At 44.3% G+C, this 71,761-nt stretch overlaps 3 protein-coding genes across 3 annotated transcripts in view; 1 reads left to right on the top strand and 2 right to left on the bottom strand.

The window, feature by feature from the left end:
* Positions 1–14,889, top strand: part of ipmkb (inositol polyphosphate multikinase b) — an 18,098-nt gene extending 3,209 nt beyond the window's left edge. Inside the window, exons 2-6 of the mRNA XM_085283526.1 lie at positions 2,215–2,300; positions 4,069–4,165; positions 4,713–4,885; positions 9,840–9,921; positions 10,412–14,889. Coding sequence (XP_085139652.1) covers positions 2,215–2,300; positions 4,069–4,165; positions 4,713–4,885; positions 9,840–9,921; positions 10,412–11,166 — 1,193 coding nt within the window. The 3' untranslated portion in view covers positions 11,167–14,889. The remainder of the gene's footprint in view (positions 1–2,214; positions 2,301–4,068; positions 4,166–4,712; positions 4,886–9,839; positions 9,922–10,411) is intronic.
* Positions 14,890–34,801: 19,912 nt separating this feature from the next.
* On the bottom strand, positions 34,802–48,605 carry naglu (N-acetylglucosaminidase, alpha). Its single transcript, XM_085283522.1, has 6 exons — positions 48,065–48,605; positions 40,481–40,628; positions 40,047–40,193; positions 39,847–39,932; positions 37,250–37,506; positions 34,802–37,051 (listed from the first exon to the last, which is right to left on the bottom strand). The coding sequence occupies exons 1-6, from the start codon at positions 48,475–48,477 to the stop codon at positions 35,847–35,849; spliced, it is 2,256 nt and encodes a 751-aa protein (XP_085139648.1). The 5' UTR covers positions 48,478–48,605; the 3' UTR covers positions 34,802–35,846.
* A 6,491-nt stretch (positions 48,606–55,096) lies between these two features.
* On the bottom strand, positions 55,097–64,141 carry LOC146567864 (signal transducer and activator of transcription 5B-like). The gene is made up of 6 exons (XM_085283523.1): positions 63,533–64,141; positions 63,193–63,335; positions 62,764–62,919; positions 62,620–62,671; positions 61,376–61,483; positions 55,097–60,272 (listed from the first exon to the last, which is right to left on the bottom strand). The coding sequence occupies exons 1-6, from the start codon at positions 63,640–63,642 to the stop codon at positions 60,149–60,151; spliced, it is 693 nt and encodes a 230-aa protein (XP_085139649.1). The 5' UTR covers positions 63,643–64,141; the 3' UTR covers positions 55,097–60,148.
* Between the last annotated feature and the right edge of the window lie 7,620 nt (positions 64,142–71,761).

Here is a 71,761-nt window from a genome sequence, read left to right as displayed (position 1 = left end):
TCCCACAGCCTGTTTCACAGCAATGGTTGTGCAGCGGTCTTTGATCACGTAGGCCACAGGCATCGTACAGCCGCGCTCTGTCCACCTGACGTAGTCGCGTCTTCACAGCTCCATCACTTTGAGATTTTGCTTTAAGAAAGACGTTTTTCATGCAGCTGCACGTCTCTTGTCAGTTCAGCTTCTCTCTGTGTTCCTCATTCATCACTCCATATCTGCTGCTGTGTGGTTTCACAATCACCAAATATTTGAGATTGGCTTCTTGCAGCCTGAAACATTGTGCTTGAGAACCTCCTGCTCTGGATGAGTACTGAGAGTACTTTATTTATTTATTTCCTGTAAATCAGACGTTTATCTGTTTATTGGATTATTATTTAGGTACAAGGGGCAAAATCCCATCACTAGATATCAGTACATTGCAGATTGGCAGTGAGTGTATGCTGTCAGTCTGCTGTTTACCTCAGCTGTCAATATGTGTCCACGTCTGTCTGCCCTGAAGGAGGCTGTAAAACTCTGGAGTCAGTGAAAGTGTCCAGCGACAGCGATACTGAGCACTGCTGTTTTTGCAGCTGTTAGCTGACAGTGGCTCTAACATCACTGGAACTCTCATACGATACGAGTGTATTCAAGCTGTTTGTCAGAGGAAGAGTGTGATTCTCAGGACTCAAGCCTGACATAATGTTAGCTCCGAATCAGATGTTGTTGTTTGGCTGCTCACGTTCAGGTGTGTCGGCTCACATGGATGATTTACTGCCAGTCAGTAACTTGTTAATAAATGAAGATGTTTACGCAGTGATTATGCTGATCAGGCTGGCTGACTCGGATATTTGTTTTAAACAAATAAACAAACAAACATTTGTGTGTGTGTGCGTATGAACCTCTTTAATCTGAATATTGTTGTGCACTGTCAGTGAGGCAGCAGAGTAACATCGGCGTGTTCGGAGGTCGAGCAGGTCAGCTGCTGATCAGGTCGGTGGTTCGATCCCTGGCCCCGCCAGTCTGCATGTCAAGTATCTTTGGGCAAGTTACCAACCTCAAGAACAGAATGAATATTAACAAAGAGCACTTAAGCTCCAGCTAACGGGCGTAGAAAAGGACTGCTGCGGCTTTTGACAGTTGTAGAACAAGTTGAGCTTGTATAATCTCCTCCCACTGTGTCTTCAGGCCTCTGCTGCTTCTGTGCTGTTGAAGGTGTTTTTGCAAACGATTCCTCTGCCACTGTCCAGGTTTCAGGTCTGAGCTGCTGTGAACACGAACAACACGAAACAGTCTCCATAAGATTCTTCGTCATGACCGGAAATATGTTTGGTTTAAGTGAGGTTTGCATAGACTGTACCACGTGACACACACCCACTGGCTCTGAATTCCCTGAATGCCCTGCCCTATTCTCACAAGCCGACTTAATTGTAGTGAGCCGGAGGGTTAAAAGGACACGTTTGACTGGATGTTTGCATTCTGAATACGTTTTCTTGGCCTGTGTGAAATAGCAGGTCTGTGCACATTTTCTTGATGGTGGTTATTTTGGGTGGCTGTAGCTCAGGTGGCAGAGCAGGTCAGCCACTAATCAGAAGGTCGGTGGTTCAATCCCAGGCTGCCTCCGGGCTGCATGTCAAATATCCTTGGGCAAGATACTAACCCCATGTTTGCCTACTAGTGGTGGTCAGAGGGCCCGGTGGCGCCAGTGTCCGGCAGCCTCGCCTCTGTCAGTGCGCCCCAGGGTGGCTGTGGCTACAACGTAGCTGCCATCACCAGTGTGTGAATGTGTGTGTGAATGGGTGGATGACTGAATGTAGTGTAAAGCGCTTTGGGGTCCTATGGACTAGAAAAGCGCTATACAAATGCAGACCATTTACCATTTTCCTCTGTGCAGGAAACAGCCCGTCATTGTCCAAACACAACACATTCCCACCAATAAAATACCAGCAAACTGTAAGAGACTGTGTTTGTGACGTGTCAGAGAGCTCGTATTTGTCATGTGTGTAAATGTGGTGAATCATTAAGTGTTGTACTTTATTTTTCCTCTCTGTGCGTTTCTGTCAAACCTTTGATTTAAGAACTTTATCATAAAGCTCAGTGCTGAATGAATTGTTTATGGTTAAACTGTTAAGGTGTCTTTAAACCGTCGTCTTACTGTGCAGCACCTGGAGCCATCGGCCTTTCACACAGATTATTTTTGTAAGTTTCCACTTTCAGTGCCGTCTTTTGTGTTTCTTGCAGGTATTTTGCAGCATCCAGATGGAACAGTCCTCAAACAGCTTCAGCCTCCACCCAGAGGTCCACGAGAGATGCAGTTTTACAGCATGGTACACACACACACACACACACACACACACACACACACACACACACACACACACACACACACACACACACACACACACACACACTGTACCGGGTCACATGGTCTCTTTGAAAATGGCCCAAAAAATAAAAACAACATTTATGTCTCAAAATATTGTTTTTAAACTTTGTGTGCTATGCTTTCAAAATAAAACTGGGATATTTTAAGGAGATTAGCAGTAAACATGTTTCTGGTGATAAAGTTAACAGACTTATAAATGCTGCTGAGTAAGTACATGAAGGGCATTAACAGCCTTGTTTTGCACCTCTGCTGTCACAGAGGACGCAGGTTTACAGCGTGAGTCACAGACGAGCACCAGAGTAGCCTGGGCAGTTTTTTGTTTGCTTGGTTTTTTCCCTCCTATATTTCAAGTGTAACTTAGGCTACGTTCACTCTGCAGGTCTTGATGCTCAATTCCGATTTTTTGATCAAATCCGATGTTTTTGTCTGCTCGTTCACAGTACAAATAAAATGCGACAGCAAACGCGCTCTAGTGTGAACGCTCAAGCGCCCGCATGCGCAAAAGAAGACGTCACACACAGCGCGCTCTGTTTAGACCCAGAGCAACAGTATGTTTGACTGACGGCCTTAATATAAAGACTTCGGACTTCACGTTTCCCAGTTTTTGCTTTAAGTTATTTTGTTATTGACATAATAATGTAGATAATCTAATAATGATCCTTGTTGCTGTTTCAGAGGAGCGCTGCTTCAAAGGATAGTTGCAGATTTCTGTCAGAATCTGCAGATTATACAGAACAAATAAAATGTTCACGTTGTTCCCAACAGTTTCACTGGAGGGCCAGGAAGGTTCGCGATGTCTTCTCCGGCGCTGATAGTTGGCGTCCGTCTTGCGTCAGTGACGTAAAAGACGGATTTAATGCGACGTGACCATCAAGCAGCAGTCGCTTTCTAAAACATCAGATATGCGTCTGATTCAGCACCACATACGAAAGTGACCCAGATCGGATTTGAAAATATCGGATTTGTGCCGTTCACACTGTCACCATGATGGATATGAGTCGCAGAGGGTCAAAGAAGTCTGATTTGATGCGCTTTCACCTGCAGTGTGAACGTAGCCTTTATGACTTCACACTTGAACTCAACCTTGTGACCTTCAGAAGCTGCACGATGCTGTCTCACAATAAAGCTGAAATATGTTCTACCCAGGCTGTTGGATCTCGGGTGGAGCTGTTTAACCAGCTGCTTAAAGTTCCCCTGGGGTCACCGGGTCAGATGTAGCTCGTGGTCAGTTGAGCCGGTGTTGGATGGATGAAGAATTATCAGTACAGGCAGCCACAGTGAGCTGCTTCACTGTTTTCTTTAGAGCTGTGTCAGGACGGAGTCTGAGGCTAACGTGTGGCTGTCGTTTGACGGGATCCCAGCAGCAGGCCCACACTGACCAGCATCGCTCCCAGTTTCCAAAACTTTACTGAGCTCAGGAGGCAGTGTCATCAAACACATGCTTGCTCTCTGTTTTTTAAACAGTCCCAGTATCAACAGATGTAGCCACCCTTCGCTTCCAGTACACTGACCTCTTTGCACTTACTATAAAGAGCCTGAATATTATTTTCGTCGTGGGAGGCACTAATACCAAAGAAGATTGTTCAGTTCTTTGCTGCACCGTCTTCCTTTTCTTCATGCCGTCCTGAGAGATGATTTTAGTTACTGTAAAAGCTTTGGCAGGTACTTATTCACATAGAGATAAACCATCGTATGGCATTCTGTCCTAGGTTTATGCAGAGGACTGCTGCGATCCCTGTCTTCTCGAGCTCCAGACTTATCTGCCCAGATACTACGGCACCTGGTCCTCTCCTGACAGGCCCAACGGTAAGGCCGTACTGTGGCATCACACAGACAACAGCTAGCATTAGCCGCTACGGACAAAAGACAAAAAAAGCTAATAGTGAGTTTAACTGTCTCCTCTCTGCACACACTGTTTACCTGCGTGTAAGCAAAGATGTCTCAGATCAGCAAACAGAAACCTGAGAGCTTCGGACCCAGTGTACGCTGGGACCTCCAGCTCCAAATACCAGTACAGACACTGACATTTTACTGTAACAGGAAACGGTCAGTCTCTCAGTAAGGATCTGTAGCTGTCCGCAGAGTCAAAGAGAAAACCACTGTATGTTAGAGCCTCGATGAGAGCTGTGAAAGCTTCAGCACGTGATTCGTGTTCATCCTGGTGCATCCAGATGTGATTGTTGGTGTAGGTGTTGCACTGCGGGTGTGTCTTCATATCATTGTATTCTTACATGAGGTAGATTTTTTAAAATAAAACTCACGCTGATATGCCAACAAGCTCCGTGAACGTTCAGCATTTCACCAACAATCAGACAAAACGAGACAAACTAACAGCTTCTGTTGTGACTGACAGACCTGTACCTGAAGCTGGAGGATGTGACTCGTCACTTCATCAAACCCTGTATCATGGATGTGAAGCTGGGCCAGCGGAGCTATGATCCGTACGCCTCACAGGAGAAACGGGAACAGCAGATCAGAAAATACCCGCTGATGGAGGAGATCGGGTTCCTGGTGCTTGGCTTGAGGGTGAGTTTGAGTCATGGTGCTGTGACAGTAAAAGCACGCACAGGCCTGCAGATCAGTCGGTGTGAAAAGTCCAAATGCAGAGTCTTTGTGTGACGAGCCAAATATCCCCCCGAGTGTTTCTGTAGGAGTTAAGAAGGTGAGTAGAAGGTGCAGTCGAATATCACTGGTAACTGTGTGAGCACCTCTCTGAAAGCAGTTTGTGGAGGAGAAACATCAGCAGTGATCTTAGAGAAGCAGCTGTTGCTGCCCATCACTCTGGAAACACCGAGAGAGAACGTTTGGTAATGAGAGGAAACAGCTGCCAGTCGGAGTGGAGGCAAGTTCACCCCAACATCAGTGCACTGCTCCAAAAACCCAAGAGCAACATGGCTGCCATCAGACCTCAGTCAGCATGTTAAATGCTGACATTCATGACAGTGCAGTTGGAAAACGACCAACGCCGCTGTCAGCACGCCGGTGGAGGGAGGACGATGGGCTTGTTCTGCAGGCTGTGGGTCTAATGTGTTGACTGATCTTATGACTCGCACATGTTTCAGTGTCTTTCGTGTCAGAGAAGCTGAAGGTGCTTAGTATGTAAAATGCAACTGTGCATTGACTCGGCTGTAAAAGTTGCATCTTTTTACCAGCACGTTTAGACACCTTTGCTAGTTACATCTGCTAAGACGGCTGCTTGCATGCAAACAAAGAACGTGCATGTAGAAAGGCTGGTGTTGGTTCCAACACAGACTCGCATCTTTATTTTCACAGTATTAGTAAAGCTGATGTCTGCAGGAGGAAATATCTTTGCTGCACAGGGTCACAAATCACTACAATCAGGAAAACGAGTAACGTTTGTCCTGAGAAATGCCGTGGAGTGGACCTGGAAATGGGTTAATCTTTAACCCTGTAATAAATCAGCTGAACAGTGCGTGGCGCTTCCATGTGCATGCACACACAGTCACACCCACTGTCCACACCAAACCAACAGATAAGAGGAACGACAGAGACAGCTTATCTGTTTGAAAGAGAGTCACATAGCGAAACCTTTATCAGGTCGATCAGTTTCCATTACAACTTGTCATCGTCATCATCCGCAGTAGGAGTGCTGGTTAGGGCTAGAGTGTGATAGTGATACAGCCAGCGTTGGGCTTCATGCTCACTCTGATACTGTCCTTTGTTTGTCTTTGAACAGATGTTTAAAAGCATTCATCTGAATGTGCCACACCGCTGAGCTCTGACTCCAGGACTGCATTCAGTGTTTCCACACCTCCAGCTTCTTTGCTGTGGTGTGAATGTGTTGATGATCTTTGCAAACTTGTTTTCACTTCTCCTCTTATTGGTGTGATGTGTCTGGGTCAAAGGCCAGAGAGCCATGAAGTGCAAAGGCCGCCAAACAAGTTTCTAGTGAAGAGCCCACTTGTTCTGTGTCTGGGGCTAATCTGAGGTGAGCATAAAGTACAGAGGCTCATGTAGACTGAACTAATGGTGACACGAAGGTTGGATTTTGGGGCTTTTCCCCAAACTTTCTATTTAGCACCCTTTAACCCTGTAACACCAGCTCTGTCACATTAGATACATTTTCTCCCCTTTGCTTCTGTCTGTTTAAGATCAAATGTAGCAAAAATGAGACGCACACACATACAGAGATGTAAAAAAATGAAATCCCTGTGCGTGATCCTCTGCCAGAGGCCTGGGAGCTTTAGGGTCCTGTGCAGTATCTTTGCTGTTTCTAGGACTGCGTCCTTCATGGTGGAGATCTCAGATGTCGTTCCTCGGATCTGTTGAAGGTCTGGTCCTCATCACCCAATGCAGATCTCGGTAACCAGGGCGACATTTGAGCCGCTATGGCTTCAGTTATGTCTCGCTCACAGTGGATACAGACGGCCGGTCGGTTTACAGGGTGAGAGAGGTTGCGGTATGAAAGAGGGGAAGGATACGTGTGATTCAGTGCTGAGACGTCATGAATGTGTTTTGCAGAAATGAGTAATAAGTTTCTAGATGATGTGAAGAGTGTTTAGCATCGACCGATGGGCTGACGGAGCAGCAGCTTTATAGCTCCACACCCTTTGTAAACGGCTCATAAAATGTGATGTCTGCATGTGGACTTTAGCTGAGTGCTCAGTGTTTATCATGTGGTGTCTGCAGAGAAGGCTTCTGTACAGAACAATGGGACACTGCACAGCAAACATGTCCCAGGGAGCCAAAGAAACCTGTTTGTGTTGGTCTAAAGTATGAGGCTATGCATGTTTTACTGAGGTCAGTTAAACAAACATGTTTGCAGTGTCCATGTGAGTGTATGAGTATCACATGCACTGCCATTTATATAGTTCTTTTCTAATATTACTGAACACTGCAAGAGCAGTTTCCATCATACAGCCCAGTTTGATCTTAGGTGGGCCGGACCAGTGAGAAGCTCCACACATAATAGATATTTTTTAATATAAGAAAAAGAATATGTCTTGGTTTATTTTGGTAAGTAAATGAAAGAAATCTGTCAGCACCACTCTTTAGGCTTAAACTGTAAGTAATAAAAGTGTAAACTTTAGATAACATTATTTATGCCCGAACTGGAGATTCATTCTGGAATTACAGAAATCTAATTCCTAATGGCTCTGGTGTAATATGAATGGGGAAGGTCTGGAGTAGGGATACAGATGTTGCTTGAACCCATGTTGGCCCCGCCCACTAATATTCAGGTTGAAATGGGGAACACGGCTAACGAGGAAAGGCAATAAATAATTCACCACAGCTCATTCTCCCAAACGTTAAACTTCGGTTAGAGCAATAACAACAGCGTGTTCACAGGACTGAACGTTGGACTTCATCACCAAACGTCATGTCTGTGTGTAGGTTGTTGTACTGCCCTCTGCTGGTGACAAACACCTTAGTGCAGCTTTAAACCAAACACTGATTATTCAGTAAAAATAAAGTTCTATTGTAAAAGCAAAAAGGTTTAAAAATGCTAATCTGGGAAACATTTTACAATAACATCACACTAGTTACACCGTGTACAGTAGGGCTGCAACGATACACAAAATTCACGGTTTGATATTTTTTTCGATACAAAAAAATGTTCGTGCCTTTTTAATTTGTCATTTATTAAAATTATAAATATATATTTTAACTCAAACGTACAGTTTTTAAATTTAATGTTGCTGAAACAAAGTAATAAAAAAATAAATCTATCTGATCGAGGAATCCCTCATCTTTGGAAAAGAGAGTTTATTACAGAGAAATGTCTCTTTCAAAATAAAAGCTATACTATCCGCTTCTTCTGGGCTATATTCTCAGCAGCATATTAAACATATCAGGTCCCCATAAGGAGAATCCTGTGCTAACGGCTGTCTAAATGACTCGGGTAAAGTTTGTAGCATGCGTGCTTGTTGTCTGCTTCCACTTGTCTTTGCACGAGGATGCTGTCGGAGTAAATGTGCAGTCATATTCGTTGTGTTCCCACTAGTGCTGTCAGCCTTAATCTGAAATGATGTTAACGCCACAACACGGCAAATCTCCGTTAACGAGCTACCACGGATCGCCCCGTGCGTGGGCCTGGACGGCCAACACGCTAACGAGCTAACTGCGCTAACACACTAGCTCCCACCCATGTAATTGAGCATTGCGTGGCACATCCAACATACTGTTTTACTTTAGTCCATGACGCGCTTACCTTCAGGGTCATACATCACATGAAAACCAAAATAATTCCAAACGTCAGATCTGAATGAGGGTGAGGGAGGTTCAGTTTGCCATGTTGCAACGAGCTTAGCTTCTGTCTCGCTAGCTTGCCCTGTGCTCAGTGAATCTGCGTTCGACTACTCCGCCTAGGCTGCACTGTCGAGCGCAGATCCACTGAGCGCTCAACACAGACAGCATCGTCAGAAGGAAAGTTGATAAAATAAATTAAAACTTTTGTATTGTTCGATACATATGCGTACCGAACCGAAAGCTCTGTATCGAACGGTTCAATATCCATACGAGTATCGTTGCACCCCTTGTGTACAGTTATCACTGCTGGTAATCGTCACAGTCATAATCATATGAGTGTTTATGAAAGCCATACTATGGAGGAGTAATGCTGTATAAATGATAAATTAAGCTTTTTCTAATACCTTAGTAATGCTAAAGTTAGAGTGCTCTCTATAGACTGATTCTAAATGCTGTAAACATTCATCAGCATTACAGTGGCGCTGTATGCTACTGACAGGAGCGGTGTGGGTCTGCATCATCACGATCTGCTACCATCAGAGGTTAGCGCACTGATCTGAGGGCGTTCCTGTCTACTTCAGTTGTTTACGTAGAGAGGATGCTGCTGTTTGCTGATCACTCTCTTCCTGATGACGGAAACAGAAGACAGCATGTCTTATTATGCTAAAATAAATCTCTGACAGTTGATTCAGTTAGCTTGGCTCTAAATGCATTTTGAGGGTTGTTTTTAATTTGTGGAATCTTTGTCATGGCTGTCTTGATTTTTAGATTGTAGTGAATCCCCTTATAGTTCATGATCATGGGATTGCAGACGTAAAAGGCTCCCAGCATGCATTGCATGGGTTTGTGGACAGAAATGTCAGTCTGAAAGAGCTGCTCAGTGTTTGAGTCGCGGCTCTGAAGCTGTGTCGGTATGTAACTCTGCATTCAGCACATTAACAGAAGCGTCTGAGCTCGAACCACTGCTGCAGAGTTACACGCACGCACACACATTTGTGTAGTTCTGGGCCACTAGGTGGAGGCAGCCTTCAGGTCCCGTTCTCTCATTGGCCCACTGTCTTCAATCAGTTTGAAATCCATCACAAAGTCCTGACCGATCAGGCCTCGTCACAGCTCACAGATGTTGTTGTGCCGTCTCAGCAGGAAATCCAGGAACATTCTGGTTTGCTGCCAGCTGCTGAATAAGTGACTCTGAGAACAGTGACACTGTGTTTCAAACCAAAACTAATGCAGACGTTTGTTTTAATGTGAGATTTTCTTGTATTCTCAGGTGTACAAGGTGTGCACGGACACTTTCGACTCCTATGATCAGCATTATGGAAGAGGATTGGTTAAGGACACTCTTAAAGATGGTATGTATGTGTGTGAGACTGTATGTTTGATGAAATTTAAACAGGGCCTTTACTCCTCCACGCAGCATGTCCTGAAGCCCATATCATGCTGTAGTTTGTTGAACATGACATTGAATGCTCCTCCACATTCACCCGATCTCAGTGCTGGGATGTGGACGCTGTGTGAGTCTGTGCCAGTCAAAGGCAGGTCTGAAGGAACAAAGGGGCTCCAGCCTGATATTGTTAAACCTCGTTTGTGTCTCTCTCATTTCTTCCTGGAACCTTGTTAAGATTCAAACATGCAAAATAGGATTTTGTACCATTTTTCAGCTGATGTGAAACTTCTGATCGGGCCTGTGTTAGCATGGTGTACATATCAGTGTGCAGCGTGATTACAGTAATGTGTTACAGTGGCACACATAGTGGAGACACAGGCTGCGCTTGAGTTATTGTGTGTTATTGTTATTATTATTGGTGTTATTGTTTTTGAACGTCTTCTCCTGTCCACCAGGCTTGTCTAAATTCTTCCATAATGGAGTTAGCCTGAGGAAGGACGCCGTGGCGGCGAGCATCCGCAGAGTGCAGCGGATCCTTCGCTGGTTCGAGTCCCAGCACCAGCTGACTTTCTATGCCAGCTCCCTTCTGTTTGTCTACGAGGGCCTGCCCTCCTCTGTCTCTTCATCCTCCCTGTCGTCCCTCCTCAGCAGTCCATCCATCAGCCCCACTGTGATGTTAAAAACACCCACGTCTTTGTCATCAGGTGAAGGCGGCACAGAGCGGAAAGTCCGACAGGGAAAGCTGGGGCAAGGAGAGGAAGTGGCCGAGTACAACAACAACAACATCCAGGTGGCAGAGCACTGGGACTACAGCCTGGACGCTGTTTATTCCAATCGCAGGAAAGGTGAGGACGGTCACAGGGGAGACGGTGGTGCTGTGAGCGCCGTGTCTGGAGACGGCGTCTCAGCACCGGGTGAGGAGGACAACTCTGCATGGAAACAGTCGCGTGAGCTGCAACGACCACCTAATGGGAACGGAAACAAATCCCAACTGCAAGAGAAGGATGTGGACAGAGAGGACGGCAGGAGGAGCGGGGAGGAGGCGGAGGACCGAGGAGGCGACGAAACGGAGAGCGGCGCAGGAGACGTGGAGGTCAGGATGATCGACTTTGCTCATGTTTTCCCGAGTGAGAGCCAGGATCACGGCTACATCTACGGCCTGAAGCGCCTGCTGACGGTGCTGGAGCAGATCCTGTGTGATGCAGCGTAGAGCTCGCTCAAACAAACCCCGCCTCCTGCTGAAACGACGAAGCATCATCTCACCTGACTGTGTGTGTGCAGTGGAGGCGACTGGGCAGCTGTGTTCAGCACGACATGCACTAACCAACCCATGAAGGCATTAGGACCTCACACGCCGCGTCTGCAGCTCACTGATGCTCACACAGGGTCACCTGACCTCAGCGATCAGTGGTTTGAGTATCTGATGCCACGGCCAGTGAAACTGTGACGGCACGTAGTGTAAAAGGATGGGAAGGTGTCGACCGTACCTCTGATAACGCTGGCTCTGCGGTGTCTCGCTTTCAAGAGCGAGCTGCAGACCACAGATCCACCCACCACCTCAGTCCTGATGTTTCCGGGCAGCTGTGCAGACGGAGGGATTTTGTTGTTCCTGGATTCACAGGGTCAGGATTGTGGTGACTTCTATGCAGTCTGTCTGTAAACTACCTAAAGCTCCACTGCTCATGCTGACACTTCCTGATCATCTTATCATTCACAGGGCTTAACTGGATTCATTTATGTTTACAGTGTGGCGTCAGATTCCTAAACCAGGGCTGGAAAGCAGACGTGAGTCAGGGATGAGGCGGGCCTGCTCCACCGTTGTTGTTCATACCACTGTCTAAACATGTCTAACTCAGGTATTTACTGTAAGAAACAGCTTAATGTTAGTGCCACCGTGCTCCTCATCCCGTCTCAGCCATGGCTTGTTTGATCTTGGACACGATCGAGCTCATCGATGTCGACCTCGGCGTTGACCTGTCGTCTTTCACCGTGGCTGCTTCTGTCCTCGTAAACGTCGAGCTGCCATATCATCCTTCCAGACGCCCGTCTGCTTTTCTCTACATTTGGATTTGTCGTGATGACTCCAGTGCCATTGTTCTGTTGTTAGCTTAGGTCAGTGATTTTAAGTTGATCGTGTGAGGAATTCATTTCTAACTGGGTAACAATTGGAAAATCAGCCATTATAACTGTGAAGGGATCGTGTGTGTGTGTGTGTGTGTGTGTGTGTGTGTGTGTGTGTGGCTGGCTGGCTGGCTGGCTGGCTGGCTGGCTGGCTGGCTGGCTGGCTGGCTGGCTGAAGGGACGTGCTGCACTGATTAATACACGATGTGCTTGTGGTATAAGCTGAGATGATTCCCTAAGGATAGTTTTAAGATTGTAGGAAAAAGCTCTGTGCGTGATCCCAACTCGTTCTTACACGACTCTCAGCTGAGGGCAGCTTTGTGTTTGTTAGTGCTTTGGTAGGATGGAGCCTGCTGCAGACGACTGTATCACACCAAGTTCAGGCCCCAAAGCTGCTCCGGGTTTTCTTGCAGTCCTTGGTCTTGGTAACGAGGCTAATATTAAAAAAGAAAGCTGGAAATAGTGTTTTAGAAATGGTGATGCAGCTCCGAGAACAGGAAGTCCCCGCTGGATGTGGGCGAGAACGAGTAGTAACAGTCGAAGACTGCTTTTCTTAAAAATGTGACCTTTTGTCACGATCTCAAAGTTTATTTAAATTGTCAACGAGTATTTTTTTATCTCTTGTAAATTCAGTGCTGAAATATCTGCTTCCTGTCTTTTATTTTGGAATCTCAGCCCCTCCTGTCTTTGACCTGGAATGGCAATAATCCCCCTGCTGATATAAGGCAGCGTTCTGGAAAAGCGTTCGGCGGTGCTCGTGATTGATGCTGTTGCGTTGTGTGAACGCTGTGACGCTGAGACCGTCTCGCCTCGGCACCATAACTCCAGCTGAATCACATGACATAAGGAAAATCTCAAAATCCTGATGTTTTGTAAATGAAACTGATGAAATGTGTTTGAACTGTAATGTGAACCAAAAGCAAAGGTTGACACTTTTCTCTGACTTTGCTTCTTTTTTATAATTTCCATTGATTTTAGGTTAATCTCTTAAAGGATGTTTACGGGAATTTTTTTTTTAAGCGCTGCCTTATTTTCTGGTAACACATCTGGATCATGATCATTGTGGCAGCTTGTGACTCTGGGCCTGCTGTGTCGTGGCTAACTAACAGAAGGGCATTGCTTAATCGTTAACCGAGTCAGGGCGTGTCCCTGGGCCCGGCGTCTCGGTGCAGGCAGGCAGGTTTACCAACATCACGTCCGCTTTGTTCCCAACATGAACCTGATGACACCAGCGTGTTGGTCTGCTAACACTGGTCACAGGTTTGTGACATTTCTCATCTTATTCCTGCTTCACTTTACAGCCAATCAGATGAAGCATATCATATTGTCTCTGTCGTTGTTGTTGTTTTCTTCCTTCACTCATTTGTGCATCGATCTCTTACAGTACTTTAGGTGCAAACTGAAAAAGTCCGAATCACTGACTAAATTGTAACAACAATCTGCCTAATTACCCAAATTTATTCATTTGCATCTCAACTGTAATATAAAGTCAAAGTGAATAAAAACTTTAATCTGCTTTGAGTGCTTGTCTGCTTTTTAAAACAAGACTGCATTGTTCATCTTAAAGAGCTTTACATATGACCTTTGCTCTAACAGGAAGGTAAGATTCAAAATGTTGAAAATAAAGTTGACATATCGAATCAAACTCTCTGTTTAGTGAGTTAGAAGAAGGAAATGTGGATGCAGAGTGCTGTTCTGAATCTCTTCAGGAAAAAGAGCTTCGGTTCAAAGGTTTAATCTGCTCCTGAGCCTCATTTGTTCAGGTATGTTTACATCAGGCTCCAACCATCCTTCAGCCTGGTTTTACTTTTCAGGAACTGGAAGTCACAATGAGGCAAATCCAGGATGTTTTTTGCACACTGGCATACACCACATTTAATTTTGAGGCTTACTCCAGTGAACATGTAGCAGCAGAGGGAAAGTGAAGAGTCACAGCAAACTGCAGAGAGGAGAAATTTAAGCCAGCATGAGCTTCATCATGTGATCCTCAGTTAACATGAGGGTGTTCTGATCTTTTCAGCCAATCAGAATCATTTTGGCAGTATTTGAGTTTTCGTGTGACATGGGAAGACCTCTGGTAATCTCCTACAATGTTCAGTGGGGGCGGTCGTGGCTCAAGAGTTGGGAGCTTGCCTTGTAATCGGAAGGTTGCTGGTTCGAGCCCCGGCTTGGTCAGCCTTGGTCGTTGTGTCCTTGGGCAAGACACTTCACCCGTTGCCTACTGGTGGTGGTCAGAGGGCCCGGTGGCGCCAGTGTCCGGCAGCCTCGCCTCTGTCAGTGTAGCCCAGGGTGGCTGTGGCTACAATGTAGCTTGCAGTGTGTGAATGGGTGGATGACTGAATGTAGAGTAAAGCGCTATACGAATACAGGCCATTTACCATTTCATCTGGACAGAGCTGCAGACACAGGAGTACCATTAAACCTGAGATGGGTTTAATGAAAGCTTTAAATACAAACTGTGGTTCACATTAACTGTCCTTTCATCCAGCACAGTTATTTTGAGTGATAACACTGATTTACTTAAGTGTGTTTGTGTCACTTGAAGGAAACTGAGATGTGAGGCTGATGACTGAAAGCTTGCTGTGAGCACTTCCTGTGGAGCAGCTCCTCTTTCAGCACTGGACTGAACGTGGACGGTCCCTGTACCCTAGGACTCTGAGCTCTTAAATCGTCTTTGTGGAATTATAAAATGGTCTGAATTTTCATTTACTGGATTTGTATGATGAAGAGGCTGAAGAAAAGAGATTAGAGGCGACAAAAACAGTGCAACTCCCTCTGTCCATTGTTTTTTCAACAATAAACATATAAACAGTTTGACCAGCTGCGTCTTTCCTGACACCAGAACACAGCCATGCTGCCTGATTACTACATACTCCTGTTTTTGATTAAAATGGTTAGGACAGAACCTTTTTTCTTTAACCATTTTAGCAATATAAGAGATATTTTGATAATTATTTTTAAATCGAAAAACTGTCTTGCAGTGCAGTGCTTGGTTTTGGACTCCGTATTTGAAACTAGCCGCTCCAATCTTAATCGTTTTGGGGATTAGAAGTTATGGTATTTGGACCAAAGTGTAAAGTACTTTGTTATCAGGTAAGGCCAGTAAGCTTGGTTAGCAAGCATAGATGTATGGGTGAAGGTTACACTCCCAATCCGACGTGGCTTCATCCAGAAGGGCTCCCGCGCTGTCATCGCTGTGGACCGGCTGTACGTGGACGGACAGCTCCACCGCGACCCCAACATCACTCCGTGGCTGTATTAACCTCACACCAGATAAGAATCAGCTACACCCTTTCCCTATCCACTCACACTAATTTGCATTAACATCTGTTTAACTTACCGGTATCAAATCGCATCTTAAAGTGTGATTTCATAGCAGAATTAACACCGTCACTCTCCGTCAGTGATTTAATTGGAATGTTTACGTTTTGTTTCTGTTTTTTTCTTCTCGTTTTTTTTTCCTCTCTTTTCCCCCTCTTGGTTTTATGCTGCTCACCCCTGTCCTTGGTTTCTTTCTTTATTCCTTTCACTGCCTCGATCACCTGCTTCGACACTCATCCACAAACATCCTTTATTTCAACACATACGCACCATGCGCTCAACGGCAGCACATTTACTTCAGTCAGACAGCGCACACAGTCGTTTAGGATACACACACTTAAGCCAAGCCTACTCATATTAGTAAATATGCATACACATAGTCAGACTCAGGGAGCATCTCGCCACACATTTTTTCTCTCTCTCCTTGTCTTTAGTTATGAACAAGTGACGTATTCTCTCCACCTGTCTAAGCGACGCACACAGCATACATCCCTAGTTATACACAAACATCTATGGGTACACTGAGGTTCATTACATGGAATATAAATGGAGCTGGCTCCAGAGTAAAGAGGTTAAAAATTTTTAACCAACTCAAAAAACTACAGGCAGATGTTGTCCTTTTACAAGAGACCCACAGACCTCTTAGAGGTTCGAATGAACTTAAAACACCTGAGTTTCCTAATGTGTTCTCAGCTTGTTATAATTCTAGACAAAGGGGAGTAGCAATTTTAATACATAAAAATATTAATTTCACAGTACTCGATACAGTTATAGATCCAGAGGGCAGATTCTTAATCATTAAACTATCTATACGTGATAAAAAGCTATGTATTGCAAGTGTATATGGTCCAAATGTTGATGATCCCTCATTCTTTCACGGTTTTTTCAGTGCACTGAACACTTAGATGGCACACTTGTTCTTGGAGGAGACCTCAACCTTGGACTAAATGAAGACATGGATAGGCTCAATACAGCGGGAACTCAGCGTAATTGGCAGTCCACAAATATAATCAAACAATATATGAGCGACTTTGGTCTTTGCGATGCATGGCGCTCCCTTCACCCCACCAGTAAGGAATATAGTTTTTTCTCACATGTCCATCACTCCTACTCTCGTCTGGATTATTTTTTGGTCAGCAGCTCACTGCTGAACGACATTTCAGACACTGAGATTCACCCTATAGCTGTCAGCGATCATGGTCCTGTATCTTTAACACTAATGCACAAGAATAATACTACGCCAAGAAAAAACTGGAGATTTAATACATCACTACTTAAAGATGAAGACTTTATTAAATATTTTAAAAAAGAGTGGACTTCATATTTGGACTATAATGACACTCCCAAAACATCAGCTTCTGTTCTATGGGAAGCAGGGAAAGCTGTGATGAGAGGTAAAATAATTTCTTTCTCATCACAAAAAAAGAAAAAGGAAAACAAAAATATTCAGGAATTAGAAAAAAACATCAAATCACTAGAAGAAGCCTACGCGTCCCACCAAGATCAGGAAACATTGAACAAAATACGCAAAACTAAACTAGAATTAAATGAGATAATTAATAAAAAAACAAAATTCTTAGTACAAAGACTACGCCTACAAAATTATGAACATGGTAATAAATCCGGTCAATTTCTAGCAAACCAGCTAAAAATAAAGAAAGAAAAAACAACTATATGTGCTGTTCAAGATTCATCTGGGAACACATTATATGATCCGATACAAATAAACAACATTTTCAGGGATTTCTATAAAACGTTGTATTCACCACAAATAAACCCATCTAAAAAAGAAATTGATCAGTTTTTGGACAACATAACTCTTCCAAAATTATTGGACACTCAAGCAATGGCACTGGATTCACCACTGACACCAGGTGAACTCCAGGAAGCCCTGATAAGTATGCCCAATAATAAGGCTCCAGGTCCAGACGAGAGAGATACTCCCATACAGCTTATGACAAAATTTAATCCGAAGTGATTGATGGCCCTAATCATGACCTTTTGACCTCCCCCCCGGAAGTGTGTAATGAGCGTGACGAATTGCATCCGGAGAAGGGGGGGCGGGAAACCCCCGACATCCGGAGAAGGGGGGGGGGGGTGAACCCCGGAAGCGCGCCATCTGTTGTTGGGAAAAAAAAGTTTTTAGAGGGAGGGACTGCAGCAGGGGAGGAGAATAAAAAGCAGAGAGGAGGCGTCACAATTTCTAAGGCACAGACACACACAAGATGGATCCTTTCATTCTGCAGCCCAGCAGCGCTCCTGTTTACTTGGACGGCGAAGAAATCTGCTCTCCCTCCGAACCCTCGAGCATGGGGGGCAGCAGCTGATTCTGTGGTGTATAGAGAGACAGAGCGGATGTAATTTTAGTTTCTTAAGCTGCACCGGCGTTTGTAATGGAAATAAAGAGTGACTTCCTGTAGAGATTTCAATAGTATTTTATTTTCCTATAATACAGACGCAGTAAAAAACCTTTAAGATACACCATAGCTTGTGATGAAAAGAAGAACTTTCTATCCGCTTGTAACCTACAGGCTGCCTACCCTATATGTGTAAAAAATTGAATAAATATCCCTTAGTGAATACTACTTTTCCTTTTGAGAGACTGAAAAACAAACCATAATTGCCGTGACAGGCGATCTTGTTTCACACACACACACACACACACACACACACACACACACACACACACACACACACACACACACACCGCGGGTCAAAGAGGAGTGAGATGACTTCCTGTAGAGAACCGTTTCTTTCAATAGTAATTTTATTTTCCTATAATACAGACGCAGTAAAAAACCTTTAAGATACACCATAGCTTATGATGAAAAGAAGAACTTTCTATCCACTTGTAACCTACAGGCTGCCTACCCCGTATGTGTAAAAAATTGAATAAATATCCCTTAGTGAATACTACTTTTCCTTTTGAGAGTCCTTTTTACAAGAGACTGAAAAAACAAACCATAATTGCCGTGACAGGCGATCTTGTTTCACGCACACACGCACACACCGCGGGTCAAGGAGGAATGAGACAGCGGAAGAGTTTTTTTCTTCATTACTTTTACAATGGGTTTTCTCAGTAGACAGAAAATGATGATGCTGAGGAGTCAACAGCCGATATTATCATTGCTTGTAACCCGGTAAATAATTTCGTACATCTCCCAATAAAATAAGTCTTAGTGGAAAAAAGCTCATATTCGAATAAGTTTATTAAAGCACCCCCCTCTGTGGGAAAGAGTTTTTTTTCTCAGAGTCAAGTTTAAACCATGAGGAGAGTTTTGTCAAGAGGAGACGGGTTTTGTCCATTTGGTAAAACAAATATCCGCCTCAAAGTCGTATTTTACCGTTGCAGAATGTGGAAAACAGATGGCGTTCGCAAGAAGGCAATCAAAAAAAAAAAAAAAAAAAAAGGAAATTGGATACCTCCAACTCTCCCGACTGCACACACACACACACACACACACACACACACACACACACACACACACACACACACACACACACACACACACGCTTGCATACACACGTGTCTACAATAATTAGTTTCCTTGGAACCAGATCCCTACCTGTTAATAATTCTCCACTGTACCCATGGTTCAGAAAATTACAGTCAGCCTGCCAGGGACACGTCACTCAGAGATAGCTGTCAATGTGGGATTTTTTTCCCCTTTTGTCCAGTTAAAGCTGCCTTTCATTCTTCAACACAGCTTAAACTCTAATAGGTAAGCTTTCTTGTAATTTCTTAGTTCTGCAGGCTTCTTGAAAGACATCCGAGACTCTTCTTTGGATGCTGGCTGCCTTTTGTTTTGTTTTCTGTCAAGATGATCCCACACCGCTTCGATTATCTTGAGGTTCGAACCCTGGAGAGATCAATCCATGACTGATGCGTTGTTTCATCCAGGCATTGTGTGGCGGAGGCGTGGCCCCGGGCGCAGCTGCAGGGGAGGAGTGCAGCAGAAGGCTCAACAGGGCGGCGCTGCGAGGCCGGTAAGAACAGCTGATGGTGTTTATGTACTGATGATGGTCTCCCTCCGCTGTGTTTATAGTGAGACGGGGAGGGGCGGCCAGAGGAGAGATCAGCTGGGCTCGTGAGCTGTCAGACTGTACGACTGAGTCAGCTGTCAAAACTCAAAGCTTCAATAAATGTGGAAGTTGGCAGTACATACCTGTGTGTGCGTGTGTTTGTGCCTGGTGTATTCCACACATACTTTGACTACATCGGCAGTATGTTTGCGATCATTGTCGTACTGAAAAATGAAGTTGAAGCCAATCAGACACTACGTGGTATTACATGGTCGATCAAAATCTGGTGGAACTTTTCTACATTCATAATTTGATTAATTTGGATAAGAGCTCCAACAACACTGGCTGAAATCCAGCCTCAAAGCACGGTAGAGTATCCACGCTGTGTTAAAGACGGCTATAGACATTCACTGTTGTATCTCTCTTCGGACCTCTTCCGTGCATATTTCAAATTTGGATTCATTACTCCATAAGACATATTACAGCTGATTTCTTTTTCCAGTCAATTTCTTGTGTAATTTGGCACACCTCAGCCTTATTTTTCTCTGTTCCTTAAGAATGGCTTATTAACAGCCACCCTTCCAACTCAGATAACTTTTGATGAGGTTTCATGAAATGTTTACAGCACTTGAGTTACTCGCCACGGCCATCCTAAATGCTAAAAACACTAAACTTTAATTCTAAATTACGTAATTAACGTTAACCAGAAAAAACAAGCCAAAGTCGAAATGTTGCTGAGCTGACCTGTGGTATGCTATGTCTTCTAAAGCACGTATAATGTAAACAGAACTGGTCTTTGCACAGAAGCCTGTGGAGCTTCATAATTAACCTCAGTGTGTGAAGAGGACTCTCCATTTAATAATAGCTGTAATAAAATGTTCTGGCCGACGGTGTTAAACGCTGCACTTGGGTCTAGCAGGGAAGATTTCAACTTTTCAATATGAATGAAGGCTGAAAACTGATTAGATTAATGTCTGATGATCTTTTCCGTGCTTCTTCAAGTTTGTAACACCAAACATATTAAAGGATGATGTAAGGCTCACAGGAAGAGTTTAATTAGACACACATTTACTATTTTTCTTTATACTCTTTCTTTCTTGACATGTTTAATATGATTACTATCAGAGGAGAAAATGAACCTTGTGTAGTTTAAAAAAGTTTTATTTAATCAAACTGTAATGTTGTTGAACTCTGACGGACGTGTCTTTTAATCTTGTCAACAAATCCTTAATCACCTAAATCTGCCATTTATCATCTTGTAAAATGTTCCCTCTGCTTCTGTTGCACATCTCCCCCGACACTCTCTGCTTCATCTGTCCTGTGCAGGTGGTCCAACCCCTGCCTGCCTCCTTAAACTGGGGTGTTTAAATCTCTTTACCTCTGTTGTGAACTTCACACAAAGTTTGTGGTAACAAAATCAAACTGACGAGGATCTCGTTTGAAAAACACACACACTCACGAGACAAAATAAAAACAGACTGCTCAAAGCAAAAGCAGAGTCCTCACAGCTGGTAGTACAAACACAGTGACAACATGCGTATTAGATACCCTCAGTGCCAAAAGCATAAATATGAAAAAATGTGATCACCAAGAATATCCTAAAAACGGCGTTGAGGTGCGTGTTACAGTAAAGAAAAAAAAAAGTAGCCAAATTTTCATCTGAAAATGTTGAATTTTAGTAAAACAATGCTCTGTAGTTTGATACTGTCGTTACAGACAAAGCAGATGTTTAAAGCCTTTGGACGCACATTTGAAACGCACTCATTCTCCTTATCAGCTGGAAACATTAAAGCCGTAAAATGACTTTTTCGAACGGATTAAAACTATTGAACAGCAGCAATGTTGAGCCTGTTCCAAAATTTGAATGTACATGTGTTGAAGGTGCGGGTCTTGTTGAATTATTAAACATACTTTCTTTAATTTTTCGAGCCACAAAAACAACAACTTTTAATTTTCTTCTGCTTGAGTATCGGCCTCGGGTAGCTCTACTTATCATTGCTCAGTCAGTCGTCTGTTTGTGCTACTTTTTTTCAAGGAGCAGTGGATTATTGGTAAGGGTGACTTTATGTGTTTAGTTACTTAAGTGGAAGTACTGTGGAAAGTTTTACCTTACATACATAGATCTACCAGTACAGCTTCTGAGGTATCTGTTTACAAAATGTTAGAATCTATTCAAAGGTTCTTTGCAATTTTACATTGATAAACATTATCCTTAACACATTTGGCCCACATAAAGTACTATGGCCATCACACGGTCATTTAGAATTGTTTAAATAACTCGTGTCTTAAGTCCTTCCATCAAACAGAAAATTAAAAAAAAAAAAAAAACATGGTTCACTTTTACATCACAAAATGTTAGAAATATAAGCCGTTCATAACAACCTGAAAGGCTGGGAGTTTAAAATGCAAACCGATGGAAGCAGAAGTAGAAGACTATAATGTCTCAGAGCACACGGTGTCTATTAATGTGTAGACATGTATAAATAAGAGCTTAATAAAGATGCTTAATTTCTTAAGAAATAAACAGGTGGAGTGATCTTTATCAAAAGTGGATGTTGCATCTGTGGCTAAACCACTGTACCCAAAAAAACTTTAAAAATCTACTGTGTGTGAGGCTGTGTAAGTAAAGCTTGCCCTTCACACCTGCGTGTAATAAACCATTTGTTGGGGGTTGTGGATTTGGCACCTCAGCATTGTGAAAGTGGGGAAACATGTTTCTGGCTGTGCATAAGACACACACACACACACACACACACACAAGAACAACACAGAGAAGAAGAAGAGGGGGTCGTTTTACTACACATCATAAAAACGCAATCATTCATCTTCCAGCTGTATCTTTCTGTTCTGTCTTTAGAATCATAGGTTGTTTACTGAGCCGTACTTTGGGAGTCATACTATTGTGATACTGGGGAGAAAAGGGTAAGGTTTGATAGACTAAACCCTTACACACACACATAACTTGAATAACCTAAAGAGTGTGTGAGACTGCTAGCTGTGTCGTTCAGCAATAAACTCATCTACAAATGTGTTAGTAAAGAGCGACTTGTACTTCTGTCCCATTAAGCAACGGTTTAACAAATTTCACTGCAAACTATAAAAGGAATCTGGATTTATATAGAACATAGTAGTGATGGATTAAGTGCAGGAAACACTAGTATAAGGTGTCTATTGAACAAATCTCCTTCAGCGTTCAAAATGACCAAAGTGAGGCCTACAGGCGTTTCTCTCGATTGGTTGTGTTCAGGGAAAAAGCAGCTAAATACACTGAGACTGCTCCACATTGTTAGTGAGTTAACTCTGGATATCTGTAGGTTTTGTCAAACTTGGAGTGAACAAAAGCAGAAAAACAGTAAAAGATGCAGACAGTGAAAGTCTGGTTTATTTCATGAACACAATGAAACATTTTACAGTCCACAGAGCAAAGTAGCATACATGATAAATAGATACACATAACATGAGAAGTAAAACTCGTCGTCTTACCACATGTTATATTCTGTAAACTTAAAATAACCACAGAAATTAGAGTTTAGTGTTTTAAGTCATCTATTAAAAAACATGAGTCAACATTACTGAAGTGACACTTTAACGATGCGTCTTATCACCGTGTTTATGATGATAAAACATGTTCTCTCGTTAGTAGATGTCAGCGCTGTCACTTGTCATGAAAATGTCCAGAGCCAGGGTTCCTCTTCAATTACCATTGATCATTAATAGGGTCACAAAAGATTTGTCACATTATCCCCATAAACAAAATGCTTTTATAGAAATCATTGTGATACAAATATTTAGATTCTTGATTCACAATGTGCACGAACTCAAAATCTTTAGAGGTTCATATTTATAAAGTATCGCAAATAATACATTTATACCATTGTATGAGCTACACTTCTTGTAAAAAACTGATTGAAAAAAGCTCCTGTCGTGACCTTCCTTCTGTGAGGACACACACAGAGAGAGAGAGAGGGGGAAGATCATTAGGATTGGAGGCGTTTTTGGATTTTCACTTATTGTTGGCTTTACAGTCACATAAAATTCATTCCAATTTTTTTTGCCTTTGCTTCAATTAAGGTGTTTCTTTAAATCTACAGCAGCTTCCTTTTCAAAAAGTTTACTGACATAGTAAGGAAGTAGCTAGGGAACTCAGTAAGTATGAGCAACAACAGCTTAGGGACTGTTTCTACAATAAAGAGGAATTCATCATCATCTGCAGTTCATCAAAAAAAAAAAAGCGCCATTAAAAACAATTCAGCAGATCCTCAAAGTATGGATACAATCTGTTTTCAGCTGTAGAGGTACGCTTCATGTACTTATCAACATGCAGTTTAGAGGCTTGCATTAGAGTGCTTTGGTACTTGGGCCTCTTTTATTTTATTCCCACTTTTAAAGAAGGTAGAAGATGATCTGGCTAGATGGAAATATCTACCCATATTCAATTCAATTCAATTCAATTTTATTTATATAGCGCCAAATCACAACAAAAGTCACCTCAAGGCGCTTCATAGATACAGAGAAAAACCCAACAATCATATGACCCCCTATGAGCAAGCACTTTGGCAACAGTGGGAAGGAAAAACTCCCTTTTAACAGGAAGAAACCTCCAGCAGAACCAGGCTCAGGGAGGGGCGGCCATCTGCTGCGACCGGTTGGGCTGAGAGAAGGAAGACAGGATAAAGACATGCTGTGGAAGAGAGACAGAGGTTAATAACAGATATGATTCAGTGCAGAGAGGTCTGTTAATACATAGTGAGTGAGAAAGGTGACTGGAAAGGAAAAACTCAATGCATCATGGGAATCCCCAGCAGCCTACGTCTATTGCAGCATAACAAAGGGAGGATTCAGGGTCACCTGGTCCAGCCCTAACTATATGCTTTAGAAAAAAGGAAAGTTTTAAGCCTAATCTTAAAAGTAGAGATAGTGTCTGTCTCCTGAATCCAAACTGGAAGCTGGTTCCACAGAAGAGGGGCCTGAAAACTGAAGGCTCTCCCTCCCATTCTACTTTTAAATACTCTAGGAACAACAAGTAGGCCTGCAGAGCGAGAGCGGAGCGCTCTAATAGGGTGATATGGTACTACAAGGTCATTAAGATAAGATGGGGCCTGATTATTTAAGACCTTGTATGTGAGGAGCAGGATTTTGAATTCAATTCTGGATTTAACAGGAAGCCAATGAAGGGAAGCCAAAACAGGAGAAATCTGCTCTCTCTTTCTAGTCCCTGTCAGGACTCTTGCTGCAGCATTTTGGATTAGCTGAAGGCTTTTCAGTGAGTTTTTTGGACATCCTGATAATAATGAATTACAGTAGTCCAGCCTGGAAGTAATAAATGCATGAACTAGTTTTTCAGCGTCACTCTGAGACAGGATATTTCTAATTTTAGAGATGTTGCACAAATGGAAGAAAGCAGTCTTACATATTTGTTTAATATGTGCGTTGAAGGACATGTCCTGGTCAAAAATGACTCCAAGGTTCCTCACCGCGTTACTGGAGGCCAAGGTAATGCCATCCAGAGTAAGAATCTGATTAGATACCATATTTCTAAGATTTTCAGGGCCGAGTACAATAACCTCAGTTTTATCTGAATTAAGAAGCAGAAAGTTAGCGGCCATCCAGGTCTTTATGTCTTTAAGACATTCCTGCAGTTTAACTAATTGGTGTGTGTTATCTGGCTTCATGGACAGATAGAGCTGGGTGTCATCTGCATAGCAGTGAAAATGTATGCTATGTCTTCTAATGATACTGCCTAAGGGAAGCATGTATAATGTAAACAGAATTGGTCCTAGCACTGAACCCTGTGGAACTCCATAATTAACCTCAGTGTGTGAAGAGGACTCTCCATTTACATGAACAAACTGGAGTCTATTAGATAGATATGATACAAACCACTGCAGTGCAGTACCTGTAATACCTACAGCATGTTCTAATCGCTCTAATAGGATATTATGGTCGACAGTATCGAACGCTGCACTGAGGTCTAGCAGGACAAGCACAGAGATGAGTCCACTGTCAGAGGCCATAAGAAGATCATTTGTAACCTTCACTAAAGCTGTTTCTGTGCTGTGCTGAGCTCTGAAACCTGACTGAAACTCTTCAAATAAACCTCTGCAGATGATCTGTTAGCTGTTTGACAACTACTCTTTCAAGGATTTTTGATATGAAAGGAAGGTTGGAGATTGGCCTGTAATTAGCTAAGACTGCTGGGTCTAGAGATGGCTTTTTGAGTAAAGGTTTAACTACAGCCAGCTTGAAGGCCTGTGGTACATAGCCGATTATTAGAGATAGTTGATCATATTTAAGATCGAAGAATTAATTAATGGCAGGACTTCTTTGAGCAGTTTTGTAGGAATGGGGTCTAAAAGACACGTTGATGGTTTGGAGGAAGTAATTATTGAAGTTAACTCAGAAAGATCAATTGGAGAAAAAGAGTCTAACTTAACATCAATGGTACTAAGAGTAACTGTAGATAATATTACATCTGTGGGATGATTATTGGTAATTTTTTCTCTAATGATTAAAATTTTATTTGTGAAGAAGTTCATGAAGTCATTACTAGTTAACGTTAAAGGGATGGTTGGCTCAAAAGAGCTCTGACTTTTTGTCAGCCTGGCTACAGTGCTGAAGAGAAACCTGGGGTTGTTCTTATTTTCTTCAATCAGTGATGAATAGTAAGATGTTCTGGCTTTGCGGAGGGCGTTCTTATAAAGCAGCAAACTATTTCTCCAGGCTAAATGATGATCCTCTAGATTTGTGACACGCCATTTCCTCTCCAGATTACGAGTCATCTGCTTTAGGCTACGTGTTTCAGAATTATACCACGGAGTCAGGTACTTCTGATTTGAGGCCTTAGTTTTCACAGGAGCTACAGTATCCAGAGTCGTACGTAGTGAGGAGGTGAAATTATTAACAAGATAATCGACCTCTGTTGGGGTAGCGTTCAGATAGCTGCTCTGCTCTGTGTTGGTACAGGGCATTGGAGATGATAACAGTGGGTGGATTATATTCTTAAACTTAGTTACAGTGCTTTCAGAAAGACATCTACTTTGATAAAGTCTACTCTTCACCGCTGTGTAATCAATTATTGTAAAAGTAAATGTTATCAGGAAATGATCAGACAGGAGAGGGTTTTCAGGAAACACTGTTAAATGTTCAGGTTCGATGCCATATGTTAAAACAAGATCTAGAGTGTGATTAAAGTGGTGGGTGGGTTCTTTTACATTTTGAGAGAAACCAATTGAGTCTAATAACAGATTAAATGCCATGTTGAGGCTGTCATTTTTAGCATCTACATGGATGTTAAAATCACCCACAATAATTATTTTATCTGAGCTCAGAACTAAATTAGATATAAAGTCTGAGAAATCAGACAGAAACTCTGTGTAAGGCCCAGGTGGACGATAGATGATAACAAGTAAGACTGGTTTCTGAGTTTCACAGCTGGGGTGGACAATGTTAAGCATCAGGCTTTCAAATGAATTAAAAGTCTGTGTTGGTCTTTCATTAATTAATAGGCTGGTGTGAAAAATTGCTGCCACACCGCCCCCTCGGCCTGTGCTTCGAGATTTCTGGTAGTTAGAATGGCTCGGGGGTGTTGATTCATTTAAACTAACATAATCATCCTGCTGCAACCAGGTTTCTGTAAGGCAGAGTAAATCAATTTGTTGATCAATTATTAAGTCATGTACTAACAGAGACTTGGAGGAGAGAGACCTAATATTTAATAATCCACATTTCACTGTTTTACTCTTTGGTTCAGATGTGGATACTGTATTGTATTGTTCTTTCTTTGTAATTGTTTATGTTTAAGTTGTTTGTTGCTGGTTTTTAGTTTGTTTTTTGTCTTTTTGGAAGCTGACACAGTCTCTATGGAGATGGGTTTTTGGGGGGGTAGCAGGAGGAGAGAAGCTGCAGAGAAGCGTGTAAGACTGCAACTCTGCTTCCTGGTCCCAACGCTGGATAGTCATATTTTGGGGGGTTTAATAAATTTGTCCATATTTCTAGAAATGAGAGCTGCTCCATCCAAAGTGGGATGGATGCCGTCTCTCCTAACAAGACCAGGTTTCCTCCAGAAGGTTTGCCAATTATCTATGAAGCCCACATCGTTTCTGGGACACCACTCAGACATCCAGCAATTTAAGGAGAACATGTGGCTAAACATGTCACTCCTGGTCTGATTGGGGAGGGGACCAGAGAAAACTACAGAGTCCGACATTGTTTTGGCAAAGTTGCACACCGATTCAATATTGATTTTAGTGACCTCCGATTGGCGTAACCGGGTGTCATTACTGCCGACGTGAATTATGATTTTACTGAATTTACGTTTACCCTTAGCCAGCAGTTTTAAATTTCCTTCAATGTCGCCTGCTCTGGCCCCTGGAAGACAATTGACTATGGTTGCCGGTGTCTCTAGCTTCACATGTCTGAGAACAGAATCGCCAATTACCAGAGTTTGACCCCCGGCGGGTGTGTCGCCGAGTGGGGAAAAACGGTTAGACACATGAACGGGTTGGTGGTGTACCTGGGGCTTCTGTTTAGGACTATGCTTCCTCCTCACCGTGACCCAGCCTCCCTGATTCCCCAGCTGCTTGGGACCTGCCGGGGAACAGCTAGCGGGGCCTACGCTATTTTCGCTATTTTCTATTTTCTATTTTCTACAACGTCCAGAGCCTTCAGAAACTCGGGGCGGACCTCATCAACAGCAGGGGCTCTGCCACCAAGGAGTTGTTTAACTGCCTCAGTGACCTCGCCCCCGGAAATTGGCGGGTCATTCCCCTCATCCCCAGACTCTGCTTCCTCCTCGGAAGACGTGTCAGTGGGATTAAGGAGGTCCTCGAAGTATTCCTTCCACCGCCTGACAATTTTCTCAGTCGACGTCAGCAGCGCTCCGCCAGCACTATACACAGTGCAGGTAGAGCACCGCTTTCCCCTCCTGAGACGCCTGGCGGTTTGCCAGAATCTCTTCGAGGCAGTCCGAAAGGCTTTTTCCATGGCCTCTCCGAACTCCTCCCACACCCGAGTTTTTGCTTCAGCCACTGCCCGAGCCGCATTCCGCTTGGCCTGTCGATACCTGTCGGCTGCCTCCGGAGTCCCACAGGCTAACCAAGCCCGATAGGACTCCTTCTTCAGCCTGGTGGCTCCCTTCACCTCTGGTGTCCACCATTTGGTTCGGGGATTACCACCACGGCAGGCACCAACCACCTTGCGGCCGCAGCTCAATGCTGCAGCTTCGGCAATGGAGACGCTGAACATGGTCCATTCGGACTCAATGTCCCCAGTCTCCCTCGGAATGCTGTTGAAGCTCTGCCGGAGGTGTGCGTTGAAGATCTCGCGGACTGGGGCCTCTGCTAGACGTTCCCAGCACACCCTCACTACGCGTTTAGGTGCACCAGGTCTGTCCAGCGTCCTCCCCCGCCACCTGATCCAACTCACCACCAGGTGGTGATCAGTTGACAGCTCAGCCCCTCTCTTTACCCGAGTGTCCAGAACATATGGTCGCAGGTCTGCTGATACGATTACAAAATCGATCATCGACCTACGGCCTAGAGCGTCCTGGTGCCACGTGCACTTATGGACACTCTTATGTTCGAACAGGGTGTTCGTTATGGCCAAACTGTGATTAGCACAGAAGTCCAATAACAAAGCACCGCTCGGGTTCAGATCAGGGAGGCCGTTCCTCCCAATCACGCCCCTCCAGGTCTTGCTGTCGTTGCCCACGTGAGCATTGAAGTCTCCCAGCAGGACAACAGAGTCTCCAGGTGGAGCACCCTCCAGTACCCCCCCCCCCAGGGACTCTAAGAAGGCTGGGTACTCTGAACTGCCACTCGGCGCATAAGCGCAGATGACAGTCAGGACCCGTTCCCCGACCCTAAGGCGCAGGGAACAAACCCTCTCGTCCACCGGGAAAAACCCCAACGTACTGGCAGCAAGCCGAGGGGATATTAGAATACCCACCCCAGCCCGCCGCCTCTCACCAGGGGCAACTCCAGACTGAGACAGAGTCCAGCCCCTCTCCAGGAGACTGGTTCCAGAGCCCAAGCCATGCGTAGAGGTGAGCCCGACTATATCTAGCCGGTACCTCTCAACCTCACGCACTAACTCAGGCTCCTTCCCCACCAGAGAGGTGACATTCCATGTCCCTATTGCCAGTCTTGGCAGCCGGGGGTCAGTCCGCCAGGGCCTCCGCTCCTGGCCGCCACCCGGCACATAATGCACCCGACCCCTATGGCACCTCCTGCGGGTGGTGGGCCTGCGGGAGGATGGGCCCATGTCTCCTCTTCGGGCCGTGCCCGGCCGGGCCCCATGGACTAAGGCCCGGCCACCAGACGCTCGCCCTCGGGCACCCTCCCCGGGCCTGGCTCCAGGGCGGGGCCCCGGTAACCCTATCCCGGGCAGGGTAAACTGTTCCCTCGGTGTCCTTTTCATAAGGGTCTTATGAATCGCTCTTTGTCTGGTCCCTCACCCAGGGCCAGTTTGCCATGGGAGACCCTACCAGGGGGCAAAAGCCCCCAGACAACATAGCCCCTGGGATCCCTGGGACACACAAACCCCTCCACCACGATAAGGTAGCGATTCAAGGAGGAGTAAAAATAATCTTAATTCTAACCAATATAGAAATTATCTATTAGATTACATTAGTCTTGATACAGCCTCTGCCACCACATCAGATCAATTGCTCTGGGCTCCTTTGATCAGCTCCATCACCTAGTGGGGGTGGGGGGTCATAGTTTGGTCCCGCCTTCACTGTTGTGATTGGTGTGGGGGTAGGGACAGCCTTAGGGCGTCGGGGGGTTCCCCGGAGGCATCTTCCTTGGGGGGCTCAACCCGGAGTAGCGGTCATGTCCGGTTAGGGGCTCTGTTGGCTCTCAGGTGACTGTTTCCTCGCGGCTGCGTGCAGTGGGGCTAGGGGAGGGTCTGTGCTGACGGACGTGGGTTACTGACCTGGTAGCCTGGCTGCCCCTGGGTGGGTCCGGGATGGGTGTGAGGTTCTGGGGGCGCTCCGTCTCTGGGCTGGGGCCCGGGCCGGGCCTCGGGGGCTTGGGTCCTGGTTGGTGTGTTGCCGGGGTTGTGGGCAGGTGGGTGCATGGGGGCCCAGCCCTGGAGCAGGGTGCCGCCGGTGCATCGAGCCACCTGGGGGGCTCTTCAACTGGTGGGGGAGATTGTCACATCTTGCAGGAGCTTTCCTCTCTTCAGGAGCTCTCTCTGCAGGAGGGGGAGATACAGGAGAGGTGGAGGTAGATCTCAGCCTGGGTGTTTTTTGTCTTATGTAGTCTGGAAGATGAGTGGATGGTGGGGTGGGTGAAGTTTTCTCTGTGGTGGGGTTGGGTGGACTGCCCCGGTCTGGATGGGCCTGGGCCCCCTTTCCCTGGCGGGTCGCGGAGTATGGGGGTGCCTACTGGGGTCAGCGGGGGAGCTGGCCATGGGGACCATGAAGTAGCGGGTGAAAAAAACCTGCTTCGTGGTCCCCAGTGTCTCCCTCGCGTATGGCTCCCTTTGCTAGAGGTGTTACCAGTTTTTCCCTGCTGGGGTCGGGAGGGGGCTAGGTGGCCTGGCTCAAAGAGATGTCAGGAGGGAGGGGGGCAGCTGGAGGATGGCTAAGCCTTGGCTCCACGTCCTCCCCGCCTCCCTTGTTCGCGGCCACCGCATCTATCAAAGCCTTCAGCTGGGGCTTGAGATCTCCAGGGCCCCAAGCTGGAGCTAGGGCAGCATCTATGAAGCTCAGGGCCTCCCCACTCTGGCCGAATGCCTGTGCAAGCCCCGTGACATTTCCTGGGCAGCATGGCGATTGTCTGTAGCTTGCTGCAGGAGCTGGGTCGCCACTGGTCTGAATATGGCTGTAGGGTCAACCGGCTGCCTCATCAGGTAGTCCCGGTTGTCCTGCCAGAGCCAGGACTGTGACAGCCAGAGGTGGTGGCGTGCCATCCAGAATGAGGCTAAGGAACAGCCGGTAGCTATGGTTTGATCTTTCATGAGCGAGGATACAGTATGTGCGAGGTAGCAGCCACCAGCTCCCCTGCACTTTCTGGGTCCCCAGGACTCGCTTGCAACTGACGAGCCAAGTGGAGCGACAAGATGGCTGTCGTGTTGGATAGACAAGCCTGGGTCACCATGGCCCTGTGTAGTTCAGCCAACAGGGAGTCCATCACCCTCACGTCCCTTTTAGGACATGCAGCCCTCCCCAGGAGGAAGCCCTAGGGGGGTGACCAGAGGCAGATCCAATAGTGGCAGGGGGGCCCACAGGCAATCTGCTCTCAGCCATGCATGGCAGCAAACCGTCTGCAGGAAGGGGACCATCAGTGCAGGGCGGTAGGAGCCTCGACTGCCTGCAATATTTTTTTCGTACCTCTGACCTGTGTTCCCAATGTTATGTTTATGTATTCTATGTATAGTTGGAAGGGGTGCTCATGGTAGCGCCGGATCGTCTGGCAGCTAGAGCAGGGCGATATGGCCAAAAATATTTATCACGATATATATTTGAAAATTTGCGATAACGATATAACAGACGATATAATTGATGCGAGACAAAATACAACTCCACAACATTACTAGCGCAAAAAGACAACCTTCCATTTATTTTCACTTAAACAAGAAGCTGGTTTTTATGTACATTAAAGCTTTATAAAAATGTAACAGTGCAAATGCAAATTCCTTGCTGAAAGTTTAACCAAAAGGCATTTCCAGTAGAAATGGGCTGACATATCCTGAGCATAACCATGTATAATATCCACTGAAGTTAAAAAGAGGTGCTTTGCAACATTAAACTGCAGTGTGCAGTACGTATTTTTTGGACCATAAGGTGCACGGGATTATATGGCACATTAAGCGAAACAAAGCAGTCAGATAAATCAAACTTTATTAAACTCATTCTTCTTGCTTCCTCCACTTCTGTACCATTGATTCATTAATGTTGAATTCTCTGGCAGCTGCTCTATTCCCATGTTGTTGCAGTATATTAATGACTAACCTCGTATTGTGGATGGATTATCTCAGTTGTTCTCCTGACTGAAGTTTGGTCCGTTTACAGCATCCTGCCATGCGATTGCATTTGTCTCTAACCATGAAGAACCTTCACGTTCACTTTTATAAGTGGAAAAGTGTTAGTGTTCATCCTCCAGCTTCACTGTTTATGCTAACATAGCTGTGTCGCTAGCGATCACGTAGCACATCATTATATACCAGCTAGCCCAACTTCAGTAACCCTACAAACGTCACTGCTGTTTAGTTTCCTGTCTTCATTTATGTTGGAAGTGATAGCAGAGCTGTACGTTTGATTTTTTTCAGAAATCTCTCAGTCAGAACATGCTATATCATGCTTAGGTAACTAGCGAAACTAGCGAGCTAACTTCCGCTAGCTTCCTGCTAACTTCTAACTCCGTTAAATGTAATAACTTTTGTTTTCATGGATGCCTGGAAGTTAAACTTTATAGTTACACCTGGTAAAGCAGCAATGCTGATCGTTTTATTAAAGATGAAAGAATTTAGACAGTTTTTAACTCTAAGTGATGCTGCAGTGTTGTTTGACCTGAAGTCAAATATACGGAGTTTAGGACCCAGATTACTCCCAGATTTAAGAGCATCTTAGTCCGACAAATATGACAATAACGACGGCCGCTTGCATGTTCTGCAAAAAAATGTGCTTTGTCGTGTATCTGACGGACAAACACCAAACCAGTTCCACATCACGGAAGTTGCACCATTTTTACAAACCAATTCTGGTTCATCAGTTTCACTCAACAATCGGCCATGTGCGTATGAAAACAAAGGCACTGCGCATGCGCGTTTTACTCCCATTCTATCGCGATATTTCATTTTCCTATCGTTGCCTAACATTATACCGGTATTACCGTGAACGGTATAATATGGCCCAGCCCTACTGGCAGCATTAAAACAATTTCCCTTGGGATAAATAAAGTATTATCAATCAGTCATACCTGGTCTTCGCCTTCGATGCCTGTCCCCTCCCGGGGCAGATGGCGGTCGACTGGACCAGCGCAGACATGCTTGTCTACACCGGCTCTCTCTCACCTTTACCCGCCCCTGTTGCTTGTCTTGTGTTTCTGTGGTGTATTGACAGTCATGTGCTTTTTGTGCTGGGGTGTTTTTTCTGTTCTCCCAGTACGAGCTCAGTCTGAGTGTAGTTTTTTTCTCCTCCTCTCACCTCATGTTATGTATTTTCGTTGTTGTTTCCCTATCAGCCTACTTCTCTGACATGTCTTTCCTTTTTTTTTTTTTTTTTTGCCTGTCCTGTTTGGCTCTTTTGCATCAGAATTCTTGTCTAAAGGCAAAGAAAGATGCCCAACGGATTTACTTTACCAAATTGACCATCCCAGCCTTGCCGTAATGGTCCATTTGATTCACCTTTTATTGTTTATTTTATTTTCACTTACTGAATACGGGACAGACTTGACTGGGGGAAAGAAGGGGAGAAAGAAAGAGGGAAAGAGAAACAGCTGAGAAGAGGGACAGGGGAGAAGGGCAAAAGACAAAAACCAACAGAATGAGCAGAAAAAAAGAAAGAAAAAAATGCATATATCAATCACCTGGATCACCTGCTGAGAAAGAAAAAAGAAAACAAGCAGAAGAGAAGAGTAATAGAATAAACAACATCACAATGATATATGGGAATATGACAGTAAATACTAAATATTAAACATTATTGTGCAGCACATAAGATCAACAGAACACAGTGTGCTTTGAGGTAGGAGCCATAAAGGGTGTAGTTTGTGGGTGTGATCACCCGTGTGTACACCTGTGAGCATGGACGCGCTTGACATGTCTTTCCCAAGTGATGTTTGTGTAAAGTTTGGTCAGAGGGTTCGTCTGTATGTGCGCATGCACCATTTAGCGTGCTGCCTGCTGTAACCCATAATTTACTTCGGGATTTCTGATCCTGGTCCTGAAAATCAGGCAGCAGTGGCCCCTGAAGGCGACATCCTCGTCAAGCCTCGAGGATACTGTGGCAGGGACCTCAGGGAGGGCTCCAGTACTCGGGATTCTCTGTCCATTATCTGGGAGAACCCCACCTGGTCTGACGCCATGCCTGGGGAGCCAGCTGGGGGCTGTCCTGGGGACCGGTGAGAGTCACTGCACATTTCAGAGATATTTAAAAGATGCCTTCATTAATGAGAAATGTTATAAATGGTTTCATGCAGCTCCTGAAATTTTAAATTTTTAACTTATGCTCCATTTTAAATGCTTTCTCCACCAGCTTTTTTAATGGTCATAAAGGCAGTGTACCGTGCCCAAGCTTGCAGCTCACGTCCTGCTACTTTGTGCTGGACTGTTTCTGGGGCACCTTTGCACAGGCCGAGTCCTGTGATCTACGCTTCGAGGGGTCAGTTCTGATCAACATCTTCAATGTGATGAACACAACTGTTTTTCTGAAAAAGTAACCGATTCCTTTGACATGTCGAAGTCTGACAGGTGTTTATTTTGATATAAAAATATATTTTTTTTAATCAGAATAATCATTCAGACAAGAATACATGAGCTTGTCAGCTTTATCGTTCATTGCTAAATACAAATTCATCTGTTTGGAAGACCTTTGTGGATTATTACTACGTTTAACTGAACATGTTAGCAGGAGCTCTAAATACAGGAGGTGGTTGTTAAACAGCGTCTGAAGCACCCAAACAGTTCTATAAGTAGGACGCTGGCCTTCTTCTTCTGTCTCTACTTAATGTCAGTTCTATAAAACATATTCCTGTCGCTCATGTCGTTTAGAAAAAGCAAGAAAAAAAAAAATCACAATATCCAAATTAACTTCAGACTAATGCATAACAGAGTCAGTTTCTAAAAACAGCATATTATTCACTTAAAGTTTAACATGTCCAATATTCAGATTTGCTTTCTGTGCGACTAAAGATGGAGATCAGACTCGTGTCTGCGTTACAGTTGAAACTATAACTACACATTATTGTGTGTTAAATGTGCTTCTACTTCCTTGCTAGATTTTCCCACTAACAGTAGCGGGACACTGAAGTGCGCATTTCAGGCACACAGCAGGTTATGCATGCAGACTGGATTGGACAGATCCAGACTTTCTACAATTGAAGCGCAGATTGGAGATTCCTGTCAGTCTTCTCGTATTAATCTGAAATGGTGAATATGTGAAACATTTTCCTTACGATGTGTTCAGTCTAAAACAGTACCACAGAGTTTGTAGAACACCTCAAACAGTCGAGAAGAGATCTGATACTTCCTCCTCTGATACGGAGCATTATTGGGAATGTGATCAGTCTGAGCATAACGTGAAAATAATCTTCCAAGAACAGACAAAACCACCCGTTGCTGATTTCAGTAAGTGTGCAAAAAACAGATTGTTCCTGTAAACCCAAGCAGTTTGTTCAGGGACAGCCGAGGACGACTGAAAGTGGACAAACACATTCTTCAAGCTGTTACTTGCAAGTTTTTCAAAAATGTTCTCTCTGCTCACTATAGTCTGTTTAGGGCCTGTGGAAAGTACTTGAGGAAGATCCTATAAGCGATCTCGTACGTGTCTCCCTGAGGTTTGGTCGGGTACTTTCTGCCGTTGTAAATGAATCCTTTTTCTATTTGGAATACCGCCTGGTTGAAGGCAGCCTGCTTGAAGGGTTGTCCGCTGTTCAGGCATTCCACCAACGTTTGGACAAACAGGCCCCATCGCTGGGCATAGTAGTCCTCAATGAGCCCCCCCCACTCTTTGCTGGCATAGTCCAGGATCTCACCACTGGGACCCCAGAGAGTGATCTGGTTTCTGGCATTCATGTCATAGAGCTGCGCCTCCTTGTCATCCACGGCGAGGGACCGAGCTCGCTCCAGCCACGTCCCCAACAGGAAGTTTCGGTTGCTACTCAGCAATCGATTGAGCTCCGGCAAGAGGTCATAGACTAGCACACCACCTGCAGTCAGCAACTCTGACAGGTTTTGCTTCTTGAAAGCATCTGCAATATCTCGATAAAAGGACGTAGTCAGTACTTGTAGCACCTCCCGTGTCACATCCACAAGATCGTACCTGAATGTCTCTTTGGACATAAGAGAAGGAGCTGCATCCATGATGAGTTTCCAAGCTTTGTACAAGTCAGCGGGGTCATACCAAAGCCCAGTGTTCATGTGAAAGGATGGTCTGCGGACCAGTGGGCTGTGGTTGTGGTTTCGGTAGTGTGGGTCACTGCAGTTGTAAATGCTGGCAAATAAGAGCCTCCATGCAGCAGTCAGGCTCTCTTGTGTATTGCCATAGCGACGTATGGCATAGAGCGACACCCACTTGGCCAAGTTGACTGGCTCCTTGCGCCAAGCCAGCTCACTCATCAGTTCATACGTCACAGGATTCTGCTCAATGCCTTCTGGTGTCATGCCTATGCCTACTAAGGTGGAGTTTGGGAAATGCAAGGCTTTAAAAGGGCCTGAATTGATGCTCTCAACTGTACCAAACAGCCCACTGTTGCCCCCAAAGTTCTGCAACATACACCAAATGAAGGGCTGCCCATAGAAAGACTCTGTGTAGGAGAAGATTGGCTCGGTCTCTGCAAACAGGTCCAGCACAATCATCCGTCCAAGGGGCACTCCGTGTAGTAGGGCCTGAATCTGGGCTGGTTTCCAGAACGCTGCATCGCTGAAGAACAGCCAACCTTGCATCAGCCAGACTGCCTGGGGATCAACTGGAGAGAAAAACATTTGGATAAGGGCCAGACAATAGACCAGCTCTTGAACATGGCTCAAAATCAGCAGGGAGCTTTAGCAAACTGTCTGTGCAAGAAAATTGTACAACAGGTCATCCGTGGGGCAACAAACTAGGGCAATTATTGTACTTGGACCCAGAAATTGTCACGGTTCAGGCAGCTGATTCAAACACTCACCTGCTGTCATTGAGGCAAAGACTGAGCGACTGACTGCAGACAGGTAGGCGGGGTCAGAGGAGGGTGGAGTCATTTCATTGAAGGTGTCTGTGCTGTAAATGTGATCCGTCCCAAATTGCTTCAGCACTTGGGACAGATACAGGGAACCAATGTGATGGAAAAGGGGGTCTTGTGGATCTAAGACAAGCGAACATGAGTAGCTGCAGTTGAAATGAGACCATGGCCCCAGTCTGGTTACTCTGGCCTCTGGATACAGCCTGAAACACAAGCAAGCAGCAGCAATACTAACTCTCTAGTCACAGAGTGGTTACATGAAATACGTTTGACGGACACAGAGATGCAGTTTGCTGCTACAGGACAAACTAACAAACCAATTCAAACAACTCTGACTACCAGGAAAAAGTGATTAAAGCGTTTCTTTTTTTAAATTCTAAAACAGAGATAAACAAGACAAACACTGCAGATGAAAATAAATGGAAAAAAGGCAGCTTCATCAGTAAAGGCAAGCATGTTATAAGAATGCCTGAGCTTTCTTATATCTACATCTCGGGCAGCTAGATTTGACATATTTCTGTATCATTTTTGAATAATACAGATTGTGCTGGGACAAACTACAGATCCAACATGGATCCAGATGGCATGATTTGGGAAATCAGATCTACTGCGACTCCATTTTGGATCCATCGTGCTGTGTAAGTGGACTAACCCAGGCACACATTCATGATCTGTTATGGAGCCTACCGTACTGTGTGGTAGGTCTGGTTCTTTTTATCAGTGGAAAATATCCAGAGTTTCAGAATTGTTGCCTCTTTTGATGAAATGTAATTATTTAATTCCAACATGAAATGCTCAAAAACAGACGAGAAACCTTCTTTATAAGAGACGGTGGTATAGTGTGTTTAAAACAGGCTAGCTGAGATGAACATGAGAGTTCATTAAATGCTACGCCAAATATTCCTAACTTTACTAGTGACAAACACATTTGGCAAGGTGTGATCGTGGCTCAAGAGTTGGGAGTTCATCTTGTAATCAGAAGGTTGCCGGTTCGAGCGCTGGCTCCGACAGTCTCGGTCGTTGTGTCCTTGGACAATACAGCCGTTGTCTACTGGTGGTGGTCAGAGGGCCCGGTGGCGCCAGTGTCCGGCAGCCTCGCCTCTGTCAGTGCGCCCCAGGGTGGCTGTGGCTACATGTAGCTGCCATCACCAGTGTGTGAATGGGTGGATGTGTAAAGCGCTTTGGGGTCCACAGGGACTAAGCAAAGCGCTTTACAGACCATTTCATTTTAACGAAGGTAAATGGTCTGGTACTTGTAGCGCCTTTCTACTGAACTTGAGCACTCAAAGAACTTTTTGCTCCCCTCTGGTCACAAATACCTTCACCCAGTGTTTTTATCTGTAGTTAACCTCTATCTAACACTCACACAGACACGTCACGATTCAGCATCTCACCCAAGAATTATTTGGCACAGGAGGAGCCTGAGATCGAACCACCAACCTGTGGATTAGTATATGACCCGCTCTACCACCTGGGCCATAGTCACCCAGGTGGCGACCTGTTAGTAACTTTTACTGCAATGATCAATGTCTGCTGGGTTTTGGTGCCAAATGACTGTCTCGGGATATTTGCATAACATGATTTCATTGGCTAGCAGTTGCATTTGTGTGTTTGAATAAAAACACGTGTGCTCTGATTGGCTGGCACTTCCAAAGTTAAACAGCATGAGCAAAGCGGACCAACGGATCCATAGTTCAGTTTGGCAGCTCGTGACGTCACTCCAACCAAAGCGAATGAGAAGCGAGCGTGTCAAAGCCTGAAACGCATCCATGTGAATCCTGCCTCACAACATCCTCAGAGCTTTCTCAGCCTCAGGTCGAGATCACTGTGTTTCCTTACATGTGGCATTACCAGCATGCGTATGGTGGTAAGCACAAAACTGATGGCTGCGCATGTTAGATAAACGCGATGTATGTTGCATGTGTACTTGTTTCTTTCACAAGGTAAGAATAAGACTCAGTGACGGTGTAACAGAGAAACAAAGATCAGTTTGTCAGAAGGACAGTAACAGCAAACACGGACTAGATTTAACTACATTCAAGTAAAATTAGTGATGCTTGGTCTTCTTGATAATATTTCACTACATGTCAGGAGGTACTGACCATTTTCTTCACAGTCTATTTTTATCCACTTTTTATATTTATTGACTTTACAGCATTTGTACTTCAAATCACAATTAACCCCAGAAAATCTATTATTTTGAGCCTCAACAATGCTGTTTATGTGGCAAAGTAACAGTAACATCATGAACACACAGGCAGACTGCATTGCTCATTAAATTAACTGGTCAAGTTGATAGTTAGTAGTTGCAGAACGTCTCACTCCTATCAACACTTTTCATGTTAACTTGCCCCACACTCTAGTCCCAGTGCTGTAACGGCAGATAATCATCACACATCTGTAAGAAAAATAAATACCCGCAGCCAATCAGACTGGTTCTTGTAATTATTAATGGTAGCACTGGTTTGGCTGTAAGTACCTATAAGACTAAGTTTGCTGTGGCACAGAGCAGAAAATGATGTTGAGACATAAAGAAGAGTGACCTGAGGACTCTCTTGGGGATGTTTCCAGAGAAGGCCGGCAGCACGGGGATCATGCCAAAGGATCTCATCCGCTCTAAAATCTTAAACTGGAAAAAGTGAGGAAAAAGTGATGTGAGATGATTGAGTCCACAGCAGCGTCTCAGCGTACATTCAACTTGGTTTTGGTCCATTGACATGTTGCTGTGTTGAGGTTTGATTACTTGAAGGTAGAGCTGGTTCACGTGCCAGGATTGCGGCAGAGGTCCACCAAACTTGAACAAGTTTGCCATACGGTTCCAGGCAAGGAACGCCGGACCGGAGAAGAACTCTTCTATCTCTGACTGGTTTAAACCGAGAGCACGGTAAACCTAAAAACAACAAGAGCAGCTTCTAAACACTCACAGTCAGCATTTTGTATCTAGTCCCAACTTATTTCAGTGTTAAGCAAAGTTTCCTAGACGTCTTATGTACTGGCTTCTGGTTGAGCCTGTTCTCCTCCAACTTTAACTTCTTCCCCGTACTGCTCAGAGAATTATGCCAACCAGCTGTTAAACACACTACAGAACTGAAGTACAAAAGCTGATCTAGTCCTGATTCATATCATTGCAAGAGCTGAAGAGAAAAAAAACATAGCTGAACTTTCAGACTTCCTCACCTCCTGCCACAGGGCTTCTTGGCCAGTGAAAGCCAGCGGCAGATTGATTCCATTCAGTGCCATCCAATCAATCTCTCTCTCCCATCTCGGCCAGTCCCACCACACGGAGGAATAACTAAAGGTGCAGACGTTCTGATAGTACCGGAATCTAGATACAAATACACAAATATGTGGCTTAGAAATGCATTTTATTTAATACAGAAATATAATACAAATGTAGTATAATGGTGTGATTATAGCACGGTGGTTAGCACTGTTGCCTCACAGCAAGAAGGTCCTGAGTTCAATTCCACCATCAGGCCGGGTCTTTCCGTGTGGAGTTTGCGTGGGTTCTTCCCGGGTACTCCGGCTTCCTCCCACCGTCCAAAGACATGCAGTTTGTGGGGATAGGTTGGTGAAAAATCTAAATGGGTGTGAATGGCTGTCTGTCCCTGTGTGTTGGCCCTGCGACAGACTGCCAACCTGTCTCGCCCTACGACAGCTGGGATAGGATCCTGAAAACGATAAGTGGAAGCTTGATGTGATGGATGGTGTGATTGATAGTTTGCAGTGTTATTGCTGTATTAGAACGGGTTCTTTTCCCAATAACCTGTAAAGCCAAACTATTCTGCTTGATAAATGTGATCGCTGAGCTCTATATCATGTTTTAAAGACATGATGATAAAAACAGTTTGTGTTAATCAGTTAATCAGTAAAACTGTAATACTATTTATGTGTCCTCAAAATATACTCTAAATCACACAGCCCTGCCCCTCCTTCACTCTGCAGCTCTCCTCACATTCAAAGTTCTCCAGCAGAATGAAGGGAGGCACCAAAGTCTGAAGGTGTGCATCAACTTAACACTGCAAGTGCATTGTTGTAGTGGTTGACAATGCTGATTTGTTGAAAAAAAAAAAAAAAAAAAAAAAAAAAAACACCTGGAGAAAGAGGTGGCTGCAAACTGTTGTGTTTCTGTGACTGCCTGGCTGTCCTAGGAGGAGGGATTTGGAGGTATCCAGGTAACCTCAGGGTTAAAACTGGGTAATACAGCCTAATAGGCTAGAGCCTATCACCTACAGTGGGGCAAAAAAGTATTTAGTCAGCCACCGATTGTGCAAGTTCCCCCACCTAAAATGATGACAGAGGTCAGTAATTTGCACCAGAGGTACACTTCAACTGTGAGAGACAGAATGTGAAAAAAAAATCCATGAATCCACATGGTAGGATTTGTAAAGAATTTATTGGTAAATCAGGGTGGAAAATAAGTATTTGGTCAATAACAAAAATACAACTCAATACTTTGTAACATAACCTTTGTTGGCAATAACAGAGGTCAAACGTTTACTATAGGTCTTTACCAGGTTTGCACACACAGTAGCTGGTATTTTGGCCCATTCCTCCATGCAGATCTTCTCGAGAGCAGTGATGTTTTGGGGCTGTCGCCGAGCAACACGGACTTTCAACTCCCGCCACAGATTTTCTATGGGGTTGAGGTCTGGAGACTGGCTAGGCCACTCCAGGACTTTCAAATGCTTCTTACGGAGCCACTCCTTTGTTGCCCGGGCGGTGTGTTTTGGATCCTTGTCATGTTGGAAGACCCAGCCTCGTTTCATCTTCAAAGTTCTCACTGATGGAAGGAGGTGTTGGCTCAAAATCTCACGATACATGGCCCCATTCATTCTGTCCTTAACACGGATCAGTCGTCCTGTCCCCTTGGCAGAAAAACAGCCCCATAGCATGATGTTTCCACCCCCATGCTTCACAGTAGGTATGGTGTTCTTGGGATGCAACTCAGTATTCTTCGTCCTCCAAACACGACGAGTTGAGTTTATACCAAAAAGTTCTACTTTGGTTTCATCTGACCACATGACATTCTCCCAATCCTCTGCTGTATCATCCATGTGCTCTCTGGCAAACTTCAGACGGGCCTGGACATGCACTGGCTTCAGCAGCGGAACACGTCTGGCACTGCGGGATTTGATTCCCTGCCGTTGTAGTGTGTTACTGATGGTGACCTTTGTTACTTTGGTCCCAGCTCTCTGCAGGTCATTCACCAGGTCCCCCCGTGTGGTTCTGGGATCTTTGCTCACCGTTCTCATGATCATTTTGACCCCACGGGATGAGATCTTGCGTGGAGCCCCAGATCGAGGGAGATTATCAGTGGTCTTGTATGTCTTCCATTTTCTGATGATTGCTCCCACAGTTGATTTTTTCACACCAAGCTGCTTGCCTATTGTAGATTCACTCTTCCCAGTCTGGTGCAGGTCTACAATACTTTTCCTGGTGTCCTTCGAAGCTCTTTGGTCTTGGCCATGGCGGAGTTTGGAGTCTGACTGTTTGAGGCTGTGGACAGGTGTCTTTTATACAGATGATGAGTTCAAACAGGTGCCATTCATACAGGTAACGAGTGGGGGACAGAAAAGCTTCTTACAGAAGACGTTACAGGTCTGTGAGAGCCAGAGATTTTCCTTGTTTGAGGTGACCAAATACTTATTTTCCACCCTGATTTACCAATAAATTCTTTACAAATCCTACCATGTGAATTCATGGATTTTTTTTTCACATTCTGTCTCTCACAGTTGAAGTGTACCTCTGGTGCAAATTACTGACCTCTGTCATCATTTTAAGTGGGGGAACTTGCACCATCGGTGGCTGACTAAATACTTTTTTGCCCCACTGTATTAGAGTGAGAGGCAGGGTCGCACCCTGGACAGGTCACCAGTCTGTCACTGTCTTGAACAACAGTTAACACCTTTGAGTACAAAGTTGTTCCTTGAGTCCATACAGTCCAGACCTAATCAGCATCGTTCACTGTCATTCCTTCAGCTGTCCTGTTTGTGAGCGGTTGGATTCAAAGCCACTCATGAAGTACAGAGTTACAACACCAACATATAAACTTTTCATATAATTCAATTTTATTTACAGGGCACCAAAATCACAACACGGTGCTTAAATATAGCACTGAAGTTTAAACAGGAACAGTCAAAAAGAAAAACACATAAATAAAGCTACAACACTTCAACTGTTCCAGTGAAGTGAGAGTGGAGGCCTGGGTGTAGACACTCCCTGTATGATGCTGAAGGATTACACACTGCTCCCCACAACTATGTTACAGACATGAGCAAAACAAACTGAACCACACATGCTGCCGATGGTTCAGCCCAGCCACTCTGCACATGACATAGCTGCAGTGAGCTGATCCGGGTCTAATGCACAACAGACAACTGAAAGGAGAGTCCTTTAAAGGGCCTGGCGGCAGTACAAGTGCTCAGAGAAAACAATGACAAATGTGTGACAACGCTCCATTTCTCATGCACCCGGGTTTGTTCAGGCTGAGACGGTACCCCGGCATCGTCCTGTGTGTAGTTTGAACCTGTCACAAAAGCACTCGATGTGCAATTGTTCTTAGGTGACGGAGAACTATAAGAACCATCGACTGTCGTGATGCCATCGGGGGCTGTGACTGCAACAGGTCCACTCTGTGGAGAGCAGTTCCCATGAACGACTGAGAGGAGCTGGTGAACATCCAATGTAACGGGTGTGAAGTGGATTTGGTGGGAAAACATTTTTCTTAGTTATGTACATGTGAACTGTAATTTCATCTGACAGCAGGACTGGGATGCTCTGTAACATCACCAGTGGTGAACCTCCCAACCAGCTGTCTGTGACTACATGGAGCTTAAACCTGAACGGGAAAATGTGACATGACATGTTTGAGGATTTTTGTTTGTTTTTTTAATCCAAGTCTAAAATATATAGTGAATTAAAAATGTAAAAACTCCAGTAAAGTAAAAAGTGGACAATGGCTGTGTCAACAACAAATAAAGAACTGACAGACTGAGATTTGTTTACCTTCCTGTTACATGTTAATGGAGCTGTGACACTATGAGTGCAGCGGCCTAAAACCTCTGTCCCCCTCTGTAGGGACCAGGGCCCGTATCCCTAAAGAATCTTTGTGCAAAAAGTGGCTCCTAGCGGCCAAATTCTAAGAAAATTCTCAGAGTCATGACGTTTTCTTAGAATTTCCCCTAAAAGGGACACGACAATCCCAGTTAATATAAAAGCTATTCCTCAAGATTCCTAGCGCTTAAAAGGGCTCCTAAGGCGAGATCTGCTAAGAGCAGGGAAGAGGACTTTTAGTGGCTTAGGAGTTCCCCTAAGCAGCTGCACAAAATGGCCAACAGAAGAGGCAGGAGAGATGTCCTGCAAACACTGGATGACAGGGAATTATTGAGATGCTACAGATTGGATCGTGCAGGAATCATGTTTGTGGTGGCTCTCCTTAGAGATGCAATTACTTCACCAACTCGACGCCACAACGCTATTACACCGGAGACGAAAGTAATCACAACCCCGAGGTATTTGGCAACCGGGAAAATGCAACAATGCAGCAGTGATGACTTGGGTCTGCAATCACAGACATTGCTAAAAGCTGAGCCGTGTTACCCTCGTTAAGACCACACTGGACTTGTAACGTTGTGATTTCTACTTCATTAAGGACAGCCTCTTGAAATAGGCCATCTTGTTTTCAACGGGGTCCATATGGGAGTGAAAGTACAAAATATGTCAGCTAGGATATTAATATGAGCAAATAAGACACGAATCATTATTTGAACAGGGTGTAATGAGTTTAAGTTTTCACATATTTTAGATTCTAATGGCTATAACCCCTACAGCTTACTATTCATTTTCCAGATATTTTCTTGAATGTGAAATATTATTTACAATTACAGTCAGCATAAGATTAGAGTATATAATATGTTTATTGATTTGAGGGTACATCCTTTGCTCATTATCACCAAAAGCTCATTTCCATCAAACTTGTAGGATCAACCAATCACGGCTTTTGAAATGATGACTCATACCTAGCAACGGGGTCAACCACACCTCCTCACTAAGATAGGATTTTCCATCCATTCCTTGCTCAGAGTTCACTGAAAATGTTCTGGAATCACTTCTAAGCTAAAACTCCTGGCAAGGAATTTTTAGGTTAAGTTAGGAGCTCTCTGAGAGGATTCTCAGAATCTTTAGGGATACGGGCCCTGGCCATTATTTTGGGAAAACTAAAAATATTTAAGTCACGTAGCCAATGACCTGTGAATGAAATAATGTTTTATAGCTTCTTATACTCTCACTATACTCTCACTATAAGGCTTTCAGGAGCAAAGTGAAGGAGGAGATGAAAGCAGCACAGCGGGAGGTGAAACGCTGCCTGAGGGAAGCAAAGGACACCTACAGGAGGAAGGTGGAGCAGAAGTTGGAGAGGAACAATATGAGGGAGGTCTGGAATGGTGTGAAAACCATCACAGGCCACAACACCAAGAAAAGCACAGTGGGGGGGACTGTGGAGAAGGCAAACGAACTCAACAACTTCTTCAACAGGTTTGACCAGCCCACAACCCCCCCACCCTCACCCTCACCTTCACTACAGAGTCCTCTCCCCACTCTCCTGCCTCCCTCGCTTCCCCCCCTTCCTGACACCATGACACCCCCCTCCTCCAATCCCTCTCTCAGCAGCAAGACATCTCCCCCCCTCCCCTCCTCCCAAACATCTCCCAGTGTCACAGTGGATCAGGTCAGGAGGCAACTGAGGAAGCTTCGCCCCAGAAAGGCAGCAGGCCCAGACAAGGTGTGTCCTAGGATGCTAAAGGCGTGTGCTGCTGAACTTGGGGAGCCGCTACAACGAGTCTTCAACCTCAGTCTGCGACTGGGGAGAGTGCCCGCCCTATGGAAGACATCCTGCATCGTCCCGGTCCCCAAAAAGAACCGGCCCAATGAGCTGAATGACTTCCGACCGGTGGCACTGACGTCACATCTTATGAAGACTCTAGAGCGGCTCTTCCTCAACCTCCTCCGACCACAGGTACAACATGCCCAGGACCCACTACAGTTTGCATACAAGGCGGGTGTCGGAGTGGAGGATGCCATCCTGTACCTCCTACACAGAGCCCACTCACACCTGGATGGGGGAAAAGGCACGGTCAGGATCCTGTTTCTTGACTTTCCCAGTGCCTTTAATACCATCCGGCCCTGTATGCTTCAGGAAAAACTGAACAGGATGGAGGTGGACCCCTGCCTGGTGGCTTGGATCTCCGACTACCTCACCGACAGACCACAGTACGTCAGGCTGAAGGACATCACGTCTGACACAGTGGTCAGCAGCACAGGAGCACCACAGGGAACTGTGCTGTCCCCTCTTCTCTTCACCCTGTACACCTCTGACTTCTGCTACAACTCTGAATTATGCCACATTCAGAAGTTTGCAGACGACACAGCCATCATGGGGTGTATCTGGGATGATCAGGAAGAGGAGTACAGAAGTCTGGTGAGGAACTTTGTCGCATGGAGTCACACAAACCACCTGCAACTCAACACCTCAAAGACTAAGGAACTGGTTGTGGACTTCGGGAGGTCCAGAGAAGGTCCACTACCGGTTCAGATAGAGGGGGAGGAGGTGGAGGTGGTCAACAAGTACAAGTACCTCGGGCTGTGGGTGGACAATAAACTGGACTGGTCATGCAACACAGAGCACCTGTATAAAAAAGCCCAAAGCCGACTGTACTTCCTCAGGAGGCTGAGGTCTTTTAACATCTGCAGGAAGCTCCTGAGGATGTTTTACCAGTCGGTGGTTGCTGGAGTACTTTTCTATGCTGTGGTGTGCTGGGGGAGCAGCACAGCAAAGAAGGACTCATCCAGGCTGGAGAAACTGATCAGGAGGGCTAGCTCTGTGGTCGGCATGAAGCTGGACACTCTGGTGACAGTGGCAGAGAAAAGGACATTAAAGAAACTGCTGGACATTATGGACAATGCTGGGCATCCTCTGCACACGGCCATTAACAACCAGAAGAGTCTGTTCAGTGACAGGTTGCTTCTCCCAAAGACAAGAACTAACAGACTTAAAAACTCCTTTGTCCCACACGCCATCAGACTGTTTAACTCCTCTCTGGAGGGGAGAGGGAGGGGAGACAGGAGGACAAAGGAGGGGGGAACAACTAAGCTGTAGTGCCTCTTCACCTCACTGTGCAATACCTTGTGCAATACTTTTTGTAAATAGTCAACAGTGCAATAGACTCAATCTTATCTTATCTCTTATCTTATACTCACAAAACACACTTCTAGGAGTGAGACAAACATTTCACCTTTAAAATAAGAATTCTTTTAAAATGCATGTTTTTTTTTTTGTTGCGGTTTCTTTGTTTTCCTTTTGTTTTGTTTGTTTGTCTCTTTTTTTTCTATGTGGTTGTATTTTTTTTTGTACCACGTTCAAAATAAAGATTCAATTCATGTAGCAGATGTTGCCCACACTTCAAGTTCTGGGGGTCTAAACGCATTACAGCTGATCCGATGTCTGTGTGGGGAAAGCACACACACTTTCTTTCCTCCTGTTGTTTGCTGTGTGTGAGGTCAGGAAGTGTCAGTTTGTTGTCTCTGACATGAAAATGAAACGTGAGCTGCTCACAGTTTGGACACACGGTCTAACCAGGTGAGACAGTCACAGAGGGCTTTGACACCAACCTTTGTAAGGACTTGGCGCATTAAACGGGTCCCTCGCAGGTCTCTTGTAAGCCTGCAGAAACCTTTGTGAGGACGGTGCGGGTCACTGACCTGTGCGGGGTGCTGATGCGCAGGACGCCGGTGAGCTTTGGCAAAGGTCTGGGCAGATCCAGCTGATTCCCGGACCAGGAAACGTGGCAGTTGCAAAAATACTTCAAATAATTATAAATCCCGGAGGCCACGGCCACCCCGGTGCTGCCTGTGGCGACGACCTTGTTGTTTTTGGTGGACCTGAGCTCGCACACGTCCAGGCTGTCGTTGGAGAGGCTCCCGTTGATCGACACGATGAACTCGGCCGATCTGTTCCCCAGCAGCCGCCTCAGCAGCTCGGTCACCGCTCTGCCCTGCGCTCGGTCGCTGGCTCTCGGTCTGATGTGGTCCAGAGAAGGAAACCTGCAGCGTGCGCTCACACACAGGCTCCAGACGAGCAACAGAGCCAAGCAGCAGCCGCTTCCGCCTGACATTTTGAGCCCTGTCCACGGGAGACACTTTCCCACCGTTGCATAAGTTTAAAAACGAGTTTATTTGTCTATTTGCGGAGAACCCGGAAGCGTCGCTTTACCAAAAGCCTGCTGGCCAATCAGAGAAAGCGCTGCGGCCTCCGTTGACTGTCAGCCAATCGAGCGTTGTTTCCTGAAAGCTTTTTGGCACGTGATCAGTTTGTCACATGACAGTAAACTTAGAGAAGTGTTGTGCGAGTTACTGTTAAAGCCAGTGTTACCGACGGCACCGACGCTTTAAACACAGCTCAGCAGACTCACAGCGGTCATAGCAGCAAATATACAACAAACATCAAGCACTCAGAAAATCAGTGTAGAAACAGATATGCTGGATAAATAGACAAGTATAGAGATATAGGTGTAAATATAAAAAGAATAGTATGTGTCGTGGTGTACAGTGACAGTGGGCATTGAGGTGTTCTTAGTTCTGTTCCAAATGTGTGGATCTGACCCAAGTGGGTGAATTAAAGAGTCTGATAGCAGCAGAAGGAACGACTTCCTGTAACGCTCCCTCAGACAGCCAGGCTGAAGGAACCTGTTGCTGAAACTGCTCTTCAGATTGTCCAGTGTGTTATGGAGGATGGGAGTCATTGTCCATGATTACCAGCAGTCAGCAGTCTGTCACCGATCACCTCCTCCAGGGTGGAGAGCTTCACGCCAACAACAGACTCGACCTTCCAGATGAGTTTGTTCAGTCTGTGTCCTTTGCTTTGATGCCTGCACCCCAGCACGCCACAGCAAAGATGATGGGGTGGCTGTAGCTCAGGTGGCAGAGCAGGTCAGCCACTAATCAGAAGGTCGGTGGTTCGATCCCAGGCTGCCTCCTGCCTGCATGCCAAATGTCCTTGGGCAAGAGACTAACCCCATGTTTGCCTACTGGTGGTGGTCAGAGGGCCCGGTGGCGCCAGTGTCCGGCAGCCTCGCCTCTGTCAGTGCGCCCCAGGGTGGCTGTGGCTGCAATGTAGCTGCCATCACCAGTGTGTGAATGAGTGTGTGACTGGGTGGATGACAGGATGTAGTGTAAAGCGCTTTGGGGTCCTTAGAGACTAGTAAAGCGCTATACAAATGCAGACCATTTACCATTTACCATGGTGCTCTCAACAACAGACTGATGGAACATATATCAGCAGCCTGCTGCACCATGCAGGGAAGAGCAGCGTGTTGTGATTCATGAGCTGAATCATCATTAATGTGTACATGAACACTGAGTTGAACTTTCCATAATGATTAGAAATTTGTTTTGACATGTTTCAATTTATTTTAGTTTTTTAGTTATTTATTTTATCTTATCTCATTTTAATTTTCTTTACTTATGCTTTTAGCATGTACAGCACTTTGTGAACTCTGGTTTTATGTTAAAGTGCTTTATAAATAAAGGTGGTATGGTATGGTATTAGTCAACACAATAAAACATGCTTCAGCTTTTCATGCAAAACAAAAAAGCAGCATTTTTGAATCAGAGTGCAGCATCAAGGCAGTTAAACGTGCGATACTGATCTGCTCAGCAGAGGCATCACCTGTAATGGTGTAACAGGTGGAGGCCTGACACGTTTCCCCTCATCTTTTCTGACATAGAAATAAATAATCACCAGTTTTGCATTTAGCTAAACAGTGAGCCCAAGGATATTTCAGCAAAATAGTCCACGTCATCAGCTTTTTACTTTTCAGGATGTCTTTGAATTCTCTCTGTAGGTTCATCATTTTCATTTCCATCAGTCATAGCCAGTCTGCATCAGCATGATACAGACATTGAGATCTGATGTATTGTCAACGTGTTCCTTTCATTTTTTTGAGCAGTGTATTTAGAAACTGGGTGTTCTGGAGACCCACATTTATAAACGTGGCTGTTTTAAACCTCTTTCAGCTGAACGTTTTCCTGCCTCTGTTTAGTACATCAGGACTTGGTAGGGTAGCTCAAATAATTCAAAACATATCGACCATAAAGTCCATTACACAGGAAGTAAATGAACCGGCTGGGTCTCAGCGGCTCCAGCACTTTGGGTCAGCTTCTGTTTTAAATGTGTTTTTAAATAAAACAGAGTAATAACAAATGGTCTTTCTATTCAGACAATGTTCATAATTCCTGTTTGAGGTATATTTATTAAACACAACTTAGTGGGCTTAATATAATATCTGAGTGTATGAATATCGTCTAAATGTAATCGACTCAAGTTCAAACACAGCAGAATCATTTCCTTCCACAGAGTAAGGTGATCCATATTTGACCATGATATCTTTCAGAACATGAGCTGCCAGCTAGTGCTGCTTGTTTTTTCAGTAAAGTTCAGCTGGTTGACGTCTTAGCTTGGTGATACTAGGAGGCTAACATATGCTGGTTAGCTTATGAAACAAGCGTAACTTTATCAACCGCCAGCAGGCTAACACTCAGTTACTATCACTGTTCAAAGGTTTGTTATCATCACACAGCCATCAATGATTCTCCAGTGTTGTTTGACCTCAGCTCGTTGTGTACTTAACACAGACACACATGGACAGCTCAACTCTGAAAGAGAAAACAAGGTCAGATTTGAAGTCGTCCATTTAAAAAGAAAGAAGTCGTATGAACTCTGGAGAGGATCAAAATTAACTCACCTTACTTGTGGAGGTGAAAAGAGGGCGTGTCAGACAGTCAGGAGCCAATCAGGAGAGGGAGAGAGGTTACAGAGGGAAGGCACAGACGAGTAAATGAATAAGAGTCTTTACTTCGATCACTGTCACCTCAAATATGACTCATACCCCGTAGTTTTGCTTTCTCTCATCATGACTGATGTAACAAAAAGTTTGGGGATAACTCCGACGTGGGGACGAGCACAGCATGTGTCTTACCTGAAAAGACTGATTGTTGTGCAGCCATGACTTTTGATCCCAAAAGCAGGTCGAGCAGCCACAACGTGTCACTATGACAGTAACACAAGTACACACAAACAGCTAACCACACACAAACACTTGTGCAGCTCTGGTCCATATCAGGGAATCTCTTGGTGAACTGAGTCATTTGACTTGTTGTAACTGCTCAGAATCAGTTCAGACTTTTTTTAGTCTCCAAATTTTCTCCAACAAAAGCAAATCTTGTCCGACTGTCCAACAGCAGGAGACGATGGAGGAGCTGCTGTTGTTGCTGACCTCAGTCTGCACAGCTTATGCTCAGCACCAAGGTGAGCGAGCCGGTGACTGAAGGTAACGAGGACACAGGTTCTGACTTTGTACTTTTAGTGCTGCACAAAATAATGAGAGTAAGAATGGACGCTATGACGTTTGAAGAATATTTGTAACAGGTTTTCCTCACTTTACAAGCTACAGTTACCACTTTAGATTTTTATCTACAATTTTTTTGTTTCTTTATTGATTCTAATAAAAAGAAATAATCTCCGTCAGATTCAAACAAACACAAAAAGGACATAATGATGTACTTCAAATGCTGAACATTGACAGTGCAACATAGAAAGCTCATCACAGGTTTAACAGAGAAAATGAACCGTTTGAAGCAAAACATTTAAATCTGAGGGTCGGCAAACAGCAGGCAAAGACATCCTGGCGGCGCTGAACTAACCCTCTGAAGCAGCGGGTAACGTCTAACAGTAGCATTTGTCTGGGTAACATTTCAGTCGCCTGCTGCATCCCAGTGTGCGCCTGAAGTTGGTTACCATGGTCCCGTCGTTACCAAAGTCAGACTCCGCCCCACACACATCACAGATAAACTGAAAATGTGGATTGACACATGTGAGAAAATTCCACAGGAGGCACGCGTGTTTGTTGCTTTGAAGACAGCATTTCTTTTTGAATGGAACTCCACTCGCTACGTGGAACTCAAACGGGATGACAACAATGTGAGTCAATGGAAAGCACAGCGACCGGAAAATCCTTCAGCATCACTCTGACCCGCTCTCCGAGTATCATTCTGGGTCAAGATCAAGACACTTGCGGTGGAGGCTTCAATGCAAAACAGTCCTTTGTAGGAGACCTGACAGATGTTCACCTCTGGGACAAGGAGACCTCTCTGTGTGATGTCAGCTCTGATATGCAGGGTCACTCCTTCACTCCTGGTCAACTGGAAAAACCTGCAGGACCTCATAAATGGCACTGTGTGTGGAACACAGTGACTTTGGTACCCTGTCCTGTTAAGAGCAGTGTTGGTCAAGTTACTTGAAAAAAGTAATCAGTAACTAATTACCGATTACTTCCCCAAAAAAGTAATCCCGTTACTTTACTGATTACTTATTTTCAAAAGTAATTACTTAGTTACTTTTTAAAAACACGATTTACAACCTGAAGAGGTGATAAAGCGATAGATCTTTCAGCCCAATTCTACTTTTTCTGTATAATCCATCATACAAAATGTAATCCAATGGAAAAGTCTCTTTTTAAAACTTGTTTTATTAGTTTTAATCTTTTAACTTTATGCATCAAGCAAAAATTTAATTATCTGCAACATTCTCTGACTGGAAGAAATTAGTTTAACATTTAAACCTATTTTCTGCACATTCCAGCACATAATTTTTTTTTTGTGTGTGTTTACACTCAGTCTTTCAAATAGATGCAAGTAAAACACAGCAGAAAATAAATAAAGTCACAGTCTCAGCGGTCCTGTTGCTCTATTTTCACCTGTAAAGCAGGAGTGGGGTAGGCGGAGGTTTACCCTGGTGCAGGTGTGCCGCGGTCAGTGGAAGAATCCGCGAGTTTCTCTGTGAGTTTCCCATTACGTCGTAGCTACTCGGTGCTTGTTGGAAGTTTAGGGTTTTTTCGCTGTAAAAAGTTTTCTTCCCACGCACAGCGGACACTAATGTTTTTGTCACTTTTTATGGAATCAAACTCAAAGTAAGGTCAGTACTTCCACACTTTAAACGCTGCACGCTCATACTCTCTCCCACAATCGATATGTGATCCATTGTTGATCTGCACACAGCTGTTGTCACGAACGTCGCACTCGCTTACGTCACTGTCGTGAGACATTCTCGCAAAAAAATCACGGTTTTAGTAACGCAGTAACGCAGCGTTCCTACGGGAAAGTAACGGTAATCTAATTACAGTTTTTGCAATAGTAATCCCTTACTTTACTCGTTACTTTAAAAAAGTAATCAGATTACAGTAACGCATTACAAGTAACGCGTTACTGCCCATCTCTGGTTAAGAGTGCAGTCAGCCTGCACAGACGTGCTGCACGGTGACTGAAATCCAACCAACCCCTCGCGCTCTCACTGTCAGGCTGTACACGAGGACCTCTCGCCCAGCTGGGACAGAAACCCTGATACGTGGAAGAGGATGCATGGACTGAAATCTGTCATCAAACTGCTTTTCATCAGTTACCAAGGAGTGACGTGCCATTTAAAAAGCAGTGTAACATTTCTAAATAACACATGATTAAAAATGACTTTCTTCTTATTGTGCAAATTAATTGCATTATTATAGATTACATTTTTTCTGTTTCTGTGTAGCTCGAAGTTCCATTGAGGTGGAACATTAAAGAGTTATTGTATTGTATTAAGCACAAAATAACTTGCTTTGCCGCAGTACTCAGAAGCTGTTCAAAGTCAGAGAGAGTCAATATGACTTAAGGGGAACAGATTTCTTTAAGAAAAACAAGATGAGGACAAATATAAAGCAGAGATGTGTTTAGAGGAGTTAACCTGTGGAATAGTTATGACAGTGATTTAAAAAGGTGTAGTTCTATTTTTAAACATATTTTTAAACAAGGAAAATGAAGTATTTTAAAAATGTAAAAATATAGTATTAGAAAAATATATAAATCAAGAATGAAAAGACCAAAAAAACAAAACAAAAAAACCCTCTTGATTCTTTTGCTTTGATGTAGTTACTTCTCTAAGGTGGAAAGTTTTTTTTCTTGTTTGTTTGGTTGGTTTTTGCTTTGTTTTATTCTTTGCTTCGAGCCCTGTGTACAGGAGCTGCATGCAAAAAGATCTTTTGTTAAAGGGTTGGCGTAATAAGCAAATGCTTCAGCCAGTACCTTTTGATTAGCCTTGTCTCGTGCTTTCTTGCTTTGTGGCAGATCTTTGTTCTGTCTTCACTGAGATATTTGAATGCTAATCAATAAAATCAAATCAAATCAATCAAAATCAAATCATTGATTTATCAATAATCATGATCCAATACTACAAAGTACTGAATATAAATTTGAAAAGGGTCTACATAATAAACGCATGTAAAAATCCCGTGATTAGTTCGTTATCTCTAGAAACATGAGACATGTTGAGGACGTCATTGAGCCATTGAAATCGGCTGTGTTGGTTTTAAAGCACGGCGACTTTCTCCTCTGTGAACTTCAGATCTCTGTGAAGCTTGAACACATCTAATGGTAATGTCTTTGCTGCTGCCATTGGTTAAAACAAATAAATACAGTCAGATCTACTCCACGCCCTCATCTTTTGACTGTGACCCATCTCGTAGTGACTGCGCTCATGTTTCTGCCATTTTTTTCCACAACAGAATCAAACAAGAAGCCACAAACACTTTATTTCCCCAACAAACATTTTGGTCAAAAAACACTCGTAAGAGGCCAAATCATTTCATCAAACCTGCACACAAACATCTCTGATGTGTGCCAGGACAAGAACAGAAAAACACGACGGAAAGATTCATTAAAAAAAGTTTATTGTCATATTTCCAATCCCAACATCAAAGTTCCAGTAAACTGTAGGACAAATTCAGTAAAACAGACAGAGCACAGAGCTAACAGAAGCCAGCAAACACACAGACAGATACACTGATTCAGGATGTTGGAGAGACTGTTGCATCAGTGATCAGGCTCAACCACACTGACTCACGTGACTGATCCAACTAACGTGGACTCGGCTGAGGTTCAAACCGTTTCAAGAACAGCTCGGTGTGGCCGGTATTTCTGCAGAATTATATAACAATCTAACACAAACTAAGGTACGACTCAGTGCGAGTTGAACATACCGAGTCGTACCTCACACTGTTGCCCCATAAAGAAAATGAAGACTTCCCAAAAGCTACCTGGAGTCGGACGTTTCAATAAAGCAACAGTGGTCCAAACTGAAGAGAGGCTGCAACGAAACAGTGACCCAAAGCAAACGAGTCAAGAAGAGCGACCTGTGACGGCCTGAATGCTCTCCACACATTTTAAACACCCACAAACACCCAATTTGTTCTTGAAGCTTGAAAGAGAAAGGCAACATACGAGAGCTACAACATCTGAACAGAAACTACGCACACGGTTAAAACTGCTTAGTAACAATCCGGGCAGTTCATCATCTACCTGGGCCCGCATTCACAAAGCTCTCCTGCTCTAAAACCTCTAAAGTTTATCTCTTTAAAGTTTGGACTGAAACCTGGGAAGAAGTGAGAATAAACTGTGACAAGGTCTGAAAGAAGAAACACTTGGGAGTGGAGGAGACATGGCGTGAAGATGGAGCGCACACCTACGCTCGACAACATTCTGCACGTTCTTCCCTCGCAGGGGAACATGTATGCATTCGGTATCATCTGGGTTACTCACCTTTTTACACTTTAGAGCATTCAATAATAACTGAAGGACGACATGCCAGAGAGCAGTCTCGAAACGTTGGAGCAGCTGCCGATTACCCGCCAGCGCCACGGGGAGTTTACTTCTTCCTGCGACGTGTACAGCGGCTGATGGACACGTGGATACACTGAGGACTCGTCTGCTTGTCCGTCTAACATTTGACTGCGTGCTTGTAGCCTATACAAACATCATACGATAAAGGCAGCGATTAACTAACTGTGCACGCATGCACATGGGTGCTGCACAGGTCCGATATTTACTGGGATAACATTTCTTGGGTTCTCATTCTAGATGCAGTGAGCTAGAGAAATGACAGTGAGCGCCACGCCACTAACACGCCACTAACATGTCACTAACACTCCAGTTACTGTGACAAACAAACATGAAGAATCGGTCAGCGTGAGAAACGGAGCGATTTACAAATAATCAGCTAGACGAGGTGATGGTGGGTAAGCATTAGAGAACTATCAGCCCTTTTCAGATGAGTGTGCAAGCTTACTTATGGCTTTTTAGATCATTGTACAGAGACGCACATCACATCAGATAATATTTAAAATTATATGCCTAAGAAAAGTTTAACAGTATGAAGAGGTCGGAGAATTTCACCATCCATCCTTCTCATTGTCACAAATTTATAATGAAACAGTACATCTCACACACACACACACACACACACACACACACACACACACACACACACACACACACTGAGGTAAGAGTAAGTTTTGTCCCTTCTTTGCTTTCAGGTCCTCGGTGAATGTTCCCAAATCTACGAGTCGTCTAACAGGACGGCTGCGATGGTTGTGATTACGAGCCATGGTCGTAACAATCACTACGGTGGCTTCACTCTCTACATGGGTACCGTTTAAACGGGGACTGAAAACACTATTCACGTGAAAACATCAGATATGTAAAGAGCAGGCCTGAGTACCAGTTGCTGAAATAGCCCTCATAGAAATGCTGTCCAATCAGAAGCCGACCAACACCTTTGACACGGCACAAAAACGTCCGTTTTCTTCGTCCACAGAAACACAGAACGTCTCCACCATGGAAAGAGTTTGAATCGCTGTTTTTTCGGACGCGGCTTCAAGGCCTCCACACAGAAAGCTGCGTTTAGCACACATTAACATGTGTGTCACTGATTAAACGTCAGATGTCATTAGTTAAACATGCCAACGTGCTCTAAGGCTACGAGTTTGTTACAATGAACAGATCCGTGCACACCTCCAGATATCAGTCCCAGTTCACACACTGTGAGAACTTTATCAGCTTTAAGAAAACATGCTGTGTGACTGCCTACATGTATCTTACAGCCAGAGTGCTATTCAAACCCATGCTAAATGGCACAACTTGGTTTATAATTAGACAAAGGCACTGGTTAGACTTGAGTGTGATCAGACCTCCAGTTTGAAAAAGGTGTTGGGCTGGAGACTCCAGCTCATACAGCCAACATGTTGTTTGTGTCACTCACCGCGGTATCCTCTGTGTGACAGTACAGTGGCCATCAGATCTCTGAAATATGGACAACTGTTTTCTCTGATTTATAATTGATGAATGCAGAGTGTGGAGAAGCTGTGTTTGTGTGCAGCAGGAGCGTCTGTGATGAAGTTCACTCAGGGAGACGTTTCCATGGACGGGACAGAGCACATTTTGCTTGCTGATGGTTTAAAAATGGTAAATGGTCTGTATTTGTAAAGCGCTTTACTTGGTCCTAAGGACCCCAAAGCGCTTTACACATCCAGTCATCCACCCAGTCACACACTGGTGATGGCAGCTACATTGTAGCCACAGCCACCCTGGGGCACTGACAGAGGCGAGGCTGCCGGACACTGGCGTCACCGGGCCCTCTGACCACCACCAGCAGACAACGGCTGTATTGTCCAAGGACACAACGACCGAGACTGTCGGAGCCGGGGCTCAAACCGGCAACCTTCCGATTACAAGACGAACGCCCAACTCTTGAGCCACGATCGCCCACGATCGTTTAACATACATGCCAGGTGTACTTTTGATGAAAGTCAAGCTGAGCAGATGAGGAGGCACAAAGTGAAACAGAGACACATACAGCCCACATGAAAGACTCGCTGCTATTCGCTCACTTTGTGAAACACATGTGGCTGCTTTAAAGCCTTGATGGCCCGAACCTGCATCCCAAACATGAACCCCGGCTGCAGGCTGGACTAGTGTCCTGTCATTAAATCCACCAGCCTGGAGGTGTGGAGATGCTAACAAGATGTTTTGGAAAGTAATTGTTATCACCCTTTAAATATGAATGAAAGTGGAAATTACCACAAATAAATTTGCACTGTTGAAGAGCTTTGGGTAAACAAACTGTTTCTTATTCAAATGGCATTAAAGTTCTCAGGGGTCTCAGGCCACTCTGTACATTTAAAACAACAACAAAATATCATAAAAAATAAAATCTGTCTGTGTTCATCTCATTGCTATAATATAAAACTCCATCTGAGAGAAGACAAACAACAAAATTCAAAGCAGTGAGCAGTTATAGTGATAGCACCTAAGTGCGCTGTGCTGTAAGGCAGCTCGGTTCAACGTCGTCACAGAGAAACAGATGAATTGGTAGAAATGTTTTAAACACGCCTCTTACAGTTTATTGTCAGGACTTCGAGGAAGACCAAGTAACCTCTGAGGGAAGAGATGCAACAAACCAATCGACATTCACAATTTAGAGTCGGTGCCAGCAAGCCCCACAACTACCCCACACTACAGGGTCACTTTACTAACGTTCAGTCTGCAGCTGCTCTCAGGTGTGTAGCATGTTACAGAAACAGCAGCTGTTGCAGGTTCAACCAAACACTGAAACAGCTGCGGCCCACAGACGCTGGCTCACACTGAGCCAACAGGGAGCTTTAGCCTCGTGAGACCCGAACTCTTCCACAGCAGCATTTTTAATTTCTCTTTGATATTTGGTCACATTGTTTTTACATTGATCGGGCCCCAAAGAATTACCAGATTTCTTTTTACCTTATTTTTGTTTTTAAGAAACATGAGAGCCACATATGAGGATATTCGTTTAAAATGTTGATAGATTAGTAGCAGTATAATGTCCTCGTGAGTAGATATCAGGCTCCTGTACAGCACAATTCAATATTTTGGTCTAGATAACCCAAAATGTGATGTCCACATATGTGGACGGCAGGTCCTAGGAGGGTAAACCTGTCCTCAAGCTTAGGCCACAGCTAAGCTCAGGAGATAGGTACCTTACTAGGAGACAAGTTTGTTTCCTTCTGGCTGTCCCTTTCTACTTTAAGCTATTACTCAAGATTTGGAATAAGTTACATCGTCTTTCTTTAAGTCTTGATTGGAAATCTTCTCATTTTTCTTGACAATAATAAAGAAAATCATCTCTGTAATACAGAAAAGAATACATTTGTTAACTATGCGTCACAGTAACCAGTACTGCCTGTGTACTGGGAGAGAGAGCTCCTCACAGTGATATTAAGGCCCTTTCAGACACGCAGTGAGGTGTAGCTGAACTTCTCCACAGTGAGATCAGTGTGTGAGACAGCTTCAGGCTTCCTGATTGGGAAATGCATCAGTCTAATCATACTGTAAAATAGAAACAGGCGAGCAACAACAAACAGGTCCAGGACACAGAGTCATTCCTCCAGCTGTGCCCGTGTGGATTCAGACGTTACTGTAAATGAGCCGGCCCTTAACATCACAATGCAACAGAAAAGTGAGTGCGTGTCTGAAAGGGACTTAAGCTGTGTGTTATCTGTGTCGTGCACGTCTCCTGATGCTCAGCGTGCGCATACAAAGGCAAAGCTTCTGCTGAGAACGACCCGTCTCAGTCTTTAATAAAAATCCAACTGAAGCAAACTGCCTCCAGACAGCAGCAGTGAGAAACTACAGGAAGCAGGAGAGGATCTAAAGCTTGTTGAATGGCAGTAACATTGACTTTACTTCTTTAAAAAGTCTTGGGCGAGTAGACAAGGATTCGACACCAGGTGTATTCTCATTTTGGACACAGCTAAAGAGAAACCTGAATAACAAAATGTGACGCAGATCTGCCCGACCACCTGGACTGGTTGCAGTCCAGGTGGTTTTGCAGGCATGAGTGTTTCCAGATGGAGATGACCTCGGGGTGTGCCGCAGGTGCGGGTGTCTGGTTTAGGACTGCTGGCTGTTCCACTGGTTGGCCATAGGCCTGCGGAGCAGCTCCTCCACATGACGAGCCACATCCATGGTGTCCTCGAGATCAAAGTCCCCATCGGGATCCAACATGCCGTCAGCCCTGACAGGACAGCAGCGAAGATGGTCAATGGAAAACAATGTTATAGCATCATCATGGATGGTTTACATTCCTGAATGAAGCAGTGACAACAAAGACACCCAAAACCAGTATTGATAGTTTGCATTGTTTACAAACTGTCTAGACTAGGCTGCAGCCTGTAACTCATTATTATCAGGAAGTCCTAAAAACTCCCTGAAAAGCCTTCAGCTGATCCAAAATGCTGCAGCAAGAGTCCTGACAGGGACTAGAAAGAGAGCAGATTTCTCCTGTTTTAGCTTCCTGTTAAATCCAGAATTCAAAATCCTGCTCCTCACATACAAGGTCTTAAATAATCAGGCCCCATCTTATCTTAATGACCTTGTAGTACCATATCACCCTATTAGAGCACTTCGCTCTCGCTCTGCAGGCCTACTTGTTGTTCCTAGAGTATTTAAAAGTAGAATGGGAGGCAGAGCCTTCAGTTTTCAGGCCCCTCTTCTGTGGAACCAGCTTCCAGTTTCCACTCCTGCCTGAGTTATGCTGCATTATGCGTAGGCTGTTTCTTCTTCAGTCACCTTTTTCACTCACTACGTGGTTACATGCCACTCTGCGTTTAATCATCACCATTATTAATCACTGGCTCTTTTCCACAGCATGTCTTTCTCCCGTCTTCCTGTAGATGGCGCTCCTCCCAGAGCCTGGTTCTGCCACACAGGTTGTTGGTTCAATCCCAGGCTGCTCCAGTCTGCATGTTGCAATATCTTTGGACATGATACTGAGCACCAGCTTTCCCCTGATGCATTTACTGAATGCCAATATTGATCATGTATAATATATCCATTACATATCTATTATAAATATTATTGTTTTAAATATCAGCATGATGATTTTTACCACAGAATTTTGTTGCATGAAGCAATGATCATGTGTACATGCTGTGCTGCCAAACCTCAGTGTTCTTGGTGAATCTGACTTAAGAACAAAACGTTTCCTGGATTTATGAAGGTTATGAAGTACTACTGCACAGCACAAATGTCAAAGGCATTCTGACTAATTTTGTGTTTTCACATGTTTATAAGAGTTTTATTAAACATATGCACACGTGCAAAAAGAAAGCTGCTTACATGGGAGGGTAGACGTTGAAGTTGTTGGGGTGGGTCACAGAGGGAGAAGCAGTCTGGTCCATGAATGCAGTAGCTCCTGCACTGGGTTCAGGGTTCGGGGTGGTGAATCTATCAGAGACATGCCACACTTCACTTTAGCCTACTGCAGCATTACTAAAAGAGCACATTTTACAATGATATTCGTTTTTATTTATATTACTAATATATTTATATTCAGGTTAATATTCAGATAATATTGAGTTGAGTGTTTATAAGTTTTGAGTGCAGATATCAACATTATTCTTATTTTGACTGCAAAAAAAGAGCGAGTGGAGAACGGAGAGAGAACAACATGGTTAAGAAACAGCTGCTGCACATCAACTCTCTTCCACCATCTTCCCAGCCAGCAAGCTAACGCCAAGCTAGAAAACCAGTGATGTTACTGGTGCAGTGTACATTTTCACCACTAGATGTCAGCAGACTACAATCCAGCTACTGTAGCTGCTGTTCACCTGTAGTGAGTGCAGGCTGTCAGTCAGCTGTCAGCATATATCCTATTTACTGTGGTGGACGCTGTTAATGTAAGAAGTTTGATACTGAGGTGAGCTGCTGAGGAAATCCTGAACTTCAGGTGTTGCTGTTCTTGCTTCTGTTGAACATGACAACCGTGCTCTAAGGTCACATTTTGCCGTTAATGCAACTTTTTTTGATCTAACATTGTTTGGCTTGGACACTTAAACAACAAACTCTAATACGAGGTGAATGTAATCAGTGTCTCGTTGCCAGCTGCCCAGCAACAGCAGGGACACATGTCTAAACTGGAGGTAATTAACAACAAGTAACGGTATGAAGATGTTTCTGCACGGTTTCATGTGTTAGAGCCTCAGGTAGGCAGGAATAACACGGAGGTGTCAGTGAGCGAGGAGGCAGGTGAGGAAAACGGAGACATGATGTCATAACTATCACTGTGCAGAACTATAACTTATATTTAAACCTAGTTAAGTAACGTAATGCATTAAAGGAACGTTTAAGAAGATTAGTTTTACATTAAATTATAGTGTTAGCGATCTTTATAGCTGCTAGTAAAGTTATGACTAACACAGAAATACTCTGCTGGGTCGTAGCGTTTTCTGCTTGAAATTTTAATCCTGCTCAACAAAAATAAGGAAAACAAAAGGTGCAGATACAAAGCTTCACATGTGGGAGTGACAAACTGACACAAAGGTAGCAGATTTCCTGTGGCAGTTTGACACAGAGACACTTACTCTGGCACGACTTGTTTGATCTGTGGTTTCACATATCCATCAACTGCTTTTGCTGGTAAGAACAAAACAAAAGATAAAATAAAACAGTAGATATGTGTTATGGTAACAGTGAAGTGTCGATGTTAAAAATGAGCTGACACATACAGAGTGGGGGGGTGTAGTACTTGGCGAAGACTTCGTCTTTGGGCCGGTCAGGATACAGATACAGGAGATGGTTCAGGTCACTGATGCGGTCAGCCAGCGAGCGAATAGAGAAGTCCTTGGTTGTGTAAGGCAGCAGATTCCAGACCAGCCTCTCACCTACACAAAAGAACCGAGGATTGCAGTGATCGCATGCAAAAGGACGGACGCAGAGACAGCGTCTCATAATCATCAGTGGGCTTTGTGCCACGCTGAGTGTTTCTGTGTGGACATGTCACTCAAGGACAAGTTCACAGGCTGTGACTGACAGAAGAAGATCAACCTGTGTCTCCAGCAGAGCAAAAGCTTCATGTGGACTTTTTGAAAGTGTGTTTTGTGTGGCAGCAGTGCATTGTATATGTAACAGAGCCAGAAAGCAGAGCCACTGCGTACCTGATTTGTTGGGGTTTTCTGCCACCCAGGCGATGGTGATGCCTCCAATCTCAGAGTCGCTGAACCGCAGCAGGAAAGTGCCGTTGGGTTTGGACATCAGCATGTCCTGTGCCTGCTGCTTGTTTACAAAGCCCAGAATGGCCCTGCGGACACACACAGTTACACACTAAAACACCACCGGTGCACTGTCACAAGTGCACTGTGCTGCCCTCACCCCACCAGCTCTGCTACAGCACAAAGCTCGTTTAAAGCTGACAGTCGAGATCATTTTTCAATCTATCATACAAGACAAATCTTCATTCCAGATTCTTGCAGAAGGAACATAAATAAAAGTGATTACCCATCATTCCAGTGAGGCTTCAGGTGTTTCTTCATAAGCTCTACTACTCCATCAAACCACTGCCAGAAGGTGAAGTTGCGTCCAGGTAAGCTTTCCTGTGTAAAACACATTTCTTCAGTGGGTTCATATGCACACTGCTTATGACCTTTATGTTTCCAATGATATGATGCTGCTTCCTGATTGTCTCTGCAGCCTTAAAAAGGAAACCTCTCCAGTCTAAAACTATGGAAAAGTCCACTTTTACTTAGGAAGTAAGAGAACAAGTAGCAACCAGGTGCTGCTAATCAAATGTGCGTGATTAAGTGATGACCAGAAAGTGTGAGCACCTCGACAAAAGCAGAAGATTTGGACGTATGCTGGTCTAGAGCATCAGGGTGTGTGCTAATACAAACACAATCTTCCCAGGAGCGGATGTCCAATCAAATTCACACCAGGCCCAGACCACGCAAGAATCACAAAAACAAAACAAACCCAGAGCTACGTGTCCGTCAGCTTGTTGCTCCAACTCTTTTATTTACACGTAGTTTACACTGTAAATATACTTTTATTCTTTGATTTCGCTCGGTTGTGTTCTCATTCGTTTTGGCTTCTAAACAGAGAGTGTTTCACCTTGTGTGAGCACGTGTGCTGAAATTATAATAAAAATCCTCGTATCCTTGAATCATGATGATGGATTGAGGCAGCTTTTCACAAAAGCGCACGCACGCACACTTTAAAGCAGTGGTTCCCAAACCTTTTTTGCTGCGCCCCCCTTTCTTTTCAAGAAAAATGTTCGCGCCCCCCGCCTGCACGTGCGCACGCACACATCCTCCAACCACACACGCCCATATTTTGCTCCATTGCGGTTTATTTCACACCTCAAACATGTAGTAAACAATTAAGCAAATAAAAGTAAACTGCAATAAATGACAGGTAGTAATAAAATAAACTACCAACTCTTTTACGCTGCGTCCGCACCTACACGGGTATTTTTGAACACGCAGCTGTTTCGTCCACGTAAACGATGTTTTGAATCACCGAAAATGGAGGTTTTTTAAAAAAAATCATTTTTTGCGTTTCCGTGTGGACGAGGAATACAGAGTTCATCACGCAACGTCAAAGGTATGTGCCTTTATTCACATCACGCTGTGGCCACGTTATTGTTTACAGGAGATGAATCGCAGAATCGCAGATAGAGACCAAATACTGTTAATCTGACTGTCTGCAGGTTTTACACGCAGTTACTTCCATTTACAAAGGCAGTGTGATTATTTTACCTGTAGTTTTTTTCCTGAGTAATAATGTTCAACATTGCATCAATACATTTTTCAAAAAATGCCTCTCTGTGCAAAATGGGTTTAAAAACATAAACAGCTGTGGGATCCTGTTTGTCTGTGATTTGAACAATCGTGGCAGGATCAGCCTGATGTTATTTGTATCCCGCTGTAACTTTACTGTATAAAGTATAGTATAGTATGTATATCTCCAAAATGTCAGGAGTAGTTAGTCATTACAAGAAGTGTTTGTGAACTAAATCAAGAATGTGGGATCCTGTTTGTCCGTGATTTAAACAGCCCAGCGCTGCTCCCGACGCAGGGAAACCAACCCTGCAGGGAGACCTACCTCGGCACCTGTGCAGGTGAAATCAAAGGGCAGATTTGCTTCACCATATCTTCTAGTCTTTGGCTCAGAATGAAGTTGGTTTGGAAACATATTCAGCGATGCTTCATCTCCTGCTTTGCGTTTCTGTAGGCGCCCGTGCTAGCAGTGTCCAAGCGTTTTGTCCCCACCCCTTTTCATCCCGCGCCCCCCCTGCCATGGCTTTGCGCACCCCCCCCCCCAGGGGGCGGGCCCCACACTTTGGGAAGGTCTGCTTTAAAGCATGCTGAAGTCTGTGCACAAACGAGGGTTGTCTGCAGACCCATGCATGCCATGACACGTGTGTTGCAACATGAAACTACAGATTACATTTATAATGACGTTAATTTATTAGAATAAATAGCTAAAAAAAAGAATCACCTTCATTGCCGAGCAACCACCATTACCTTTGACCCCCATCGTCCATCAGCACTGCCCTTGGACAGAGTGGGGAACACCTGCATTTAACTGCTATTTTATACATATCGACACATCAGACACGTCAGAGTGCGCCGATGCCTGCAACCCATGTCCTCAGTGTCTCAAACAAATACGCCTTACTAAGGTCTGTGGCTGGGAAGTTACTACAAACTGCACTAAATTCTACGTAAAAACATTTCTTACTTTGTGCACATGGGAGATGTTAAGTAATTAGCACAGGTGGCTCTGTGCTGTGAGCACGGTGCCAGGATTCTGGCTCTGTGCTGCAACTCATTGTGAGTGTTCAGAGCCTCACAGTAATGCTGGGATTACGCCGTGCACACAGAATGACCTTTGTGCTTCTCTCTTTACCTCCCTCAGTAGTGCTATTACATAACATGACAGCACGCAGCTATCAGCAGGTGTTGGTGTGCTAGCTTCATGGCTGAATGTCACAACGTGTAATATGGACTTGAAAAATAAGTCCATATTACATAAAAATGTAATATGTGTCATAAAATAACGAGACACGGTATTATCCTGTCTACATCATTTACGCGTTACAGCGTTTTGGTGAGCTTTGGTGTGGGAACACAGCTTCACAACAAACGTGCGATTTAAGAGTCAGAGGAGCGATTTGTTTTTTAAAAGATGGCTCACAGCGGAAGAGAGCAGACGTGTGTTCATGAGCTCGGCTGTAGGCCCAGGAATCTATCTTTATCCTGACTTACCCTCATATAATTCTGGACCATAGCAAGAGGCAAAGTTACTAAGGAAACTTCTGTATGGCAAGTTATAATTTACGACACTCGAAAGAAAACGGCTAAAACTTCAGGGCACCTGCACATATCAGCAACAAGAAATATGGCAGATGGGGAGGAGGAACTGACAATTAGCAAACTACTCAATGCTATCAAGAAAACTAAAGAGGACCTCACGAACCACGCTGACAAAAAAAAACAAAAACAAAAAAACAAAAAACGGCCGACATACAAACAACCCTGACGAAAACTGAATCCTGTCTCAATGCGCTTTCTGAGCAGGTTGAGGAGACGGAGCGCAAACAAAGACGACATTAGAGACGCACATAACCGTGTCGATAAAATGGCTGCGAGAGAAGGAGATCGAATATGCGCTGATGTACCCAGCTCAGCTTCGCATCAGGCACCAGGGATCTATCAAAGTTTTCCCCACTCCTGCCGAAGCACAACGCTCTCTAAAAGATCTTCCGAGTCAGTAGACTAAAGTGATCTAATGTGATTTCAACAAAGCAATTCGCTCTTATAGGTACTCTCAGATGAGAAGCCCTCCACTGTTAACTTTGGGGGTGGGGGCGACATGAAGGAAGAAAAGACTACATCAATCATTGACATAGAAACTCTCCATCCTCTATTTTTCAGACGAATTGGAGATACGACTTATCCGGTATTAGATAACTAATAGAAATAATTGCTCGTTAGTCAGTTAAAATAATGTGTACGAATTCATAAAAGTACAGATTTTGTGAGCATTTATGATCATGATATCAACCCCCTACTAGATGAGTGTGATCACATCTTGATCAACCAGTTTATTTGTCTCTTATACAGTTATGTTCTATATCTGACTGTAAAATTCAGTGCTTAGCTGTAAATATTTCACTGAGAGTGGCTAAACCCATATGGAAACAATATATATAAATCTTATAACGTTTGTATCTGTCTTGTGTGAAACTTGTATGAAAAGCATATAAGAGTGAAAACAGATATAAGATCCCTTGAAAAATTATATAATGAAACTTGTATGTTTTGGATACTTACTAAAACAATATATGAAAGTAATGCGAAAGTGGCCACTTTCATGAGTAATCACCTAAGTTTTTACTATTTCTTTTCCATATGGGAAGTTTGAACCTTAGCAGCTGCCTGGGCCTCCACTACTGTCACCTACCTAATGTGGTTTTGTTACAGGGGTTTTATTTTAACGTTTTGGGGTTATGTTTGGTCTCTTACCAAACATTTTACTCACACAACTGTTCACACAGCTTCCTGGTCTAGGCCGTATCTTACTATTATACCCATGTGCAGAGCTTCACCACATTGAAACTCAGGAAAGCAGGAATGTGTTCAGAAATCCCCAGAGTTGAATACCATGACACTTACCCGTCCAGGATATTCATATAAAAAACTTAAATTACAGTTCATCTAACTTGTATATCTTGGAATATTAGAGGATCAATTCACCCATCAAGAGGAAGAAAATGCTGACATCCTTAAAGAGGCAGAGTGTAGATGTCGCTTTTATCCAGGAGAGTCACCTCACAGACGCTGAACATTTAAAATTACGTAGACCTGGGTGGGCAATGTTTTTTACTCGTCATATACTTCCAAAGCAAGAGGCGTCTCCCTGCTTATTAATAAACACCTGAACTTTCAACTAAACTCAGTTGAAAAGGACAAAAATGGCAGATTCTTACTTGTAGATTGTGAAATAAACAGAAATAAGATAACTTTGGTAAATATATATGGGCCCAACTACGACGACCCTTTATTCTTTAACAACTTAATTATGAAACTGGCTACAATTGAGGGCCAGTATATTGTGGGTGGAGACTTTAATTTGGTCCTAAATCCTTCTCTGGATCAGTCCTCACCCAAAACATCTTTATTATCCAAGGCAGCAACAGCACTGAACCAAGCTATGAAGGATATAGGCTAGAGCTGGGCGATAGAACGATAACGATATGTATCGCGATATAACTTTTACTCGATAGAGAAATTAAGCTATCGCGATAGACCTCGCCGCTCTTGTCCTCAAAAAAAAAAAAAAAAAAAAAAAAAGGTCAGCCGATCCAAATTAAGTAGCGCAGAGCCGAACCAATCACAGCCGCAGCGTCACGTCGCGTGACTTGATACGTACAGCCGCACGTGTGTTTGTTTGGGAAGCAGCCAGCGGGTAATGGAGGAAATGAGTGTGCCGACTAGAAAAATCAACCGAGCGTGACCGAAGAGAAAACAGATGATGGTTCCAACGCCGGAGAGATTGTCGAACGGAAGAGCCATAGAAGTTCCGTAGTGTGAAGGTATTTCGGCTATTTCAAGTCTGACAAAAACAGAGTAGCGTGCACTGTAAATTGTGCCGAAAGCAAGTCTGGAAATACAATAAACTGGTGCATGCGTCACACTGTGCGCCACGTTATTGTTTCGGTGAAATGAATTTCTACAATACTGTTAATTCTACTCTCTGCAGTGTTTAAATGCTTACATATACACACAGTTACTGTCCCTCCACACATACGACTCGGTTCTGCTTCTATGCCCCAGCTTTGTTTACTTTTTCCCACCGAGGCTTCTAGACTTCTGATTGGCCAACATTTCTGCACGGTTAGGAATCTAGAGCCACCTGCTGCTTTGGCATGTTCATAGCAGCGTTTTCCTTCATTTCTGCCTTTATGTGTGGACGGGATTATTTTTTAAAACGAAAACGGAAAATCTCAGTTTTCAAAAATACCCGTGTACGTGTGGACGTAGCCTCAGTCTCTGACTGGAAGCGCTAATTCGTCATTCGGCTTTTGTCAGACTAAAGTAACTGTTAAAACTGTTTGAAAAGCTCAGCTATATAACAAGGAGAGATTGAGAATTTCCTTTTAGTTCTCAGTTTATTTGATATTGACAAAAGTTAGTCAGTTTTGTCTGTTCTTCTGTAAAACAAACTAAGATTTATTTTTAGAATTAATATTTTGTTTCTAAGTGGAATTGACAATTTAGTCTGTTTCGTTTGTTCTATTTTGAAACTTAAACGCTTTAGCGGCTGCCTTTTGTGTAGTTTGCAATATTTGCCTTTATCTATCTGAAAAAGTCTCATGTTCCTTAAGTACATCTACCCTGTTGAACTTATTATGGGAAATAAATATTTAAATAATAACAAGCTGCTGATTATTTCACATTTTACTTGTGAGCAACGGCACATTTAAATCTTACAAATATAGTTATTTGGCTTATATCGTGATAGATATTGTTATCGCCTGAAATGAAAAAAACATATCGTGATATGAAAAAATCTCATATCGCCCAGCTCTAATATAGGCATAACTGATGTGTGGCGAAACCTTCATCCAGGCCAGAGGGACTTCCTTTTTTCACCAGTACATAATACACGCTCTAGAATTGATGTTTCTTGTACCACAACATATGACGGCAACAGTGATAGATTGCTCCTACTTAGCAGCTACTTTTTCAGACCATAATCCCATCAAACTCTCCTGGGCTACCAACATGTCACAACCTGTAACCCACAGGTGGAGGTTTAAAAGTTACATGCTACGAGACTATTTCATATATGAACACTAATATTGAAATATTCCTAGATGCCAATTCAAATTCCTCTTCAAATGCCAATATCTGGGAAGCTCTCAACGTCTATATGAGAGGTTTGGTTATGTCATACGGTGCCAATAAGGTTAAAAAAGTTAGAGAGAAGATAACTAAATTGGAGATTGACATTAAAAACTTGGAGCAGGAATATATTGCTACAAAAAAGGAAGAATACCTCAATACATTAACAAAAACAAGGATGCAATATGATAATTTATGCACCAGCAGAGCGGAAGCAGCCATGGCAGGAACTAAATATCACTACTACGAATATGGAAACAAAACAAGTAACTACTGGCCTGGCAAATTAAGAAAGAAACATCTGATAAATTTATACGGACAATATCAACAGAAGATGATAAACTTCTTGATGAATCAGCGCCCATAAAGGCCGAGTTTAAACGGTTCTATGAAGATTTGTATAAATATGAGCGAGGGGTCGACAGTCAGTGCGCCCCAGGGTGGCTGTGGCTACAATGTAGCTGCCATCACCAGTGTGTGAATGAGTGGATGACTGGATATGTAAAGTGCTTTGGGGTCCTTAGGGACTAGTAAAGCGCTATATACACCGAACAAAAATATAAACGCAACACCTTTGTTACTGCTCCCATTCCCCATGGGATGGACGTAGAGACCTAAAATTCATTCCAGATACACAATATAACCATCCCTCCCAAACAGTGGTCACAAATCAGTCCAAATGTGTGGTAGTGGGCACATCTGCTATATTGAGATAATCCATCCCACCTCACAGGTGTGCCACATCAGGATGCTGATCTGACATCATGAGTAGTGCACAGGTGTACCTCAGACTGCCCACAACAAAAGGCCACCCTGGAATGTGCAGTTTTTTGCGCTATTGGGGGTCTGGGGACCCAGAACCGGTCAGTATCTGGTGTGACCACCATTTGCCTCATGCAGTGCAACACATCGTCGCATGGAGTCTATCAGATTGTCAATTGTGGCCTGTGGAATGTTGGTCCACTCCACTTCAATGGCTGTGCGAGGTTGTTGGATATTCGTGGGAACTGGTACAAGCTGTCGTATACGCCGGTCAAGCACATCCCGAACATGCTCAATGGGTGACATGTCCGGTGAGTATGCTGGCCATGCAAGAACTGGGACATTCTCAGCTGCCATCTGCCCTGAACAATGTGGACCATGATTCATCCGTGAAGCGCACACCTCTCCAACGTGCCAGACGCCATCGAATGTGAGCATTTGCCCACACAAGTCTGTTACGGCGACGAGCTGGAGTCAGGTCAAGACCCCGATGAGGACGACGGACATGCAGTTGAGCGTCCCTGAGACGGTTTCTGACAGTTTGTGCAGAAATTGTTTGGTTGTGCAAACCAATTGTTCCAGCAGCTGTCTGGGTGGCTGGTCTCAGACGATCTTGGAGGTGAACCTGCTGGATGTGGAGGTCCTGGGCTGGTGTGGTTACACGAGGTCTGCGGTTGTGAGGCCGGTTGGATGTGCTGCCATATTCTCTGAAACGCCTGTGGAGACGGCTTATGGTTGAGAAATGAACATTCAATGCACGGGCGACAGATCTGGTTGACATTCCTGCTGTCAGCATGCCAATTGCACGCTCCCTCGTTGCTTGTGGCATCTGTGGCATTTTGCTGTGAGACAAAACTGCACATTCCAGGGTGGCCTTTTGTTGTGGGCAGTCTGAGGTACACCTGTGCACTACTCATGATGTCAGATCAGCATCCTGATGTGGCACACCTGTGAGGTGGGATGGATTATCTCAATATAGCAGATGTGCCCACTACCACACATTTGGACTGATTTGTGACCACTGTTTGGGAGGGATGGTTATATTGTGTATCTGGAA

Source organism: Mchenga conophoros, linkage group LG8 (genome assembly GCF_057382185.1).
Source record: "Mchenga conophoros isolate Kocher_MC1m ecotype Shallow Benthic linkage group LG8, M_conophoros_male_GT1.1, whole genome shotgun sequence".
Classification (NCBI taxonomy): Eukaryota; Metazoa; Chordata; class Actinopteri; order Cichliformes; family Cichlidae; genus Mchenga; species Mchenga conophoros.
This window is presented reverse-complemented; position numbering and strand designations above follow the sequence as displayed.

What these genes read in the sequence shown, in the direction of transcription:
- naglu (XM_085283522.1), bottom strand. Translation starts at nt 48,477, where the DNA reads ATGTCAGGCGGAAGCGGCTGCTGCTTGGCTCTGTTGCTCGTCTGGAGC. An exon ending in CGCATCAGCACCCCGCACAG is followed by an intron (nt 40,629 to 48,064) that starts GTCAGTGACCCG and finishes ATTTGTATCTAG; the next exon opens with ATTCCGGTACTATCAGAACG. An exon ending in CTTTGCCTCAATGACAGCAG is followed by an intron (nt 37,052 to 37,249) that starts GTGAGTGTTTGA and finishes TTTTCTCTCCAG; the next exon opens with TTGATCCCCAGGCAGTCTGG.
- LOC146567864 (XM_085283523.1), bottom strand. Translation starts at nt 63,642, where the DNA reads ATGTGTTTTACACAGGAAAGCTTACCTGGACGCAACTTCACCTTCTGG. An exon ending in GTACTACACCCCCCCACTCT is followed by an intron (nt 62,672 to 62,763) that starts GTATGTGTCAGC and finishes TGTTCTTACCAG; the next exon opens with CAAAAGCAGTTGATGGATAT. An exon ending in ATCAAACAAGTCGTGCCAGA is followed by an intron (nt 61,484 to 62,619) that starts GTAAGTGTCTCT and finishes TGTCTCTGATAG; the next exon opens with ATTCACCACCCCGAACCCTG.